Below are 72089 nucleotides of genomic sequence, written 5' to 3'. Positions count from 1 at the left end.
ATCCATGTAATTTTAAGATATGTTGTTTCAATACTGTTTTTCGTTTGGCCATATATCCGCAATCCTTAAATGGACATCTGAAAGTCGGTGGCTTTCCGCACTCGAATTTTACGTGGTTGTATCTTGACTGGTAATGAGCATATATCTTGTCACAGTTGGGGCATGGGTATTTACCTACGAATATACAAAAGATAGATCGACTTGAAAAGGGTGCCATTTTCACAGAATTTCAAAGTATTATGTCTCCCTCTTGGTAAAGAGTTTTTATTAATTTTAAATAAATGAGAAACAGAACTTTAGAAGAAGAAATAATTTATTTTTTTTAAATTTTTCATATAAATCTAAATGAAAAACGAGTCCTCATCTCTATTCTTTCTATTTCATGTTTTAATAATTCCAGGATTCTTTCAGTCAGTATCACTGTATTCCGTTCTTATCGGTATGCGTCTTCAAATGTCGGTCTAAACAAAATTTACGTTTAGTAGTGTAGTGGCAAAATTTACATCTCAAGAGAGTCCTATTTCCGCAATCCTGAGCCAAGTGCGACAACATCGAGCGTCTGTTCTTATACAGCTTTTTGCAATTTGTACAAGCAATTTTTGGCCCTACAACAAACAATCATACAAAATTCACAAATGAGAATAAATCTAAAAGTGCAGATTTTTTTAAAAGAATTATTAAATAAAACTATTTTTTTTAACAGGAGTTAAAGAACCCCAAAATATAATTTAATTGTATTCAAATTTTGTATTGCAGGTCAGAGATATTTGCCTAAGAAACATTACAAACAAGTTATCCGCAAATAGAATAAAAATTTTTACAATTCAAAAGGCTCCTTGTTTGTGCATGATTAAATTTGAATGTGAATTCCTTCCGACAAAATAATGGTAACAGGTAGGTACCATAGCCTTTAGACAGGATGCTTCCTCAAGACATGCAGGTTGAAATCATACTTTCTTTTACTTGTGTAGTCACATAGTCTACATCTAAACAGAGTTCTGCTCGCACAATCCTGTGACATGTGGGATTTCATGGTATGCATATTCTTGTATAGCTTCCCGCAATTGGGACAGGCAATTTTAGGCCCTATAATAAAGGAGTGACTTTATTTTCTTTGTAAAAAAATCGTGTTGACTGAGGATGAAGTAATTTGATTAGAATGCTGCAAATTCAAAGGTACATTCAAGATAGTACTTCATAAAATATATATTCAGAAGTGTGTTGAATTAATTTATAGTTTACTAAGATGTTCGTTTGTGGTTAAAGAATTGAGAAAATGGGCCCCTGAAGAGTTTTTAAAGCATAAGGCTAACAAATAAAACAAATTTATCACACCACATTTTATTTCAACAATTATAAAACAGAAAAAGGCATAGGTACGAGAATATAAGTAACATAGTCTATTTTGAATAGTTAGAATAAATATGAAGTTATAAAACTCATAAATAAATGATAATTTCAAATCAATGTAATTTCGCACACCAGTTGTGTAATTAACAACAAATGAAAAATAAAGAATACTGAAAAATGTTGAAAATCACTAAAGACACATAAATATATCAGCCAATGTTTCAGATATACCAAACTACAGACAAAAACATGAATTTATATACAATATTTGTTGCCAAATGTAAACACGAACACAATCTAAATTTTCCATTAGAAAATCAGATGTGCACTAGAATTTTTTAAATAAATCGATTTAGTGATGACCATATACAGGGTGATTCAGTCATCAAGGCGATTGGAGAGATCACAAACTAAAGTTTGGCAGATATTGCGCGAGAATTCACTCAACCCGTACCATTTTCAAAAAGTTCAAGCTTTAGAAACAGCTGATTTTCCCAATCGTCTTGAATTTTGCAATTGGTTTCTAAATCGAGGTGCAGCAGAACCTAACTTTATTAACAAAGTGCTCTGGTCGGATGAATGCTGTTTTACTCGTGCTGGCATTTTAAATAGGTAGAAAACATTACTTTCTCAAAAACAATAAGTACCTACCTAGGTTACACCAAAGTTTAAATTTATTAAATTAAATAATAAATTGAACATAATACTAAAACTGTATTATTTAACATAATAAATTATAAAACATGAAAACGTTAATAATATTAAAAATGATAAATTGTTATAACCGTACATTCGAAAACAATCATCCCTATTCATTTGTTGTTTTAGCATCAACATTAATGAATAAATAATAATTGTTATTACAATATTTAAGGTAAAATATCTATTTATCATGTATCGAGACAAAAATGTTTGTTTACGTCTTGTCCGAGTTCTAGTCATATAGTGCACGTGCAAATCAAAAGTGGGTTAGAAGGTTAGTGACCGGGACAGGTTAGCCTAGGTCGGAAACACGTACCGAAATTGTTTATTGTGCCGGAATTTGTCTCCGTCCGATTGTTTTTTTATGGAATTATACAAGTCTCTCTTGTATTACTTACAGTCAATATTTAAATACTACATACTTTTCACCCTTTCTTTATAATTTATCTAGTGACTGTTGTTTTCTATGTCATTATTTCTGTAATGACATTGAAATCACTATGAAATGAAATTTAAATTATTGTTGTTTATTTATTGTCTTTATATGAGCGAAAATATATAAATATGGCAACGTTGCATCTAGGGCGCCTTGTTTATATCGTAGCCGTGCGCAATACTGTGAATAACCGGCTGACGTCAGCCGGTCAGGGGGTTAAATAATGATTTGAAAATAATTTTTTTCAACTTAAATATGCATTTAAATTTTTTCTTAACCACGCCATCGTATTATATTCATTTTTCTCTATCTCCTCTTAAAATTATTGACATTATGACTGAATCACCCTGTATTTGTTAATTGAAAATTATAACTTCTTTTAAGGATGTTCTTCCTGTTCCATTATTTGTTTTTCGGTGACAGATCTGCTTATTTTATGTTTGAAATTCATGTGACTTATTAAACTAATTTTTTGTTTGCAGCTATAAGAGCAAACGAAGCATTTAAACTGCGATTCCACTCCGCATTCCCACTTTAGATGTTTGTACAGAGAGCATTTGTGTTTGTACATTTTTCCACATCGCCCACAGACGATTTTATGGGATTCTGAAACAGAAAGAATGTCAAAAGGTACTGGGAAAAATTAAATTTAACTTAAAAATAATTCTATGGAGGTTTCCGAATCTTATTACTTTTCAGCAGTCGCTTCAGGCGGCTTCAGTTTGTGTTTGAGGTTTATGTGATTTACTAAATTTATCTTCTGTTTGCAGACGTAGGGGCAGATGAAACATTTGAATTTGGCTTCTACCCCACACTCCCACTTTAGATGTTTGTATAAGGAACTCTTGTGTTTGTAAGATTTACCGCATTTCCTGCAGATATTTTTATGTGGTCCTAAAATATAAATGCTATGTGTACTACGCCTATACATATTTTTTCATTTATTGTAGAAAATTCATATAAACAATTTTCCTGAAAAAAAAAAAAAAAAATACGTTCTCTAAGTCTATGTCAAAAGCTTAGGAGGATGTTCTGTGAGTCAATTAGATAAAAATGGAAAGAACTAGTTACTTCAGTTATATATATTTTTTTAATATTTATGATCGTTTATCACATAGTTATAAGATATTTCTACTGTTATATAGGGTGTTAATGATCTTATATCAAAAATTTTAAAGTGTGAAAAAGGAGCAAAAACTGAATTAACTGATCTTGTATCGCAATGTTGCAACGCGTGCGAGCGAATTGGATACGTTGCGCTGACGCTTGTGTGCAAGCAAATTGTGGGTACATCGAACATCTTCTATGAAAATTAGCAGTTCTCAAAAGGTGGTAAAATTATATTTTACTCAACAATTACTATTATATCCGTGTATATATGTACCTCATTTTGACATAACGGACATGGGGCAAAAAAATATTTGACATAAGTTCATTAATATGTTCTTTACAGCTAAGAATTTTCTAGATCTTAAAACTTATTTTTTGAAATATTATTCCATTCGATGGTTAAAGTACTCAGCAAATGGGCTACTGAAGAGTTTCTAAAATGTAAGGTTATCAAATAAAACAAATTTATTACAACGAATTTTACTTCAGCAATTATAATACATAGAAAAAAATAGATAAACTAATTAGAATTGCAAAACAAAACAAGTAAATAAACATAAAAAGTAATTTTTCGAATCAAATACATTTTGTTGAAGTATTATAGTAAACAACAATATACAGGGTGTTTCTAAAATAGGGTTCCAAACTTCTGCTGCGTTTATAACTCATATTAAAATAAGCCAAAAAGTTCCTATTAACATGTACCCTAAAACGCACCCTTAGGAAGTCCTTAAAAGGGCTCAAACAAAACTGTTTTTTTTATACTTAAATTTTCCACTCACTACTTTTACTAATTAAACACTGCAAAGCTCAATTGACAGTTTATCAATAACTTAAATTGTTAAGCGTTGTTGCAACGTCAGTCTTTTGTTTGCCATGGTAAACAGATTTTTGTAATTTTTGGCCTAATAACTTAAAGAGCAGAGTAATTTTCAGACTCAATTTATTCGAAAACCGTTGGAAATATCGATTTGGACAAAGATAATATTTTTTACGTAAAATTGTTAATGTTTTATAAATCTGTAGAGAAAATTGTAAAAAAATTGAAATAAAAAAAATTACGGGCCGAAAATCCCCTTCACCAACCTAAATGGGACGCATATGATTTGCATGTCGAAAAGCGGAGTAGCCCATTTTATTTAACGTAAAAAGTTATGTAAGACCCATACATTTTTTTCTATTTATTTGCGACCGTTTTGTCAATAACAGAAAAAACCAGTTTTGTTTGAGCCCTTTTAAGGGCATATAACTTCTTAAGGTTGCGTTTTAGGGCACATGTTAATAGGAACTTTTTGGCTTATTTTAATGAGTTATAAACGCAGCAAAAGTTTGGAACCCTATTTTAGAAACACCCTGTATAGTTAATATAATTTCACTAACTATAACTAGGGCTGTCAGAAAGAGCTGCAATTAAATGGCGTGCCAAGCCGGTCATCCCAGACATGTGCGAGCCGTTGCTTTTCACGTTTAAGTCACGTTAGTATACTGTTGCCGTATTTGGTGTTTATGATGGTGCATTGTAGACAATTTAATTTGTTGCGTTTTAATAAACAATGCGAACGCCTATGTCCCACGACTCAGTTCTGACAGCCCTAAATAACTTACATAAACATTTCCCAAATAAAAGAATAATCACTAAGTACACTTATATGCACATATCACTTTTAAGATACATGCAAAATAACAGGTACGCATATATATTTTTGTGTTAAGATTGTAAAAGCAAGCAGCAAAATCTGGCTTTTAAAGTCAAATTTTTCAAACTTGCAAACTTTTCGTGTAACTATGACCAAACACTCCTTTTTAGGTATGCTCTAGTTTCATGAATTGTTTTTCAGCAACCGACTTGTTTATTTTATGTTTGTATTTCATGTGACTTATTAAACTAATCTTATGTTTGCAGCTGTAAGGGCAGGCGATGCATTTAAATTGCGATTCTACTCCGCATTCCCACTTTAGATGTTTGTAGAGGGAGCATTTGTGTTTGTACGCTTTTCCACACCGCTCACACACGATTTTTAGGGATGCTGAAACAGAAAAAATGTCAGATGTCAAACGGACAAAATTAAACTTAAATATGACTTTCTGTCTACCGCACCATGAAATGCAGTTTCGTGAACTCATTTTTGGATGAGATGTGTCACTTTTTCGATGTTATACTTACAACACGAGCGACTGCTGGCTAGTACAGCTTTCGTGAAGTAAAAGATTTAGATGTTTATATAAGGTGCGTTTAAAAGTCAACATAACTTTTCAAAAACAGGTTTATTGACGATAAAAAATTGCTCAGAATTCGAATCATATCATCAAGGAGGCCAAAAAAGATAAAAACTTTCTTTATCTGTTCCCACTATAGTAAATAGACTATGAATACATTGTTTTTAAGGAGGTAGTGGATATTACCGTAGAAGTGGAAGTTGTTATGGACAACGGCAGGTAAGTGAGGTAACTTTCCTCCCTAGGGAAAAAAGCGATTTCGAATTATAAATGCACAAATAAACAAATAAATAGAAGTAGTTGATTACATTTTATTAATTGTTAAGAATGAATATTTAGAGTAGTTGTACAGTTATTACATTTAGCAACATTTATAAAATCTGGATCATTATTTTCCTCGCATTTGGAGTTGAAGTGTCATTGTAAAGAATCCTTTGGCTATTTCATTTTTGTTACTTAAACTGTCAGCAACATAACTTTCTGCAATTGTGGCTGATTTCCACCCACCATGTCTCTTGATTGTTAATACAACAACTCCTGCATTAGCCAGTAATGTTGCCGATGTTCTTCGGAATGAATATGTATATGTATATACCTGTATATGTTTTAGGATGTTCTAGTTTCAAAAACTGTGCAATCTTATTAGGAATAATAGAAAGGGTATTCTTGCCGATTGGTTGGTTGTAACATCTACCTGCTTGATAGCGCATAAAAAGAGTGAAATTTTAGTTTTAATTTCTAATCTAATCTTGATATATTTCTTGAGAATTTCTAGGTGGGAAACAGAACCCAGACGAGAAGTAATTATAAACGTACGTGACATACCATTTTTAGAATATGTTATGTATGTAACTACAATAATGTCATCGAAATTTTTGAAATTGACGTTGTTCAAAGTAAGTTTGCATAACTCATCAGAACGGCATGCTCCTGCAATCGTCACTACCTTCATTAGCAAATATGTGTTATCGGGTGCCTGAACGAGAAAATCGTTGACTTGTTCTCTTGTAAAAACGTTTGACTTTTTAGATATATAGCCGTTATTCTTGCGTTTCAAAAATGCTCTCAGCTTGGGGTACTTCGGAAGGGGACTATTTTGATTAAAATAATTTTTTAACATTAATGGGCTTCTTGAGATTATTCTTTTATTTTTATCGAGATTCTTGTTTTAAATACATATATACATATATAATTAATTATCGAAATGTCTAAGAGTAAAAAGTACGCACAGCTAATTTTTTTTTTATCCTACAATAAACTGTAAAAAGCAAAACCATCTTTAATCTTTAAGATTATATAAACGCTAAAAATGTCTACGACAAATTTATTGTAGCAATCCTAGAATAACAATTCCTGGACCTCTTGTGATATTCCAAGTGGCTCTTCTGTTTAAACTTGCGGTGACAATTTGTACATTCAAACTTTCTATCAACTCCACATTCGTATTTGATATGACGATTCAGATTTCCTTTAAAAGTGTATTGAGAATTACATGCGTCACATTTGTAACACATTTCTCCTAAAAACAGAAGAGATGATTGTATATGGTTTTCTTCAGACAGGAAATTCAGAAAATAGCTACGATATATAATTTTTGAAATATACTGGAATGTGCCATAATTAACGCATCTTCAAGGAAGTATTTTTTGGGCGTACATTTTTTTAACTTAGAATCAAGTTTAGCTCGCTAATTATGGGACACTCGGTATAAAACGTCAATTAGTCTTGAAGTTAGATAAACGGAAGATAAATATATTATTTCCTCCTCTTCTATTTCATTTATTATTATAACACTTATAGCTACCAGTTTAATTATTTAAAAGATATATATTTTGTTATAATCTAACTGTTTTAAAATGCTTTCATAGGTGCCAAACTATTCGAAATGCATTACAATAGGTCCTGCTATTTATGGAATCATGTGATAGATAGGCTACTTTCGATGCAGTCGCTTCGGTCGCCGCATTCTCATTGGTCGCTTAGGGGACAACCATGCGTCCAGCGGTGATTGGATATAAACTTAGGTTAGTTAAGGCGGGATGTTTAAAACTGGTAACGATGTACTTTGCGTAAAGGGTCGCTTGTACTCCCAATGGGATGTAGAGCGATATGTTTAGTAAAACAAACTTGAAGGAATACTGTGAATTATTTATTCATTGTTTATATAAATCACATTAATAAAAATATTAAATTTAAGTGCTTCAACAATAGAACAGAAAACTATATTCCGTTGAGTTGTTCTGGATGCTGACGTATCACATGTCGCTTCATATTTTCTTTTAATTTAGATCTATGTGGACAATAAGTGCACTGAAATTGAGGCTCTTGCTCGCATTCGTATCTGATATGTCTGACTAAGGTATTTTTATGTAAATAGCTTCTTCCACAATTTTCACAGACAAATGCCCTATCTAAAAAGTAACAGTAAGGTATATTGTGGCACCTTAAAAAATAATTGTGGGTAAACAATCTTTTAAGGCAAAAGTTGGCTATTTCGTTTTAGATGTGAGTAATAAAAAATAATTGATAATGTGTAGGTATCTTATATTTCTTTCGCAATTTTTGCACAGATGTAGAACAGTTTGACAATAAAAAAAAACAATAAAACAACATAACTCTTAAAATAAGCACTTTTTATTTGACTCAGAAATCTAAGAAAATGTCTTTGTATATAACGATAAAGAAAATATATTTATGCCAAATTGAACTTTTAGTATAGATTTAAAACAAGTTATATAAAAATTGCTTATGTAAAATATGAACTTGATTGCTTTATAGAAACGTATTTATAAAAAATTTCATTATCTATCCATAAATGACAAAATAATTTAAAAAAATTCAGTAAATGTTTATTTTCTTGACGATTCGTTACACAAATGACGTATAAAAATTTATAATATGTGATAAAGAAAATTTTGTATTACTGTTAATAATTTAATAAGTATTTATATAAACCTCTTAATTTATTACATTGGCTAAAAATTATTTTCAGTTTTCCCTCTTAGATGTTGTCCAATAACGTGTCGTTTCAGATTTTCCTTCAGCTTCGCTCGGTGTGGACAGAAGTCACATTGAAACTGGGGCTCTCGTTCACATTCGTATTTGATATGCCTTACCAAGGCATTTTTTCGTTTGTAACTCTTCCCGCAGCTCTTACAGTGAAATGCCCTTACTAGAAAAAATATATTATTTAGTTTCAAACAATCAGAACATTTTTACAGAACATGAACATCGAGACATTTCGAAAAAATTTAGTACACCTTTATTTGGCATAAAAGCATAAAAAATTGAATAAGTGATACCATAACCATGCGTTTTTGAGGTCGCTGAATACGGACCCGATATCCCTTTGACGAAGCTAGCCCTTGTTCAAGGTCAATTGGATAAAACTCTTCAGAATATACTGAAGGTGGCAACACTGCCAAGAAAGAGGATGTGTGACATGATTCATTCTACAGTATTCAGATGTATTACCTTCAAGCAAAAGTTGAGCTTGAAATAACCTTGAGCATGGCTTTCAAGGTCAAACCTAAGGTCGCCAGATTGTGGCTCCCAATGGTCCGAACAATTTTTGTTTTCCAGATATATCACTATCCTGACGAGATGTCAGAAACTGTACCCTTGGAAGTGAGCTAACTTCGTCAAATGGACAGTCAGAGACCTTAGAAACGTTGGGTATCGTGGTCTAGCTATTATACATTGATTTTTGTCCCTTTGGCAGTGTAATTTATTAGTCACAACTTAATTAATATTTGTTAAATTGTTCATTACTTCCATATAAATATTAATCCGTTGTTTTTCCTTTCAGATGTTGTCCTAGAATGTGTCGTTTTAAATTCTCTCTTAATTTAGTTCTATGTGGACAGTAAGTACATTGAAATTGTGGTTCTTGTTCACACTCGTATTTGATGTGGCGTGCTAAGGTACGTTTGCGTTTATATCGCCTTCCACAGCTTCCACAGCTGAAAGCTTTAACTAAAAAATATGGTTTTGTTAAACCAACGTTTCAAATAAACACAATATTATGAAGTATAAAAGCAAGAGGAATTAAATAGGTGGTTAAATTTCGTCAGTTTCTATCTGCAACGTCAGAAACTGTCAATACCTAAATGAAACAATTCAGAAGTTGGGTGAAAACAAACTTTATTTCGTATTTTTCTCAATGAAATATCTGAAATACATAACATAAATAAAACTAAAATAAAAATACTCGTAATAATAAAAATGTATCTGTTAGTATCGTATATGTTTCCTGGAAATATGAACCTTTAGTTTGTCAGGTCGATTGGACCTATGGCTGCAATAGGGGCAGGGAAATCCTCTTTGATTCGAGCATTCGTATTTAAGGTGTCTCGCCAGGGTATACTTGTTTTTATAGCACTTAGAACATGTCGAGCAAATGAAACAGATACCTATAAAAAACGTAATAGATAGAGAACAGCACCACCAAAGTTGGTCGGAATATTTTTTAAGTTCAAAATTTGTCTGAATTGCGTTAAGCCGCCTCCAAACGATGCGGCCAATTGTCAAATATTTGCCAAATGCGAAGTGTGTAGATATGGCGGAGTACACATATTCGTCATAAGTAAATAAATGCCGTATCGTGTGGATGATGCATATCGATACATACAACGGTTAGCATGCGGACAAAAATAAGCATGCACGAGAGGTGACGTAATATTATTTTACATAAAAATAAACATTTGATACAAAAATATGTATTTATTTAAAAGTATCTGCTGTCTTATTCAAGCGAACAATATGTACACAATTCATGTGTTGCTTCAGAGTCCATTTCCTCTTTGCTTTGTAATGACATCCTGTGAAGGAACATTCATACATGGCGGATATTCCACACTCGTATCTTAAGTGCTGGTTTAAGCTCTTTTTCTGTTTGTACGACCTGTGGCAGTTGGGGCATTCAAAGCCTGGCGCTAAAATTTATGAACATAGACATTAATATAAAGAAAATAATGTTTTCTTATTTTGTGATCACTTTTCAACATCCAAAACTATTGCACAAATAGCATACACTCTATGTTGAAAAGAATTGGAGAATTATACATACATTTGAAAAAAGCCGTAAATATAGTATTAAATAAAACTTAAAAACGTTCATAAGACCTTGCAAATCACTTAATTGAGCCGGAAGAGGACTATTTTAAATAAAATAAATCGGTTTTGAACAAAAAAACTAAATCTGGTAAAATTCCATTTATTTTACAAAAAAATTGTCTATGTCTATTGTCTATACTATAACTTTATCTTATGCCAATTACATTAACTAATAACTAAGAGATATATTCCGTACTAATTTTTTAAATCCATACCAATGCACATGTATTGTAATGACAAAAATTAGGTATGTTTTGACGCAAAGCTTTAAAAATTTGACTGGACATTGACCTTATGCCTCTTCAAATAATGACGCTGCAGAAAATGCTTGTGGTAAGTCTTGTATTCGCAGATAGTACAGCACTGAGAATGTTGTTTTCCACAGTACAATATTCGATGAGTTCGTAACGAGTCCTTTCTAGTATACCCTTTCCCGCATTGGTCACACACATGTAGCTCTAAAAAGGAAGCACTATTAGTGGCGTTACATAGTATTTGGAAACTATAGGATTAATCTAGTTTCCATAGAAGTGGTTAGAAGTAGAAAATCTAAAATATACACTATTAATAATGAACTTATTTATTAGGTAATTTAATGTAAATCAAAAGTTTTTCTGAAAAACAATTGCCAGTTGTATTTTACAGTATCTGTAATAGTTTCTGAGTTAACAAGAAACATACGTGTATACAGATCGATACAAATAAATTTGCATTTCTGACTTCGAGACAGCCGCGCGAGATTGAGAAAGAATGCATTCCTTATCAGACGCAAACTTATTCGTGTCGGTTTGCACGTATTTCTACAAGTAATCTGCAATATTCAACAAAGTCTTCTTTATTCGATTTTACCATAAACAAAATCTATCTCTAAAAAAACTCAACGTATACTAATTCTGTCAATTAAAAAGGAAATATAATGTCCCGCTTTTTTAAATCTTAACTAACTCATTTCTTGCATCTTTGATGACGGATTAGAATGTGCCTGTTCAAGTTACCCTTGTGATAAGTTTTATAACCACACAAATGACACGTGAGCGACGGAGTTTTCCCACAATAGACACTTTTATGTACGGCCAGGCAGGCTTTCGATTTGTATGTTTTGCCACATTTACATGGAAAGGCCAAACCTGAAAAAGTTCATGGCATTTACGACATTGCAAAGGATCCAATACATGGTTTGTGTAATTCATTCAAATAAATGTTTTTTGGCGTTATTTCTTTAAAAAATATCTAATATATTTTTTGCTACATGTTCATTCTTCCAAAATGCATAGGTTCCAAGATAAAAGTAAAAAAAATAGGTATTTTTTAAAAATTTTTAAACATATTTGCAATTTTGAAAGTGTTCCGGACCTCGCCCAGATCTAGGGATCTACACTTTTATTATGTGAGCTGTACTGAAGGTAATTCAGAAAAAAATGCTTGTCCCCCTCTCACATCCACCTCAAAACAGATCCGTCCTGGTCTATATAGGCACCTATACAAAAAAAAAAAATACCGAAAATTATATTGCTTTGCATATAAAACTGTTCATTTTATTTTAAAATTATAAATAACTTTACAAATGGTACAACTAAGAAAATATTATATAATTAAATATTTAATATCCACGATTACATATGTACATACCTAAGTATCTAAGTACAAGGTGTCTGTTAAATCACTGTCAAACTTCTACAGAGACAAAACTGTTTTAAGCAACAAATATATTCTAAACTTTAAGCATCACTACATTATCTTTGATATTCTGTCAAAAAACAAAACGTTATATCTCTGAAATTAATTTATTTCTTGTTTTGATGACGAATTATATGCCTGGTTAAATTACCCTTGTGATAAGTTTTATAATTACACAAATGACATGTAAGAGATGCAGTTTTTCCACAATAGGCACTTTTATGCACCGCTAGGCAAGCCTTTGATTTGTACTTTCTTCCACATTTACAAGGGAAAGTCACTAAAAAAATCATGACATTAATAACATCGTAACACCAAGAAACATTATTTATATATAATATTTAATGTAAATGTTTTAAAAATGTATTTGTTTAGAAACAATCAGTTAGTAAGCTTGTACAGCATAATTCTTGTCTTACTTTTACAACTAGTGATCTGGATTTGTTGTCCAAAAAATTTCTTTTATCACTAAAGTAATGTATAATTTTATAAAACCAACAACGTTTCGATATTTTTATTCGACTTAACTATGAACGAACGAAAAAAGTACAACCCATGACGAAATTTACGGATGCTGATAACACTTTATGACTAACTACTATTAGGGTCTGTCGACAGAATGAACGGTGAAAAATCATGGTACGCATAGAGAATATGGTTGATTTGGGCAAGCCGGACAGAAAGTGTATACTTTTTTAGAGCTCTTTATAGCAACCAGCTACCTTGTTCTTGTTTGATAGTCATGCAACATCTTTTAATACGACTCTTATAAAGTGATCGACATTTCTGAAAATTTGTTCATATTTCTAGTTCTGCCTCAATACAGAACATGGCTTCAAATAATAATGTTGAATGGCTGACTTCTTTCAAATACCTATGTCAACAAAAAATTCAAACGTTTATTATATATGCTTTATTTAAATATTTATGTTAAGTTAATTGAAAACAATCAAATGGTCTACGGATCCAGTAACCCTGTGCTTTCCTATTATGTGCTTCTTCAAATCAAACTTCCTCTTCGACGTGTGACCACAGCCAGCAAAGTTGCAATAAAATTTTCCGATTCCACAATCGTACTTCCTGTGTGTATAGAGAGAATACTTTCTGTGATAACGTTTTCCGCATTTGTTGCACTCCCACGAAGCTACACCTAAAATGTATTTTGTTCCCAATTACATATCTTATAATAACTATGAAGACTATGAATAAAATTATGATGAAAATGGCAAGGAAAAAGAGGTTATTAAGCAATATATCAGCTTCAGTTTTTAGGATACTCGTACAGTAAAACAAATTATTCTTTCCGATGATTTACTAGGTTAAGGATAATAACAATTCCATTTTAGCCATGTTTCTTAATTTCATTTCACTTTTTGTTGGATAAGTTCTTATTAAATATATAGATATCAAAATTGGTTTTGTTTGTAAAAGCACTGTAAATTCTTTCGTCTTTTCTTTTGGCTGGTTGAAATTAATAAATAGTTTTAATGAAAGTATCTATATTTTTTTCTCTCAATTTATGCCTTACAAGCAAATGTTTCTTCAAGTCATGCCTTCTCTTGGACGTGTGTCCGCAATATTCCACTTTACATAAATATTTCTTACTACGGCAGTCGTACTTTGTGTGAACGTAGAACGAATTTTTATTTTTATATGATTTACCACATTTGTCGCATGTCATTCGCTCAATATCACCTATAACAAAAAATATTACTAAGTGCAATCATTCGGAAGAAACTTCAGTATAATTGGTTTTATCCATTTATTTAAAAGAATACAACAATAACAAACTTATATTCAATTTAGTTAAGAAGTATTCAGTTCCATAATCGGTAATAAAAATGATTCTTTCTAAACAAATTCCGCGTTTCTAGATATGAAATATTGAAAATGAAGTTGAATTTTGATTTTATCAATCAAAATTAATTTAATTGTAATTAAAATTATAATAATCATCTTACTCGTATATTAGTCTTCCTCGAAAAATACCAAGTAATCTTTAAAACATTTGTTTATATCAGTCCAATTTTATATTTAAAAATAGATCTGTATTGTTGAACGCTAATTCTAATTGGGCGACCTATGTTTTGTGTGATACAAAGTTTGCAAATGGTATTTCAGATAGCCTTTCTGCGTGAAGCTTTTCTGATAAATGTCACAGTTGAACTGCTTTGGCTTACTGCACTCGTACTTTGCATGACACATGGCACCCTTTTTATATTTGTAGCTTTTAGGGCAGTTCTTGCACGTGAATCTTGGCGTCAGCTCATCAAAAGCGAAAAGATCTAAAAGTATAAATGGAATAAGTTATATTTAAGTAATATTTCATAGCTATACCTATAAGTGATTTATATAAAGGGTGTGGCGTATAATAATCTATAAAAATTAAACTACAGCTTCCTAACGATAATTTTAATAGAAAAGTCTTATACGAAAAAGTTCTATTTTTGCGTTTTTTTCGCAAATTAAAGTTCAATTATGGATCAAAATATTTTTTCTGGAACGGTCGTGTTCGTGTACTGAGTTACGTGCTGTAGACCAGCCAGGAAACAAATCGTCGTTGAAAGATAGAAATATACTTCTCAATTTTTGGGAAATTTTTCAATGCAAAAGTACGAATTAAGAAAAATACATATTTAAAAAAAACTGATATTTTCTCATTATAATAATTATCCTAAATGCATTATTGTTACTGCGGACAAAATGAAATAAAACTTACCATTTCCAGAGAAAATGTTGAAATTGATACCCATCAGCTCAGATACCGGCATGGCACTGACGCACCCAATTTTGACGAATATTTTCCCAAATACCATGTATTCCCCTAATTGTGTCAGCAGCTTCAAGTATATGGTTTAGCAATTCTTCCACTGTAGCAATTGGAGTATTGTAAACCAATGACTTCAAGTGACTCCAAAGATAAGAGTCCTTTGGATCTAGATCGGGTCACCGAGTTGGCCATGGTGTAGCACCAAAGCGTCCAATCCATCGCTGAGGAAACATTTCATTCAAAAGTGTCGTTACTTCTCGAGTACTGTGTGGAAGAACCCCATCTTGAAGACAAAACAAGCTTGCCCAAACTTATAATGCCACATCGTCCAATAATTCAGACAACCGGTTCTCCAAAAAGTCAGCATATGTTGGTCCATTTAGTCGTCCTTCAAAGAAATAGGGACCCACAAGTACATCGCCTTTTATGACAGCCCAAATATTTACCGAGAACTGATGTAAATGAGTTCATCACGGGTAAATATCGCCTCATCTGTTACACAAACATAAGTAGGAAAGTCTACTTGATTGGCACATTGTCGTAAGAACCATCTGCAAAAACGCATTCGTTGATCACAATCTGGGGGTAAAATCTGTTGAACTGGTTGCAGATGATAGAGGCTGCACCATACACTAACACCATATCGACACGTTCGGAAATAGTAAATGCATTGTTTTCTCGGTTCATTGTAAAACTAGTTTGTGCACAAACTAGTTTTACAATAAAATAAGAATCTCGTTTTTAATGTAATCGGCAGGCTATTCTTATTTTTTACTTCTTTCCAAAGTTTTTAATAAATAACACAGGTTCAGCCTTCATTTTCGTTGAATAAATGAACTTTAATTTACAAAAAAAAAACGCAAAGATAGAACTTTTCCGTATAAGAGTTTTCTATTACAAATATCATCAGGAAGCTGTAGTTTAATTTTTATAGACTATACACGCCACACCCTGTACAGAACAAACAGCTTGTTCTTTTCTCTTTTATGAAAAGGAGTTGATTTGAAACTTTGCCATAGGTTACAGAAAATTTTTAACTGTTTTCTCGATGTTAATTAATACAGAAATTAATCAAATATCCTCGGTTTTCGCCTGTATGAATTATTTATTAAATAAATCAACAAAATAATCATAGTATTACGGAATTATTTTACTATCATGATTACATTGAAAAAGCTATCATAATATAAACTTTTCTACATTTTTACTTCATCTCCATGTTGCATTACATAGTGCGCCCGTAAAACATTGTTCCTGTAACACTTATAATCACAAATGGTACATCCAAAACGTTTTGCTTTTCCACATTCGTATTTCTTATGTCTTGTAAGGTTATATTTCTGCGAATATACTCTCCCACAACTGCATTCGAATTTTCTCGTCGCCTCTAGAAATAACAACAAAAATTATTAAACAAGAAATCAGTTAAAATGTACAAAATCAGATTAGTACTGCATACATTTTATTTTATTATAAAGGACAGTTCAGACTTTGAGATGTGAGTTTATTAATAATTTTGAGGAAATTGCATATAAAAATCTGCAATTTCTATAAATTTAATAGCTGCATAGTTTTGTCATTAGTTTATCTGAAACAGGATAATTTGACACGACTTTCAATAAAAAAATTCTTGCAAAACAAAATTATGCCTGCAACTTTTATGAAAATAGTCCAGACTCGCCTAAATAATAACATTGATTTTCAAAGTAAACATTTTCATTTTATTAACCTAATCTTTTTATACGCACATAAAATGAGCAAGTGGTTGATTTAAAGAAAACTAAAATTGAAATATAAATTCTTCATATTGCTTTTTATTTCTATACAGATCATTTATTTTTATTTAATTTTTAGTACCTTACATCAATGAATACAAGTATCTCAGTAGTGCCTATACTTTTTCACATGAGAATCAAAATTAGACTTTTGCTTAATTTTCTTCCCGCAAATACAAACAAACATCGGTTCCACTCCACATTCCACCTTAATATGTCTCCTTAGATGAGTTGTATGTTTGTAGCTCCTTCCGCATTTATTGCAGGGGTACCTACCCCGCGCATCTCTAGAATATTTACTAGTCCGACCTAAAAGTTTTAAAAGGACATTAAATGTTAACTTCGGCGTTAAATATAACTAGGACATACTCTCAAAGAAAACAGGGAAATGCAAACGAATTTATTATAAAAATAAAAATGTCTGTATTAAAGGAGTTGCGCTTTTATTAGCTGAGATTAATAACATAAAAATGCAGGTTTTGGCCGATTACAATTTTCCGCCAATTTTAATAGTTTTTATGGACGCAGTTACTTCACGTCCGTTTTTATTTCACAATCGTTCGTTCACTTTGTTGGAATACAGCGGATGTGAAGTAATTGAGTCCGTGAAGTACTTCTGGACGTAAAGTAATATGACATCTAAAAAATGACACTTTTCGTTCGGAAATGGAATCGTAAACAAACTTTGTTAAATCTGAACGATTAGCTGATGCAAATTTGAAATATATTTTTAATGAATTAAGAAATAATAACTCGATTACACATTTCTTCTAAGTATATAGGTGTGTTAGAAGACTACTTTATACTTGGCCATTCCAACCATATTTTTATGAACTGACAGGACATGCGCCTGAAGATGGTGCTTCCGTTTGGTCCTATGGTCGCAGTAATCGCATTTGAATTTTGGTTCCTGCCCACATTCGTATTTAAGATGTGATTTCAATGATGTGATGTGCATGTAGGATTTCCTACAGTTTTCACACTTGTATCCTAAAATTATAAAAATTTAATACTGGTGCAACTGAACTGTTTGTTGTTTTCGCTCACTACATCAGTTATTTTGAAACTTGAAATAATTAATTCTTGTACGTATTAATTTTATACTAAATATTTTACAAATTTTTTATATCCCACTTGACAGAATTTTTAATTAGGTTACAAAAGGAAACAGGTATAGTTGGTGTTTTAGAATGATCGTAGCAAAGATATTAATAAAATTTATTAGCAATTAAATGTATAAACTAGTTTAGAAAATAGTATAAGTACACTTTGTATTATTTATAAATTAATTAGTTTTTAAAATTATAATTTCTTAAATATATGTACAAAGAATTTGTATTTGTATTTGGAAACAGAGTACATGGTTTTCCACGCCAAATCGAACACTTTTAACCTTCTCTTTCGATTTGGCTGAAACTTTTTTATTGTTTTCTACCCCATTGAAAATCTGAGAATTTTTTCAAATTTTTTCACCCAACTCAAAAAAGTTATGAATTTTTGAAAAAATAGCTTATTTTTAATTAACCATAACTTTTTCAAAAATTGAATTATCGGTACGTTTTTTTTCAAAATTTTTGTTTTTAAATGTACTTTTCGAAAAAAATAGATCAAAATTATCAGGACCTATCTGCACCGTTTTTTTTTCAATTTTCAAAAGAAACATGAAAATTTCTCGATGATTACCATTTTTGAATTTTTTTTTTTCTTATAAAAAGCTGATATTTTTTTTAATACTCTAATTTTTTCTGTAGTTTTTTCATTTTCTATTTTTTTATTGATTGAAAAAAATATATATATTTTTTTTAATTTAGCTTAGTTTACATACCATTTTGAAAATTTTTTAAAATGTATATAGAATCCCAAACTTGAAAAAAATTATTCTATGCAGCGATTGATGACAATTTCAAAAAGTCAAATGAGGATGGTTTCAAAATGATTTATTTGAGTTCAGATACGTTGCATCTTTTTTTTAAAGCCCACTGTTCGTCCAAAAATGGACCAAATAACAACTTTTTGTTTCATTTTCTTTGTTTTTGGATGTAGTTTTCGAAAAAAAATACAAAAATAATATTCAAAATGATCTTTTTGTTCTCTTTCAAAAAAAAAAAATCGAAATTTTTTTTATGTTTACCACTTTCAATTACTTCTTTCATATATCTTTTTCAAATTTGGGATGCTATATACATTTTCAAAAATTTTCAATTTTTTTTTCAATCGATAAAAAAAATAGAAAACGAAAAAACACCACAGAAAAAATTTGAGAATTTATAAAAAATTTCAGTTTTTTATAAGAAAAAAAAAAAAAATTCAAAAATGGTAATCGAAAAATTATCGTTTTTTTCGAAAATTTAAAAAAAAACAGTGAAGGTCCAGATAATTTTGATCTATTTTTTTTCAAAAAGTACATTTAAAAACAAAAATTTTGAAAAAAAAACGTTCCGATAACTCAATTTTTGAAAAAATTATGGTTGTTTAAAAAAAAGCTATTTTTTTCAAAAATTCATTTTTTCTTGAGTTGGGCGAAAAAATTCTCAGAGGTTAATGGGGTAGAAAACAATAAAAAAAGTTTCTGCCAAATTCAAAGGGGTCAGGGTTAAAAGTGGTCGATTTGGTGTGGAATGCCCGAAATATAAAACAAGAATAGCACCATTAAATATAAAAAAATCCTGATGCTTCTCAAATTAAATTAGTTTAGACTGCCAGTTGTACTAACGGAAGTATATTTATATTTTTAAGATATTTANAACAAAAATTTTGAAAAAAAACGTTCCGATAACTCAATTTTTGAAAAAGTTATGGTTTAAAAAAAAAGCTATTTTTTTCAAAAATTCATTTTTTCTTGAGTTGGGCGAAAAAATTCTCAGAGGTTTTCAATGGGGTAGAAAACAATAAAAAAAGTTTCTGCCAAATTGAAGGGGGTCAGGGTTAAAAGTGGTCGATTTGGTGTGGAATACCCCAAATATAAAACAAGAATAGCACCATTAAATATAAAAAAAATCCTGATGCTTCTCAAATTAAATTAGTTTAGACTTTGCCAGTTGTACTAACCGGAAGTATATTTATATTTTAAAGATATTTAAAAACTTTACAGATCAATAATAGCTATTCAATTATATTGTCATCGATTTATTATTCCGACTTTTTCTTATTGGAATATGTATAAATAGATTATACAAGAAACTAGATATAACTATATTTTAAAAGTACGAATAATAAGGTAACATTTAAAAAATGTATTATGAAATGAGTAAACATGGGTTTAAATTTGTAAAGAGATCAATGAAAAAAATCATAGTTATTCTACATCAACACTATAATAAAACATTTTTTATTCGATTTAAAAAAATAACTGTTTCTTATTCGAAAATTAATATATGATTTTTGTTTTGGTTGTAGTTTTTCAGCTACATAATATTGGATATTTCGTGTTATAAACTGCATCTTTTCTGAAATCATCCAGTGTCAATAATTTTGGTCATCAGTACTAAAACAAATAAATACAATTATACAAGCTAACAGATTAATTTTTGACATGATTTTTTTCAGAAAAATATTTAATGAAAAATCTTCGCTTGTATGCGACTGTAACATATTACCTGTTTCTCTCAGATGTATAAAGCTGGATCTACGGAATGTACGGATCTGAGATGGTCTTTTAAACAGTGCTTCCTTTTGGCCTTATACGAGCAAAAAACGCACTTAAATTTGGGCTCTTTCCCACATTCAAACTTTGTATGGTTGTACAAGGAAGCAGAGTACCTATAAACTTTATTGCAGCTTTTACAAATGAATTTCGGAGAGCCTGAAAAAAAAAAAAACTGGGATTAATATGTATTGTTTACTTATTTAATGTACAAAATTATTAAATCTTTAAAAGTCATGTACGACAACTATAACCAACTTCGTCTCAGATGAAAAAAGATTTAAAGAATATATTTAAAAATTTGAAAAAATATTAATATAACAAACATTTAATTTTCTTTTACAATTAAATAAAATGTCTTATTAATATTATCTTGATATCAAGATTTAGATGAGTGAAAAAAATATTGCTTGGTTCATACACGCATTTAAGAAAATAATTAAATATGAAATTTCTTTAAATTGGGACTGAGTTTAAGGGTAATAAATAGGCATATAGTATTTTTTTCAACTTTAAATTTATTAAAATATTACACACGACGAACATTTATTGAGAAAACATAAAATATAATAACTTTAAAATAACTACAAACATTGTTAATAATTTAAGTAACCTTATTAGTACAAAATATAGGCTGAAATAATTGTTATTTGTTTCAGTGTAAATTTTTTTAAATTTTATAGTTCTTTTAATACATCATCTGACTTTATTTAATCTGCTCTTGAAACTGAATATACAGAATAAGCAAATTAGGTATGTTTCAAAGTACAGTGTAGTTTCAAATTGTATCTCTTCTTGAACTTCATCGAACACATAGGGCATCCAAATTTGCGTTCTTTCCCGCAAATTTGATAAACATGGGCTCTCAAACTATTTAGATTTTTGTAACTTTTGTTACACTTTGGGCAAAATACAGCTTCATCGTTACCTGAAATAATATAAAAAAGAAATTTAATAAAATAGATACCTATATACTTTAACGCTGGGTAATTAACATAAACACATAATGACATTTATGACGTTGAAAAATTTATTTTTTAAATTCATACAAATGATTCATTTACATATAAGAAATAGTACTTGACTTTCCCTTCTTCTTCTCAACAAAATTTTTCAAAAAGACATTAATCCAATTTTTATAATAATATAGGGAGTGTTTTCAATCGAGCTTAATGTAAATATATACATACAATAAAACGTCCGATTTCTGAGGGTACAAGGTATTAAAAATGTACCTTTTAATCACCATCATTTGCATAGAAAAAACCTTCAAACACAACACAGTTTATTGAGCATAAATATTGTACATGCTTATGAGATGACTAAAAATATACATTTTTTTTCACGTTGGCAAATGACTAGAAGTGTCTGAAAGCAGAGTTTCTGCATGCATTCGTACTATATGGCTTTTCAACTGATGTTTCCTTTTGAAACCAGACGGACAATAACCACAAAGGAACACTTTTCCTTTCCCACAGTCTTGAGATATATGGGAGCTTAAACAATTAGCATTTTTATACAATTTATTGCATTGGGGACAGCGAATACCTAAAATGAAACACTTATTAAAAATCTATACAATTCAACAAAGCGGTTCCAAAAAAGTTTACATGTGTCAATGTGGTAAGTCAGTAGGTATCAAAAGATATACTCTACTCGCAAAAATATTTCTGTCAATCGAGCACAGGTACGCGTATAAAACTGCATAAATAAATGATAATAATAATAATAATAAATAAAAGGGCTTCAGTTTTGCATCAAAGGAAACCCCCTTTTTTTCTTTATACTGCAAATCAATTTCTCTCATACACATAGGTCTTTAAGTTTCCAAAATATGTATCTAAATTGTAATAGGTTTTGTCTCTACATTATAACAGTTATCTTCGATAACTTTTTTTTTGTGACCATGTCCAAAAGAAACTCTTAAAGCGGTATTTTCTATCTGGGAATATGAGAAATGTAAACACGAAAATTTAAACATGTATTTAATGAAAATTTTCAAACTCATATGGATAATGGAGCATATGCATCCTTTGTTATTAAAGGAACATTATGTCTGTCATGTTAGATGTCCTGTTGCCGCTGTGCATCCGCCTCACGTGACCTCTCAAGTGAGCACCTCGTTTAAATTTCTTTCCACATTCAGGACAAACAAAATTTTTGGGTTTTCCACAATCGAGGCTAAGGTGCATCCGGATCGTGTGGGAGTTTTTGTACAGCTTACCACATTGGGGACAGGGTATAACTAAAATAAAACAAAGTTATACTACTTTATAAAAGACATTATAAATGACAGTTTCCACACTACTTTTTATTTAAATTGCTTCTTAAGAGTGAAACTTAAATATATAACACACGTCTGTCATAAGCATCACTACCTTTTTAATGTGATACTTTTCGATGATGCAAACTAGTATGAAGATAAAAATTGCAGGAAACGTTTTTGCACATTAGAAAGAAGAATATTGGAAAAATATTCAACATCTATTATAATTGAAGACGGTGTATTTTTTACACATTTGGACATAATAACGATTACAGTGATATTAGGTTTGATAAGTCTACATTTAAAATATGGGAGATAGATTCTAAAAAAATCGGTGTGAGTGAAAGCAAGAAAGGTGAATCCATCGAGTGAAATGGTTGAGTACATTTTCACTCAATATTGAGCATTTTGATAATTTTATTCATTCGTGATAATATTTGACCTGAAACTGAGTATTTTCACTCAAATATAGGTACCCGTTACATAAATTCACCAGATAAACTGGTATTTGGTACATTTGTATGTATAGTCTTTCCGATATCAATTGAAGAACCAAGACGTTGACAGTATGTACCAGGTTCGGTCGCTGACGCAGCAAGTCGGCATTGAAATATTTGAAAAACTTGTTCCCATGTTTATTTAACCATATCCATATACTGGTCTGGTCGACCTAAACGTGGAGATGGTAGACATGTATACGCCCAGTTGAAGAATGCGAGCGCGGGCTAACGAAATCTAACACAGTTGCATTGGGCCACTGGGCAATAAATCTCAGCTGTTGACAAGTGTTGACAAATTGCCCAGCAGTGCAGTGCAGCAATGTGGAATTTGGTGTGATTCAGGTAATTTTAATTTTTCTTCTTCTATTAATCATTGATATTGTAATTGCGAAAGGGAGAAATAATATTATTACAACATGGCATTTTGGAGACCTTTTAAAACGGAACAAAACATCAATATAATAAAATTGTTTGAGGACTAAATATTTAAAATATGTTGTTGGCCAAATGAAATTTTCTACACATTATGTACAACTTATTATAATTTTTTACCTTTAGCAGAAAACTTGTTTAGGGACGCCTATGAAGGTCATTAAATTTTATTGCCAGGCGTTTTTTTACATGTTCAACTGACTTCGGAAAGACTATACCTAAATCGGAGTAAATGTCCTCATTATTGAGGGACCCCACCCCACATTCTATGGTTGTCGTGCGTTGTCTTTGTCTACTCCTTTCGTCCCCATTAGGTCATCTCGTGGCGTGATGTACGGCGTGTAGTGCTGCACAAGTATTTATGATATTTTCGAAATAGCAATTTTTTTACAACAGTTTAACACCATGTATCTTCAAAACGAAGCATCTGCGGAACAATGTTTACATGGACTTTTTTTGTCTTAAAATCGCTCAAATAATCGTCCGTTGAATTTATTGTAAATACTTAATTAACACCTTGTACAATATGAAATCTAACTTTTTTAAATGGAACACATATTACAGCGTTTTTTGATTATTTGTTTAATTTAAGACCTACCTTGATAAACAAATATTGGGACTAAGTATGTATACTTCTTTACGATTTTCAGTTAAATGACAAATGAAATGAAATGTCCAGTGATGAAAGGAATATATTTTTAGACATTTATTGAACCATAAGACCTACAAACTTAAAATAAAAATCCAGTTTCGATAATAAAAAAACGAATGACATAAGCTACTGCACAATATACAGCAAGTTTTAAACATCAATTCTAAACTTACAACACAATATACCTAAATGTATAATTAGAAAAATAGTATGACAATAAAAATAAAAACCGTTTTCAAAATATTTCCATAGGGCATTAAACAATGAGGAAAACAATTACCACTTTTATAATTTTTCGCCTTCACGAAAGGTTATCATTTTTGTACCTCATATAATGTACTGCTATGGGCACAATGCTATGAGAGTTTTTATAAATTGTGTAAATGCGAAATGTGTACTTACAGTCCGTACGATATATTCATTCAGATAGAAAATTTCAAGTTCCGATAACAGAACTTTCTTGGCTTTTTTATTTTTTGGAACTCTATTTCAACAAATATTGTACGGACTTTATTTTTTGTTACAAACTCAGGGAACCAAACTGTGGCTTTATAAAATTCGAAAACTTATTACTGTGAAATAAAAATAGACAGCAATTATGTAACATACTTTTTGATAGATATTGTGTAATTATGATCTAATATTTTTTATGTACTAGTCAGTATGTTCATTAGGGTGGCTTAGAAAAAATTTTCAAAATTGTTTTTTCGTGCCTCTTTTGAAAATATATTAGTTTATCATGTTTTAAGAGTCCTCTCATAAAATCAGCTCAAAAAAAATTTTTAGAGGTCGCTCAATATTTTTAAAAATTTCCAAAATCGTCAAAAATTGATTTTTTTTAAGTTTTTTTCACTCATAATTATTTTAACTTTAAAAGTAGTGTACTTAAAATGTTTTCGAGCGACCACTAAAAATAAATATCAACGAACTAATAATTTTTTTATTTGATAAATAAAAGAATAGAAATAAATCATGAGACACTTAAAAAATTTCTCAAGGCAAAATTTACTACCGCACTGAGTATCAAATATTTATAACATTTTAATTTTTTTAAATTTAAGTGTGATTTATTTCTATTCTTTTGTTGACCAAATTCAATGAAAAAATTATTAGTTCGTTGATATTTATTTTTGGAGGTCCGAAAACGTTTTAGGTGCACTACTTTGAAAGTTAAAATAATTATGAGTGACCTTTAGAAATTAAAATATCGATTTGAAATTTTCAGAATCGAGATTTTTTTCAACCTAGAAAATGATAAAATAACGAGAAAAAATAAAAAAAAAATTTTTTGACGATTTTGGAAATTTTGAAAAATCTTGAGCGACCTTTAAAAAGGTTTTTTTTAGCTGATTTTTGAGGGGTCTCTTAAAACATGATAAACTAACATATATTCACAAGAGACTCGAAAAAAAATATTCGTTTTTTTTTGGGCCACCCTAATTTCATACTTAAATAGTAAGAGTTACAATACTTTATAATTACTTACTTAGTTATAAGACAGAAACATCCTTAAAGTTACATATTATCTAATCGGATATTATAATATTAAACAGATGCAACAATTATTCCGGCTATAATCAAACCTATTTAAAATATTGCATTATGTATGTATGTATGTTTCAATATAACCAAAACAATTGATTTGGAAGCAGTTTTTTTATATATAGGTAATTAGTTAAAACAATGTTACCCAAAATTAAATCTGTCACTGTAAACTTGAAACTGTCAGTTCCATAACTTATTATTTTTTCTCTTCTAAAATTTTTACTCAGACAGACTAAACAACAAATTTCTACAACACACGCCACTAATAATGAACATTTTAATAGGTATTATACTTGCAACAGTGCTAGTGTGTTAACTAATGCGAAAATTAAAATAAGAACTGGAAAAGGTACTAAATTTAAGTTGGATCTTAAGAATCTTCCTCCAACATATCGTTTATATCATCAATAGAAACGTAATAGTCAGACTTGTCAGCGTCGATGTTATCGTCGTTAACGTTAACTAGTGGAATGCTAAAAACTGTACTACCACCGGCGGCCCCTTCTCCGTCTTCCTCCACAATTTCAACATTCTCAATACTGTTCAGGCTTTGCACGGTCTTCATCATGTCGTTTTCCTCTGTCGTTGCATCCTCAGTCTTTTTAATATCAAAGAGTGAATCTACGTTAATTTTCTCTAGAGTATTCTCGGATCCAAATCTTTTCTTGCATTTCTGACACAAGTCGCCTTTATTGTGCACAAAGAATGAGTTACAAGATTCGCACCTGAAGTTCTTCTTGCGTTTCTTGACAACTTTTTTCTTAATAATGCGACTTTTCTTCATGATACTTAATGTCGGGGGCTTCTTATCCACTGGCTTCGTTTTGCTGGTGCCCTTGCTTGACAAACTCTTCCCTTTCGAAGAAAGGTTTGCTTCCTTCTTAATTTTTTTTTGAACATTTTCGCATTTATAACATAAACCGCGGATATTTCTTATGAAAACTGAACATATTCTGCATTTATTTTTGACAGGGACTTGGTCGAGCTGATCTTTTGTTTTCCTCTGGACTGGTGGCTTCTTTCCGGTTTCCAAATATTCCTTGCACCTGTAGCAGAACTGTTCTCCTTTCCTTACGAATAAGTTGCACAATACACAACGCAGGGTTGCTATTAGTTTGCCTTTCTTCTCGCATATCAATATGTTCTGGTGCTTTTGCCTAACGTATTTGTGTCGCAGCTTTGTCACTAATTCTCTGTGGAAAGTTTTAGTCATTGGCTTCCTCTTCGTCCTCCTCGGTCTTTCTGGGACAGTATTCCCACTTTTTTCTTCTTCTGCAGCAAGAGAATCTATAGAGGATATGACTGGGTAAGTACAAATTGTCGCCCCTGCTTCACTTTCAATTCTGGTGACGCTTAGAAGTGGGTCGCACTGATAACGATGTTCATCTGAAATGATTTCAAAGTTAGCACATTTTTGTCTTTGAAGCTACAGGAAAAAAACTTTACGAATTGCATAAAATAGAATAAAATAACTAAATATATATAAGGACTACTAATATGCACTTTTTAAAGTAGAAAAAAAATATTATTTATAACCAATCATTTAATTGCACATTACAATTTTGAATTTAAAAGTATATTCGATGTAAAAGATTATGCTCGGATCATATTGTATTCATAACTATGTTTCCTTGAAACAAGACAATAGTTTTTGTGTACATATAAAAAAAGAATACTTGCAAAAACTAGTCAGAGTTATTGTAAGATACATTTTCATATTAAAAATACCGATTTTTCTGTTTTCATCGTTCATCCATTTTCCAATTTTATTTAACTAACTTATATAATACGTCCTTTAAATAGTGATACGTATTCAGTTCAGTCAGAAAAAGGCTGTAAATCTGTTAGTAAAAATTTGTTTCTTAAATATGATCTTCCTCATCTAAAACAAAATATATTAGTCAAAAGTGAAGACAATGTTTCCTTGGAAATAAATTCTTGTGTCTTTAAAATACGTAGATCAAGTAAGACCAAATAATCTTCGGGTAAAATTAGTGGATTTGGTACCACGAAATAATATTTTTTGTAGAACCAGAGAATTCTAAGTGTCATACTTTTTGGGAACGCCACTCCTTTGACCATCCTATAACTTTTCTACCAATACGCTTGTTTTTACCTAATTTTCATATCTAATAAGAAACTTGTTTATAAAGTTTTTTATTTCATGTGAAATTTCAGTAGGTTTCAAGAGAAACTAACATACCTTCGCATGGACTTACGATGTTAGTGATATAGTTTCTATACATAAAAAGAAAAAAATTAAATGAACATAGTTAATAAAATGCCTCTTAATGCAGTACAGATGTTTCAAATTCTACGCAGAGTTACCAATTGATAACGTGTTGAAAAGAAACATGGAAAAACAACATATTTTTAGAATAAATAAATTTTCAAATGTCTTAAATTTTTATTTCTCCTGGGATCAAGACTGTTAACAAAATTACTAGCAACTAACTAAATATCACTTCATACGCCACTACTTAGTGACAAAAATAGTTTTCAGGTTGTTTTTGACAAGCATATCATTAATAAATAATAAGTAAATCCAACTTTTATCACTTAGGTAAAACATTCTTTAGCTTATTATGTCTGCACAAATGTTGTTTTAGATTAGATTTCAGTTTGGCTTCGAAAGAACACCCCTCTATGGAACATTTGAAAGAGGGTTGTTTACCGCACTCAAATCTACGATGTCTGTATAGCGACGCATAGTGTCTATACGATCTTTTGCAATCTGGACAGGTATGTAAATTTCCACCTAAAACCAAAAAGAATCAGAAACGTAATGAAAATTTTTACTTGCACACACAAAACATTTGAGTACAATTGTATAAGTTTGCTTGCAATGCTTCTTTGAGCAATTCCTAACCCCAAAAACTAGAAGGTCTCCAATAAAGAAATATAACTCATAAGTTGCGTTTTTCGTTTATTGTCTTAAGCCTACATTTAAAAATAGCTTCGAAAATTTCATGCCAAGAACTTTGACACGTATATCTCTGTCAGATTTTATTGAGACGGAAGATACAATACTCATTATATGTAGGCAATTAAAAATGTTTTATTAAAGTTAAATATCACAAAATTCAATATATTTATTAATACAATACAATTCAGTTGTACAAATAAGAGAAAATATAGAAGATATTAATAAAATCACTTTAAAGGTTGATATACTAATAATCGACACAAATCTATAAACTTATTGTAGTGATGTCCATTTGAATTAAGACGTTGAGTCTATACATGTAATGTTTCTGTGTATTTATCAAAGAGCAGTGTCTCTACGTTCTAGGGAAACATAAATGTAATTTCGATTGTTCTGTGGATAGTTTACGTTTGTGTCTACGTACACAAGTCTTGCGATCTATTAGCTACGTCGAAAATTTGTAGGTAAAGTTAATTTTTCTTGGAGATGTGTGTGAGAAAGTGCTTGTTTCCGACCAATGGGATCCTTTCCGACTTTTTTGCGAAATGCTTTCTTGAAAAATGTGTTGATATATCAATCAGAAATGATCATTTAGTCAAATTATTAACATATCTTCGCACTTTTAGAAACTCTCAATTCTAATCCATATAATCTTCAGTAATATTATCCCCCAAACCAGACTGTAACGAATTCTTATGCCTCTTGGTATGTTTCGTCAAGTTTCCTTTCAGTTTACAAGTGAAGGCGCAGCCTGGGTAATCGCAGGCAAACAGGGGGTTCTTGCCACATTCAAATTTTACATGCTTGTAAAGAGAAGCCTTGTGTTTGTACAGACGGTTGCACTGGACACAGCGGTGGTGTGCTTTTTCACCTAAAATAATCGTGTTTTACAAATCTCAAAAGATCAACGCTATGACTACAGATTGTTAAGTATAGACGTGCAATAGTGAAGATCTCCGCAATGTGGATTTCTTCAGCTATCTTTAGAAATAGGATAGATAAAGAGATTTTAATACAACTAACCACTACTTATTTCTTAGATGCGAAAATCATTAAAATTTCTCTTACCTATGGCTCTGTTTTTGTAACTATCTATATAGATATTTTTTTTTAGAAATAAAAAGTTTCTTTACGACGTCAACATGAAGTTAGATTTTATTCCACTCGATAACAGGACACAACTATTACAATCTAACCTGACTTATCAATGTCACATATTTTGTTGAGTTAGAGAAAAAACTGACTGTATCGTACTAGCCTCATAATTTTCACAGCTTTAACTAAGTTTAATACGTAGTCTTTACTTACCTGTAGACATTTTATGTTGTTTTATAATAGGATAGTGGTTTGTAAAATGAGAACACAGTTTTTGAATTATAAATTTTTTGATAAAAGTCAACATGTAACAAATATACTTATACAGTTTTAAATAGTTGATTTTTCTTTTAATGGTCATGTGTTAAATCCATCTTTTTTATTTCAAGAGTCTGACCGTCCCTGCTGGCTCTGACTTTTATAAAGGCAGGGCAATGCCTTAAATAAAAAATAAATATACAGGGAGTCCCGAAATTAATGGGACACAGAGCAAGGGTAGATTCCTTACATCAAAATAATGCGATTAAGCCAAACTTACCTTGGTCCATTTGTGGCTAATAAAAAAGTTACAGTGCGTTAAATTTGAAATTTTGAATTCGAAATTCTTAAAATTCTTAGAAAGTTTTCAAAGGATTCTTTTGAAAATTTGGATTAGGGTTTTTTTTGGGACGAGAAAAACGAATCCGTACTACTAGAGGGCGCTACAAAATGTACTCTTGGTTGAGAAAAACTGATAACTGTTTTATCAGTGTGTGTACGAAAGTTTTAATTGAAAAATATTGTTCTCCTATCTATTTTTCACAAATAAGGGATACTTGTTTTATGTCTATAAATTTAACCGTTTCCGATTTATTTCTTGTTTTTCTATTGGATGCAATAAAATAAAATAAAATAAAAGTTTGTGGTTATTTACGTAAAAAACTAAAGATTATTTTTAATAATAATTTAATTACATTCAGGTGGCTACATTAAATTTTTATAATTAAAAAAATATTCCTTTCACCTTTTTCTTTTTTTCGTTATTTAACATTTTTTGATGAAAAAGATTAGATTTTTACGAAAAAAAAAACACATTTTCAATTTAAAACAATCAGTAAAAGATACAACATTTATCCTGTAATCAATTAGCAGAAGTGACCACTTCAGTAGTTCAGTAGTTTTAATAAATTGTGTATTTTATTTTATTGCATCCAATAGAAAAACAAGAAATAAATCGAAAACGGTTAAATTTATCGACATAAAACAAGTATCCCTTATTTGTGAAAAATAGATAGGACAACAATAGTACACACACTGATAAAAAAGTTATAACCAGTTTTTATTAACCAAGAGCACATTTCGTAGCGCTCTCTAGCGCCTACAGTAAAACTAAGTACGGATTCGTTTTCTTGTCCCAGAAAACCCCCTAATCCAAATTTTCAAAGGAATCCTTTGAAAACTTTTTAAGAATTTTAAGAATTTTGAATTCAAAATTTCAACTTTAACGACCTGTAACTTTTTTATTAGCCACAAATGGACCAGGGTAAGTTTGACTTAATCGCATTATTTTGATGTAAGGAAACTACTCTTGCTCTGTGTCCCATTAATTTCGGGACACCCTGTATATGTATTGACATATTTCAATTAAATGATTTCAATACAAGCATGTACGAATACATGAAAGTTATAAATAATAATTAAAAAAAATATATAAATAATATAAATAATTAAATAATATTTTTAGACTTAATTTTTTTATTTTAGTTTCTCGTAGTATATATTTTCTAAATTTATTTATTAGTGCAACAACAATAACTATAACAGAATAATTTATTTTCTGTCTAATACAAATACTTACTTTTTTACGACACATTTGTATTCAATTTCGTAATAGACCAACTCTGGCTTGAGAGGTATTTTAGTTTTGCCCCTGTTTTCGAGCTTTCTCGACTTTGCCTTGCTGAACCTAATTCGATTTTCGAATTCATATTGTTTGAAAAACTCGGAGAATGTGTCGTAAGTTGGAAAACGCATTCCAACAAAAATTGTGGAGGGAAATCCTTGTAGTGGTTTGTAATCTAAAAATGTAAGAGATCAGTGAACATTTCTTTTAAGTAAACAGGTTTTCGTTTGGTGTTTGGTTCTGGTCATAGAAAATAAAAAAATAACGCATTTTACTACTTTCTTTATTCGAATGAAAAATAATTTGTAGGTTCGATATGATTTTTTTAATTCAAAGTGGCATTTGACACAAAATTTAAATCATCTAGCTGTTCATCGGACGTAAAAGAATATTTGAAGGAATAGAAAACACGTATTTCTTCTTATTATTTATATTTTCAGCAAATATTTATAATTACATACTTCACTCGTGATTTGATAAAGATATTCTCAATGAAATAAATAAATAGCTGATATAAAAAAGCGCAAAATACTAATGGGCAGACAAAACAATTTTCTCTGAATATAGATTCTAAAATATGTAGCCAAAAGGAGACATTACAAGTTTCTTACAGACTTACAGATCAAAGTTATATTTTTTTAGAAGAAAACAATAGTCACCTAGTTGAAAAAGGGTGCCCTGCGCTTTCCAGAAATATACAGGGTCGTGCTTGAGTCTGTTCCGACATGGGTATAGGTAAAGGTACTTTACAATGTACTTATTGAGAAAATTGGCGCGACACTGGGTTTTCAAGTTTTAAAAGCAAACCTTAAAGTAGCGTTAAGAAACCGACAGAAAGTTTCGACTAATTACAAAATTTTAACAAATTATCTCTTTTGGTTCTTCTTGTCTGCATACCTAGGCAGGAATATATTTTCCCTCAACCTTCTTAAAATTAACTGCAGAAATTTTCCTTTTATTACTGGAATGTACCTAAGACCACCCTGTATAATTTGTTATATTTAATTCAAAAAATAAAAATTTTTGCCAATTAACTAAAAACAAATGCACTACCACTACCGAAACACAACTTAGGACATTATTGTATATGGTTTACTATATAGGAAAACAAAACTCAAAAATTTAATTTTGCTCTTTTTGTTAAAATGAAATTTCTTTATCCTCAAATTGGCTACATATTTTTATTATTATTAAGGGTTGCAGCAAGCTACGTTATAGCAAAATGGCGATATAACTGTGATCATCGCATGTTGGTCCGTTTTACTAACAAGTCACTAACACATATCAGCACTAAAGTATCAACGAATTCATTGATGCCAGGAAAAAGGCTTCGTTTCTTGGTACATGTACTTGTAGTCGAATTTGATAGGAAGACCAACGGCGTGCCTGTATTTAAAATGACGGTCCAAGTTGCCCTTGACTTTGCAGGAATAGCTGCAGCCTTCCACTTGACACACGAACTGGGGCTCCTGGTTGCATTCGTACTTTTTATGCCTCATCAAGTTGCCTTTGTATTTGTATCTCCTGCTGCATATGGGACACCCGAATCGATAATCTAAAAAAATAGTGTCAGTACTTTTACTCTTTTCTTTTTCTCTTAAAACAAATAACAACGGACACAATTTCAGCATGGTATGGTTAATATGAGTTTTTGACAACAGAAAGTGATGGTTGAATTTAAAAAAGACAGTGAATTCTACATTTTTCGTACAAGAGAGTAGCAAATTATATCAAAAATCAAATTCGGAGGTTTTGTTTGTTTTCAATTTCAATTTTATTTGAAACAATTTTAAAAATCCTTTATTGTACATATCAAAGTAGATAATTATTACTTGGTTAATGAAATTTCTCTTCATTAGATTCATAATTTACTTAGGTGAAATAAACAGTATTAATAAGAGTTGTAAAGGATTGTCGAATTCATTGAAATCAAAATTGAAATAAAACAAGAGTAAACAGTATTACATATTTTATCTACAAATAACTAATACAAAAAATATCTAACTAATCAATAAATAAATCATAAACTATATAAAACAAGGTGTTCATAACAATATTTTTAATACCCTATCACCCTTAGCAAAAATATACATATAATGTGATGTGATCTTTAATACCAGTGAATTATTTACATTGATGAAATGAGCTCATATAAGATATTTTTCATAAAATTTCCGTTTCTTTACCTCAAATATGAGTAAAGTACTAGATTGCAATACTTTTCTCAACAATAGGTAACACTGGAAATTTCCAATCTTTACAATTATGAATTTTTCCCTTATGAGACTTTATTGAATCATCTGTTAGGCTATTGATTATAGGATTTTAAAAGGAACTATGGCGTTCAAGATAATTTATTCTATGAATCGTTCAAATGGTCATTTTAGATGAAAAACCCACGGAGTGTTATTAGATTAGAGGGTGGAAATTGGAGATAGGGATGAAAATGCACCCCTTTCAGTTTTTTAATTGTAGCTCGAAAACGAAGCAAAATTTCGTTATAGTTCATAGGAAAAATTGTTTAGGGAATTGAATTTCACATCGAAATGGCTTATTTAAAAAATTTAAAAGGAAAATTTTATGTGAAAAATCGTTAATTAACAATTTATAAAAAAACAATAGACAATATTTTTTATTTTGTTTTTACTTTTTTGACTCCAATTTTTTTATTAGTAGTAGTAGGTAAAGAAAATTTCTGTACTAAAAGACTAAATGAGAATCCCCTCAAAATGATGCGTTTTCAATAGTTTTTGGACTAATAAACTGACTGAATTATAACCGGTCAAATTTTTAACATAATAATGATTATAATTTTTATTATTTTTACAAAAAAGTAACGGTAAAAGTCTACCTTGTAGACTTGTAACGAAACAGAAATGAAATACATTTCAAATTAAATCATTTTACAAATCTAAATGTTTTAAATTCTAAACAATATTTGGGTATAATTAATAAGTAGTTTTTAAATTAAATCATTTATATACATTATTATAAATCTCTTTATTTGAGGTAGCAAAAAAAGAAATATAGTATGATAAACTGTAATTTCATTTGAAAAATCTCTTATATTTCATACAGTTGTGAAAATCTTTATTTATTATTAACAGATAAAACTTTTGAAATAATTTTTTATTAAGTAAAGAACTAATTCGTTGTAAAAATAATAATAATTATTATGTTAAAAACGACGAAAATTTAAAAAATATTTAAGTTTGACCGGTTATAACTCAGTCAATATTAGTCCAAAAACTTTTGAAAACCCATCATTTTGAAGGGAATCTCATCTAGTTTTTTTGTAAAGAAATTTTCTTTGCCTACATCTACTAAAAAAAAATTAGATCCAAAAAGTAAAATATAAATAAAAAAATCAAATTTTCTGCTTATTATTATTATTAATAATTAACGATTTTTTGCATAAAATTTTTCTATTCAATTTTTTAAATAAGCCATTACGATGGCAAATTCAATTCTCTACAAAATTTTTCCTATGAACTATACCGAAACTTTGCTTCGTTTTCGTGTTATATTTAAAAAACTGCAAAAGTGCATTTTCACCCCTATCTTCAACATCAATCCTCTAATTTAATAGCACTGCGTGGTTTTTTCATCTAAAATGACTCTTTGAACGATTCATGCAATAAAATTGCTTGAACGTCATAGTTCCCTGTTTTTTTGGATATAATCAATAGCCCATGTTGTCTCAGGATATATTTCACATTCGAAAATTTAAATGTTAAGTTTTTAACGCTGAAGACAAAATTTGCTGGATTAAAACGTTATTTTGATTCTGTTATACCTTTACTTATACTTACGCTTCCATATAATTACATTTGAAAATTCTTATAGCATTTAAACAATTTTAATTAATTGCGAATTATTGTCTAATTACTTTTGGGGTTATAAGGTGTCCAACTTGAAACTTTAATTCTTTCAACAATAATTTTTTTTAGTATTTTGAAAATTCAACAAGAAACTACGTATCCAAATCAAATCACCAATGTAGAAAATGTATCAAATCGAGTAGTATTCTTCATCTAATTGAGCTGATTCGTTAAACATAACAATTTTCTCAATCACTTCCGATCTGCATTGAATCGAGTGTTTTCTCATGAGATGGCTGACAACGTGAGTCTTTTGATATGCCCGGTAGAAACATAATCCACAACCGAACCTGGGTTGCTTGGAACATTCATATTTCATATGTCTCGCTAAGGTTGATTTAGTTGCATAATTTTTGTTGCAATCGGGACAGATAAATGGACCTGAAAACGGTTTAACTTAAAATAAAAACAAACAAAAAATAAGGAAGGAAAGTGGAAGAAAAAAAGTAAAAGGAAGACGTAAATCGAATGTAGGCTATTCAGTAAATCATAGAAAATATAGCAAAAAGTAGTGAGATTTTTTATATTCTCAACTGTTTGTAGTATAAAAACATATTTTTTCCTAAAAAATTATGCATTTTAGAGATATACAAAAAGTGTGTGTTTTTACAATACAAATGGCAATTCAAAAAACATGAATTTAAAATCTCTACCAACAAAATGAATATAGCCAAAATAACACAAAATATTGTTTAAGATGTTCTTAGTAACATCTACGCTTAAGATCTTAAAAATATATCTAAAGAAACTTCTCTAAACAATCACAACTTTTCAAGGAAACGAATTGTGCTTGGGCAATCGATTAAATTAGTTTATTTCCCCCAAAGAAGCTACTCTTGAAGTATTCTTTACCAGTATAATTTTAACATATTAATACAGCAATTTAACAAAAAAAAGTTACATGTTACAACTCCTGCTTTAGCAGTATTACTACGTCATTTTTAATCCTGAACCCTGTCGAACCAGAAAAATCAGTTTTGGACGCTGTGTTGTCTTTCTTGATGTTTCTGAAGATGGTGCTTGTGCTTAAACAAAAGGTTACAAACCGGGCAATGATACGAAGGTGCTTTGTTACACTCCAGTCTGCGATGTCTAACTAAATTGGTTCTGTGTTTGTAACTTTTGAAACACTGTAGACATTTAAAGTAAGCTTGACCTGAAACATTCTTTATTAGTATTTATCGTTTGTATCTTCTGAAAAAAGCAAACACGACACAGAATGAATGGTAAAAGACAACAAAATGCAATAACATGTTAAATAACAATGTAGATAAAAAGCAAATATACGAGACAACAGGGAAAATTAAAAGAGTTGAGCAATTGGCGAATTGTGGAATGAATATGAGGGAAAATTAAACTGAAAAATACTAAATATATAATATATAATAAATAACATCTCAGAACAACAATAAAAGTTAACACTCCGCTATTTGAAGGCTTGTTATATTACTAATGGTTAGATGTATTACAATAATATGTACTTTAAAAGTTTATTGACGTGGCTATTTTCGAAATTTTAATTTTTTTTATAAAAATAAATCGTAAACAATACCTAAGTAATTAAATTATATTTTTTTATAACGAAATATAGACGATTTCTCTTACAGATAAATTTGCTGTGCAATTTTTATATGTTGGGTTGCAATGTGTCTTTGGAGATTGTGGCGATGTTTGAAAACTCTTCTGCAATACTGACATACTTCTGATCCAACATTTTCGCACTCGATTTTTAAATGTCTCAAAAGAGTACACCTGTGTTGGTACTTCTTTTTACAGATATGACAAGTAAATTTCTTTACACCTTCTGAAAATAAGACAATTTAGATTATGTGAATCTTCAACATGAGGTTATTATACATTCAACTATCATTCCTATATTTGATGTTAGAAATATTTGACAGTGATGAGTTGGGATTAGGTATGTCCGAAATGTTACTTGAATGTATCTAGGTGGTGTCCCATTTTTAATCTACCAGACTTCGGGAGATGATAGAACAGCAAAAAATAATGGTACTTTGTCTAAATAAAGTTATTTCGGAATCCCAACCGATTTCAAGAAAATTATTCTTACTCTTTTAACACGTTAAAAATGAATAAAGCAACAATATTAATATAATGAGTATATTACTACCTGGTACACAAAACTTAACACATATGTATGTTCGTTATAATATAACTCTACAAACACTCAGTTGTGTAGTAATGACACGTACATATTTTTCTGTTTTGTAACAATCAATTCTCAATCATATTTCGATCCTGACTAAAGATCTAAGTTTAAGAAATATACAGTTAGGATGTATGTAAATATAAATAATGTGAATCACTTATCCTAAGAAAAATTTAAAAATTGTAAAATGAAACCCACATGGAAAAAGTAAACAGCTTGACTAAATTCAACTTGTTCGAGAGATGCGCAGATCAGGGAAAGAGTTCGTTGAGGCCTTAATAGTAGGGCCTTCTGTACAAAAATTTTACTTAGGGGTCTGGTAAATATGTTATTTATCTGAAACAAAATGAATTTGGCCAAGCCTACACATGGATATGTTGATCATATAACAATTAATATTTGAAACTGTAATGTTGCTTGTACTCGGACTTGAATTGCTCGAACTTATCAGGGTGTCTACGTTTCACATGTTCCTTTATTTCGTACTTTACTCTGTAGCATTTGTCACAATAGATACACTTGAACAACTTGTCACTTCCACAATTGTACTGCTTGTGCCTCCACAGGGATGGATATGTCTTATAGGATTTAGAACAAATTTCGCAATGATAAACGTCTGAAAAATGTTAAGTGTAAAATAAAATATAAATACTAAGATCTTTGAAAATCATCCAGTGTGGGTTATGTCGATAAGATAATTTAGATTTCTATGAAATTAATCCAACAAGAATGTATTACGGGACTGAGGAGGATCATGCAAGAAAGTAATAAAATAGTAGTTAAATCTATTAGAAAAGTTTAGGACATCCAGGGAAAAAAAATGTAACAAAATATTTGATGGAGGCGCCGGGCATCGATCCCGGTACCTCTCGCATGCTAAGCGAGCGCTCTACCATCTGAGCTACGCCCCCTGTTGAAGCAGTTTATTTTCTTCGTGACAATTTCAACAAGATGTGTCACTTGTATACCATACAATACATATTACATGGATACACAACTAAAATTACATGCAACTAAATCAAACAATAAAATATGCATCACGGTTAGATTAAAAATATTTAAGAACACATTACTAACTTGTCCACTTATCAAGTGAGATAAGTATGATAACAAATAAGCAGCATTTGTTCATATTTAGACAAACTGTGTAATAAAATCTATAAAAATGTATTGCTGGTTGCCTATTTGATATAGAGCCCTCTTAAGTTCATTTCTACAACACATCCGTTTATTAACACGTCCTGTGTTAAGAATTTGTACTAAGTTTTAGTCTTGTATTGTTGGGCTGAAGACATTAAAAAATCTTTTGATATTGAACTTTTATTCTACCTAGTACTTATAATTCACTACCACAAAAAATTGGAGGCGCCGGGCATCGATCCCGGTACCTCTCGCATGCTAAGCGAGCGCTCTACCATCTGAGCTACGCCCCCTGATAACATTTACAACAATGTTAAAGAACCGCAATTTTGTCAAGGCAATACTAGAATGAAACATATAAATTAATTTATCTGCTTTCACTCTGCTTTAATACTGGTACCTGCTTACATCACAAATAAACGTATTGGCATTTACCTTTAAAATTAAGACAGTGCAACGTTGTCGCTATCATTCTTCGTAATTTACCAATTACCTTGAAAAATTTTATAATAAATCATTAATAAGGTGTTTTCTGCTTTAATTCGGTATTGTTGTGCAAAAAATAAAAGTACTAAAGAAGTTTCATTACAGAATTAAATATTGTAGTACCATAACACATAAAAAAACAACTCTTTTTTCACCCTGAAAACTATCCTTGAAATATGGCCCGTTCGCTTTGAGATACCCTGTATGTAATAATCGTTAAATTGAACGTATTGAATTTTGTATAAGATTCGAATTAAATTAAGTTTTTTATAGAAGGTTATTTGAGCTAAAATGATAAGGTAACAATTGTGATTGTCTCGAATTGACGAAGATATGATAAAAAAAGTGGAGGCGCCGGGCATCGATCCCGGTACCTCTCGCATGCAAAGCGAGCGCTCTACCGTATGAGCTACGCCCCCTGTTAACACTCGTAAAAAGATTAATTAAACGCCTTTACATTACCAAATTCGACCAAATTGTGAACATTCTGGCACAGATGAGAACAGCTACGAGATGTGTCTAACTGGCGTACAATATTGCTTAAAAATACGAAATTACGACATTTAAGTTCTGATTATTTTTACAGTTTATTGTGAAAGAATTACCCTACAATTTGTAGCTAGACACATTTGCTCTACAACTGTGTGGATTTTCAAGATATATTTTCTCCTGCAATATTTTTGTAGGTTGTAAAGATGAGTACGTACTAAGTCGTAATAAAAGTCATTATTAATTTTTGGAGAGCATTTATATCGAACCCTAAAAAGGTAGCGATATTTTCAACCAATATTTCTTTTAAAAAAAGGTGGAGGCGCCGGGTATCGATCCCGGTACCTCTCGCATGCTAAGCGAGCGCTCTACCATCTGAGCTACGCCCCCTGTTAACTTTTATAAAATGTTTAAATAAAATACCACAGAATGGTCTACTTTGTACAACTAAATAGTTAAAATTGCACATACAATATTGTTTATATTTTTATTATATATTCTAGTTTTGCCGCATATGGTGTATTAAGAGAATTGTTACTTTAAAAATTAAATTGTTATATTCTACGAATGAAACAGTATAAAGATTGAAATAGGAGAAAATTGCGGTGATTTTCAACTTGGAAGTCGATTTTCGTGATCTGAATGATTTTTTTTTTAATTTTATGTGGGCACCACATGAAAGAGCATCCCCAAAAAACATAAAGTTTGGTAAGTTTGATTTGATTCCTTGATCAGGTGCAACGCAATGCAGTGGTCACAAAAGTCATATCGCCTGCAAAACATCATCTTATTTTTCTTTAGAATTTACTGTTCTCACAGAAAAGAAAACAGAACACATAACTTAAAAATAGAAAGATGTCTGGTAGAAGCACTTATTTGAGGAAATTCAAAACATCCCTTAAAATACAGAAGTATAAAAAATTATTCTGTAATGTTAAGAAGGTAATAGCAAATTTTCTTTAGGGTCGACAAAATCAATAAAATTCTTTAGACATTTACAATATTTAAAAAAATATTAAAAAATTGGAGGCGATAGAATATTAAAAAAAAAAAGATTATAGCAAAAAAGTGGAGGCGCCGGGCATCGATCCCGGTACCTCTCGCATGCTAAGCGAGCGCTCTACCATCTGAGCTACGCCCCCTGTGATCATTTATAAATTGTCTAAAAAAATACCATAGAATAGGTACTTTCACACATAAGAAATAATAAGTGCACCTGTCGAAGACAAATCAATAAATTGAATGTACAATATCATGTGTATGTTCTCATAATATCTATTTGGTTATGGAATACAGGTATCAATTTTCTATAATATTTATTTATTCATCGGTATCTTATCATTCTCGTATTTTCTATTTTATGTATTATTTCACTCTCAATAAAATATATTTTAAAAATTCGACACTTAAGGGAGTTTCTAAATATTGCTGATATGAACACACACTATATACAGGGTGAGTTTTTTTTTGACGTTTTGTGTAGGACCGGGCAAAGTGGCAGAGACACAAAAAAGCCTAAAATGAGGAAAGATGTGCAGTTTTATGATCCTTAATGAGAAACTGAAAAGTTAAAAGCAGCAGTTTTCCCATTTCTTTTAATAACAATTCTGAATATTATATCGTTGGAAAGCATAAAAAAAGACTTTTTTTTCTAGCTCATAGCTAACTATGGTTTACATTAAAAAACTTGAAGTTTATGTTATAACTTGAAAACGAAAGTGTACATGAACAAATTGATCACACTGCAAAAACTTGAAACTTTGTAAATTTATTTTTGTTTTGTAAAATAAATAGCAATGGAGCTATACGCATCTGAAAGAATAACAACGTCTTGTCATCTGTATTTTAAAAAAGAGAAAAAAGAACACATAACTTAATGAAGAAAAAATGTTTGTATAAATTCATATTTAAGGAAATTTGAGGCAACCCTAAAAATATACAAGAATGAAATAATACAAAATAAATGATTCTCCAACATTAAGAAGGTAAAAAGTTACAAACAACAATTGCTGCTAATTTTATTTTGGGTTGACATTCAATAGAACCTTTTAGACTTTCTTGTCGATAGAATATTAAAAAAAATAGTGGAGGCGCCGGGCATCGATCCCGGTACCTCTCGCATGCTAAGCGAGCGCTCTACCATCTGAGCTACGCCCCCTGATAACTTCTATAAAATGTTTAAATAAGGTACCATAGAATGGTCTACTTTGTCCGACTTGCCCCCTGCAAAAAATTAATTATTTAAACCAATGCGATAATCAGTCTACTCTCAATTCAGTAATCCAGTTCTTGGGTCTGTCTAAAAATAGTGTGGCCCCATTTGAAGAGAATGTGTATAGCACCACATAACATGACCGTTATTCTTTACTGAAGTAACATCAGTTAGAAGCGCTAAAAAGGCTGTTACAAATAAAAATTAAGGAATAAAGTACCTGTGACAAACAATCACTCCAATAAAAATCAACATTATCAATATTAAATAAAAAATTAAATGGATAGATCGAAAATTATTCGCCTTAAATTAATAATAATAATAAATTGATAGGTCAAAATGTTAAAGAAGTATATATACTGACTTATAATTAATGAAGACTTGGGTGTGGCCAAATATAGATCATTGTCATGTTACGAAGCAAAATGAACTTTCTCTCGATATAAATTATTTATAGGTATCAAGGCTACTACTACTTTTATAATATACTTATGTGGAATAATAAAATAAAAGTGTTGAAATTATATTAATTCTTTGCATGTAACGCCCTACATAATTTGCTGTTTCACTCACAAATATCCCTTACACAAAACTAAAAAATCTGGTACTTTTTATCGTCACTATTTTCTTGATATAAAAAACATATTAAGATTTATTGTTTTATTTTCAGTTTTTAGAAATTGGTCACCAAATTATTATATACAGATACCTTAAAAATAGAACTTTAACTGTTAGTGTCTTACAGCCATATGTCTCTGCAGACTCGACTTTTGATAGGCCTTGTATCCGCAACCCTCGAACGGACACAAAAATTTTGGTTCTTGGTTACATTCAAGCTGTAAGTGTCGGGACAACGACCGCTTGTGCCGATACGACCTGTTGCAATTCTCACATATAAAACCACCTAAAACATATTTTTATGACATATGTGTACTAAATTCTTTTTTTATTATTGCTTTTTTACATTTTCTGACAGATACTAAAGGTTAGGTTAGGTTTAATGTAGAACGTCTCATGGATTCTTCGATAATTAAAAATGTAAAAAAACTGTAGTCGATAAGATATAAGCTGAATACAAAAGATTACTCACAATTAATAGTACGTATATGGATTTAGTTAGATGAAAGAATGAAGGGATAATGGCACTAAATATCCATAAAGGTTATTAAAAGCACTTACGGGAAAACCAATAAATATCAAATAACCAATTGGAACTGATTGGAATTGATACTAATGAAAACAAAAGAATATCTAGCTTGTCCACAATTATAATTCAAAATCAATGATTTCGATAATTTGTAAGAAATAAACATTTTATAACTGCTGTGTTTGTTCACTAACCACGTGCTGAACATAAATTACTTTTCTGTGTACAAAATTACTGTAATGTTCAATTGTACTCAAATATGGATTACTAAAATATGTAATGCACTTTCTGCATGTGCACCTTGAGATGCGTTTTCCTCTTCCCTCGGTAAGGACAATAGTCACATCTAAACATCGGTTCCTTTCCGCATTCAAAACGCAAGTGGTTGTACAGAGTCTGGCGGTGTCTGTACACTTTTCTGCATATCCGGCAGGAATGATTACCTAAAACTAAAGCAATAAATGAATCTACATTTATAATTAGAACTACAAACGTACAGTTGCAAAGTTGAAATTATTTTGATCCTTCTACATTATGCAGAACGCACAAATTTTTCACCTTCCGGCAGGTTTTTAAAAAAAACAAAAAAAATAAAAATTTCAAAAAAATTTTTTTCATCAATTTAAACGTAATTTGCGGTAAAAATGTGAGAAAACTTCAAAAATTTTTAGAAACGGTTCGCTAGATCTAGATGAAACTTCCTAGGGTTCTTTTGGGTATATCGAAGTGTAAAATTTATGCTTAACATTAGTCATTTCGTGAATATTTGTAATTTAACCAATTTTCTAAAAAACCATAAATTACCCTTCTTTTCTTATTAAAATTCGTGTAAGAGGAAAAAAAAATTTCCGAAAAGTTGCTACAGCATGTTATAGGAAATTTATTCCAGTTTTCGAAACTGTCCTTCAATTCTCTGTACGACCATTTGTGTCCGAGATATCGATAATTGAAGACAAAAGGATCCTTTTTGATATTTCGATGAAAAATGGTCGTATCGAAATTAAAAAAAAGGAAATTGAAGCTGAATAAACAAGCTACCTGGTACATGCAATGGCTTAGCTGAAAAAAAAAAATTCCAAAATTTTTTTGGAGCGCTATTTCTTAGAATTGCATGATAACCGTAGGTAGCTCTTAAAAAATTTCGACTGAAAGATCTAAAAATTAGAATCTTAGAGCTTCAAAATGCTTTTCTTTAATTCCTGATACGACCATTTTTCACCTAAATACAGTCTGTCAAAAATCACGGAAAATTTCGGAAATTCTTTTGACCCTTTAATTGTTTGCATTAGTTTATGTACTATTCATAATTGAGCAATATAATTGTAGAGCTTATAGCTTGAAAAATTTTCTTTTGCAAATACAGGAGTTGGCTAACCAATTAATTTTTTTCTTGATAAAAAATTCTAACTAAATTCCACCAAGAAAAATAAAAGTAAATTTCCTAGACAATGAAACATTCAAATATTAATACAAAACATTTAAATTATTATATCACGACCACAAACATACACTATTTACATAGTAATAAAGTAATAAATTATAAAATCGTTGGCACAATCTTTGGTATACACTTTAGATTTTATTTTAACCTACTAATATGCCCTAGGAAATCTTTGGGGGGAAGTCAAAAATGGTACAGACCAGCATGGCATCGCAATGTGTGAATTTTCAAATTTTTTTTATAGAAATATGATGCGTCGCACAAATCGCAGAAAAAACTTTTCTTTTTCTCGCACGAGAACCTTAAATGTGCCACCATGCCCTTTTTAGATTTATAAGGTTTTCCACATCTAACACAGGGCCATCTTTGAATACCTGAAATAAAGAGTAATTAACGTCTAAACAATTTATAAATTAAAACCCCTGGGTTATCCTATATTCGTAAGGAATAACTGGGAGCACACGAAATAAATAAATTCGACATTATACAGGGTGTCACTGAAACAAATTAATAAAAAAAGTTTTTTTAATTACAAAAAATAGCTAGAGAGATTGTAGATTGTATTCAAAGGTATGTAGCTTCAGTTTTATCTTGTTTGCAAATGTCTTCACAAATGTTAAAATGTCACGGTGTGCAGTAATTTTGATATAATGGTAATAGAAAAACAATTAGTATACAAAAAAATCTTTTTTCTTAATGCTAAGGGAGCGCCCCAACCTCAATGTCGAAGAAAATTTTTTTAAATATTCGATGTTCAGTTGTAGAAAAAATGTTTAAAAGGTATCTGCTATTAATAAAATTGATAATTATGACCTTTGATGATATATAACATTCAATAAAAATTATTACTTCGTTGAAATTTATTTTTAGAAGTCGCTAGAAAACATAGGTACACTACTTTGAAAGCTAAAATAATTATGAGTGACCTTTAGAAATAAAAATATCAATTTGAAATTTTCAGAATCGAGATTTTTTTCAACCTACAAAATGATAAAATAACGAGAAATAAATATTTTGGAATTTTTTTAAAAAATCTTGAGCGACCTTTAAAAAATTTTTTTTTGACATGACTTGAGGGGGCTCTTAAAACATGATAAAGTAACATATTTTCACGACACGAAAAAAAAAATCGTTTTTGTTTAAGTCATCCTAAAATGTACGTTTTCAGCCACGAAATTTGAATAATTCTAAATTTTTCATATTTTCACCCCCAAGAACGGCAGTGACAACATTTTTAACATTATGGCGATGTTTCGCATTGTATTATCTTGTATAAATTTTGGTTTCGTGCAACTCTCTCGGTTTCGAAAATGCCTATGTATTAGGATGGCCCAAAAAAAAAAACGAATATTTATATAAAAATATTTGATATTCACAGTGCGGTAGTAAATTTTGCCTCGAGAAATTTACTAAGTCGTGATTTATTTGTATTCTTTTCATCAAATAAAATTATTTTGTTGATATTTACGTTACAACATTACTTTTAAAGTTAAAATAATTATGAGTTACCTGTAAATTAAATTAAAATATCGATTTGAAATTTTTAGAATCGAGTATTTTTTCAAGTTGGAAAATGATTAAATAACGACAAAAAAATTAATATTTGACGATTTTGGAAATTTTTAAAAATGTTGAGAGACCTCTAAAAAAATTGTTTTTGATCTGATTTCTTGAGGGGGTTCTTAAAACATGATAAACTAACATATTTCCACAAGAGAAGTATTAATGCCAACAAATATATTTTCGTAAATAATACTTTATTGTAAATAAGCATTACATTGCAGATACCTAAATTAACTTGAAAATATGGAAGTTGATTTCGTTGATTATTCTTGAATTCATTATAGTAAATTCGCCCATATAATTAATTCATTTTACTATCTATATGTAGAACATTCTTATCAAATTCCAGTTTTAACGTAGAAACCTCTTCGTTAGTTAAAGGGCCACCTCGCTGATTACCAGCCTAAATTTCAACGAACACCTAACACTGCTCTTGATATGAGCGTTCAGTAAATACTTCTGGTAGAACCTCTTATGACAGAACTGACACTCAAATCGAGGTTCCTTGCCACATTCATACTGAAGATGGCTGGTCAAATGGTTTTTATATTTGTAGCTTCGCTTGCACCTCAAACAAAAGTACCTGTTTCCGTCAAAACCTAATCCTAAAAACAAAAATTAGTTAGATACATTTCCTGTTTATACATATACTCGCTCGAGGTGTAGAAATTTATTAGTTTGAGGAAGCAGCTACTGTTAGTAACTACCTAAAAATGTATCGTTAATTGCTGTAGGTTTAAATTAAAATTTTAACAAATATAGCGCCACCTACTGAAAATTACTCAAACTTTTCAGTAACGCGTTGAACATAACCTATAAGACAGACTAACATTGATTTTTATATTTATAATTATAGAAATGTCGATTATTTTTTTTATAATTCTCTGAATTCAAGTTGTTAAAATAAAATAAGTTCCTACGGTATAGGTTTAACAAATTATGTATTTCCAATAGAATTTAACGAACAATTTTATTTCCTTGTTTGTTGTTACAAATTTAGAAATTATTTTCAGGCAACTACAAAATCTTAAAATTCCTGCAAGTATGCATATTGGCTATATGCAGCTTCAAGTTAGACTTTCTTCTGCCAGCGTATCGGCACTTATCATAGGGACATTTAAACGTAGGTTCCTTTCCACATTCGTGTCTCATGTGCCTCAGTAAGATTCGCTTCTGTTTATAACTTTTTGGGCAGTTGGAACACATCCACCTCTCCTCTAAAAAAATCAGTTATTAGTATTACAAATCGATTTAACTTCATATACAAATAATAATACAGTAAAAATACATTCTAATATATTTGTATCAAGTTACGGAAAATACGCAGAATATAATAAAGCTTAACAAACTAAAAATTTATGTCGAAATTAAATGTTTACTATAATTTTTTTCTATTCGATTCGACGTATTGACGAATTCCATCTAAAACAGAAAAAAATAATTAGTAATAAATATTTTGCATTTTGAAGCATTGTAGTAGTGCACAGCCTTACGTGAAATGTTGATCAACAGGTGGGTCGAGGTGTGTGGGACCATAGACCACCTTCGAGAAGATGCTGTGGAGGTTTATACTAGTATATGCACATAGCAATTAAAAAATTGTAATACTAACTCTTAGACAGTGTATCTCGAAGATTTTGTCTGTAGTATAGTTTAATATTTAGTATTCGTTTATTATTGACATTGTTCTAACGTGTATCCAGTATATAAAACAATATCTGCATTTACTTACCTTTTATCGTGACAGTTTTGATTTATATTCTGCTATTCGTGGGTTCTCTGTCAAAAATTCAGTGCTTTGACATTGAATCTATAAGACTTACTACTAAATATTTTTAATGCCTTATTACCCACTTTATTGATTATTTGATTAACTTCATTCAATGTTTTCTCTGTAGGTAGTATAAATAATTAGATCTCTCTTTGTTTACTTCATCTTTCAGAATCCCCCAAACAATACACTCTTGACTTGACTATCAACTGTCAGTAAATAAATGAAAACATTATTAACATTGCGAAAGAATAGCTATTTGTTAAAACAGGTGGTAAAGTATAAGATTTAATACCGCGGCGGGTATTTAGTAGCCGAGGCGCAGCCGGGTCTATTAAAACAGCCAAGGTATTAAATCTACTTTACTGCCAAGTTAAACACATCATTTTTCGGCCGATCAATTTTAATTTTCATAATAGCAAATAAAGCTATTTATTTTATATTATATTAATATTATTATCTGTGGCTGCTATGAGACGAGCGTTATTAAGTAAATAACTAAGGTAGCCAGTAATCGCCATATTGTTCCTACTAAAATCCTTAAAAATAACTACCTACACATTTTTTGAGATGGAAGAATTCACACTAACTCCGTCAAATATTATTAAATCAGCACAGCAAATAGGGCGTAATTTATTACCAGAAAAATCGACACAAAATTATTCGACTTGAAAATTAAACAAATTATCAACAATTACTGAAAAACTCATTGTTGTAACAGCTATTCTGTTTTTTTTTTGCATTTTTGAGCATGTTTTTGAATCGCGATTATACAATTTGTTTGTTTTACCAAAAGGTATGTCAAAACGCAAAAATGAGCACCGACAGAACTCTGTACGATGATTTTTTTAAAACTTTTTTTGAAAAAAAATATTTCGTATCGGAAAAAATTAATATCTCGGAAACTTCTTGACGTTTTTATCTAAAAAAAATTGTGGTTATTTAACACACAGAAAGGTATACTTCCAACAAGTTTCGTCAAAATTCGGAACTGCGAAAATTTTAGATTACGCTGTTGATTTTTTTTAACATTTATTATAATCCCTTTTACCATTCCCACTTATAAAAATCCAGGTAACAATTTTTTCTTTTTTCCCCTCTAAATCTAGTAGGTAATGACTTAATTCCTACTTAGGTACTTACTTCATATAAAGAAAATTTTCCTGATAGATACAACCTTCACATCTCGGACCTTGATCTACCCATCAAAACAATTAGGTTATGTCACCAGTGTTTACGTTTAGAAATGAACTAAATGCACAAAATCCATGTCACTTGTCACTGGCACCATTTTGCAAGATAAAAAACACTGCACGTCACAAAATGTAATCGAATTCGAACCAATTCACCGGTTTATAGTGCTAACGTGCATTATACGTTAGAAGTAATTATACGGCACTTCAACACAATCAACACGTTAGCCGGCTAGACTGTCGTCCCTTTTCGGTGACGTCATGATGACGTCACACACGTACCTCGTGCTAGTCGGACTAAGGGATCCATACGTTACCGTCATTTCGTGCAGTTTTAACGGTGAGTAAGAATCGTACAAACTAAAAAACTGTACTGCATATATTGTCTATTTTAAGTGCACAGTTTGGTAAGTACCATTAAAACAGTGCAAAATAACTTGGTTACAACGAATTTACTAGCTCACGTACTCTCAGTGTACCTAACCTAAAAATATTTGCAAATATGAAAAGACTGTATGCAAATAAATATTTTATTTTTTAATTTAGCACATTTATTATTATTACCTACTTGACCGCTGTTTAGCGTGATTCACTTTCTTTAAATAAACAAGAACTAAAAGGAACATGAAAAAGTTGACATTCAAGTTACAAGTAGGGACATCTTTTGCCATGACGTAACATCCAGTGTCTTTGGAGATTGCCTTTCTTCTTCGACTTGTACGGACATCCGGGATAAGTGCAGATGAACTGGGGCTCTTTTCCACAGTCAAATTTCAGATGGGCCATTAAGTTTTGCTTGAACGTGTACGATTTTATGCAATTGGGACAACTGTAGCGAACTCTACAAATACCCTGTTTCCCTAAAATATTACAAATTATGTATCTTATAAAGTTAAAGTAATACCAATACACAAAAATCACAATAAAGCTTCATTCATGTCCTTAATTCTGAAGCTTTTTGTTATTTAGAAGATAAAATGTTCAAATCAAATGCTAGTTTGTTGTAAGTGCATTTTTAATTTAATTAGCGTTTACATAACAACCAAACTCGAACATTTTATTGTGTAAAGTGTAAAAGTGATTCATTTTCCTTAAAACTATATATTTTCTTATTCATATTATATTTGCTGTTTAAAAATTTTGTTCACAATTTCACAGTTGTATTTATACTAATTTTTTGTATCTATTCTTTGGAAATATGTGAATAAGGTTGTAGTGGCGAGCAAGATTTTCCTTCCTTTTTGATTTGTACTGACAGCCCATTTCCATGCACAAAAATTGTGGTTCCTTGCCACATTCATATTTTGTATGGGCACACAGATTTTGCTTGTGGATGTAGCTTTTTCCGCAGTTGTAGCATACGTATGGTCGCAATCCTAAAAACAATTTTATTTAGTTCTATGTCTAGAGCTCATATGACAACTTTAAATTCATCCCTCTCTTCCCATTGCAAGTTTATTACACGAGATGTTCCAGAAATGGTTGAAGGAAAAGGACATTTTGGAACCTTTATTCAGTCTTGTGAAGGTGACTGAAATTTTTTCATTCGAGTCCCTTTTCAAATGGAAGAAAATATATTTTTTTCATATTTCAGAAAATCATAAAATTAAATAATTATTCTCACCATATTATAAAAATTAGAACAAAGTAATTGCACAATCATTTATTAATAACCATGGCTACTCAACTAAGCATTTCGCTAGGTTATTTTGATTTTGGATATCAACATCGTTTACACCTATTTGAGGGAAATTTGTGAATCAGAATATAATGACGAGAAAGGTTCTCCTTCCTCTTTGACCTGTACTGACAGCCGATTTCCATGCAAAAAAATCTGGGTTCCTTGCCGCATTCAAATCTTAAATGGGACCCTAAGCTTTTCTTGTTATGGTAAGTCCTTCCACAGTTCCCACATACATAGTCGAATTTTTCTGAAAATAAAATTTAGTTTGAATAGATATAAGGATATAATTTATCTATAACATTAAGACATTTAGAAGAAGATAACAACATTCTTTATTAATACAAATTTTCCTTGAACCAAATTGAGCCAAATCAAATGGTAGTCCCATTAGGACATTTTCTCGTATCAACAAATTAAGCTGTTTGTGTGCTTCAAGTTAAAACATAAAAAAATAAATTTGTAAAACGAAAGTGGTAGAATATGTAACATGTTTCAAAATTAAAAAATATTTGGTATGCAAAAAGGGCAAACTAGAGTTGTTTCATTGCAGAAATTATAATCCTAAGTCTCACCAACTCTTATCTTTTGAATACCTGGGACTGTACAAACATTGACAATAAAAAAAGAACAGTTTATTTTGAAATAATTTAATCAAAATAAACTACAGACATTTCAATACATTCAGCAATGCCGTTGAAGGTACTCCCATTCAAATAGATTTAGGTATCGTTTGAATGTTTAGATTTCATGTGTCTTTTAAGAACAAACGACCTTTTACACTTGTAAGTACAAATAGTACAAAGGTATTTCTTTGTGGTGCCGCAATCATACTTAATGTGATAGTTTCGTGAACCCTTTGAAATGTAAGTCTTCCCGCACTTGTCACATGGATAAATGCCTACAAATAATAGCATAATTAAAAATTTATTAAAATATGCATTGCATACATTTTGTTTCTTGTTGGCTAATATATTAGAGCGTCACAAGAATATTGCAAGAAATTTTAGAAAATGGTTCCTCTAGATAAAAAACACATTGATTCCTAAGGATATCACGCTCCTTTAGAGGAAAGTATTTTTTTTTTATTCTAAACAAACATTCCAAATTAGTTGAAGAATAATAATACCTAGCCTTCACACGCTTTCATGGTAGTTTCGAAGGTTGGTTGCCAGGTTGTCCATTAAGATTTTTTGACATTTCTGAAGACCTGTGACTTTCCGGTCCTTGATGACACATTGTAAATATTACAGGCAGTGACTTAAAATAAGCAAAGGAACGCCAGAATACCCAGCAATATAAAAACCAATTTGTTCAAGCAACTGAAGACACTGATTTCGGTAGTGCAGTTCTGTTGAGGTAGTTCTACATCTTCAAGTACAATTGGAACAAAAGTGGCACTAGAACTAGAACTGATTTGAGAGACATCAATTTTCGAAAAAGGAATATATTCTTTTATAGATTTGGATACAATGTTCACAACCAAAATTTCTTTCTTTCCATTGATAGAATTCGCCTTTTGAGAATTCAAGTCTAATACTACGACAGTGTGAGGATAATTATTATAAGATTGACGTGATGAAAGCAAATTTTTAGTTTTATTATTATTTATTATTCGACAACTTGGATTGAGTAATTTTTTAGATTCACCCATTTTGCTGTCTTTCATTTCAATAAGTGCAAAATTGTGCAAGTAAAACATTACATTAATACCGATTTTGATCATGAACTTGGACTTTTACTCGTAAGCTGTATATTTTACAAAGCAACACTATACAGACACAAAAATGAAAAAATATATATTTTTTATTAATCTTGTTCTCTAACGACAGCATCACTTTTCAAAATCTATTGCAACAGCGCTCATGGTTGTTTCTTGCACCTGTTCCTAACCAGGTGGATTTTGAGGTCAGCCTTGTGTTTGAATCTCTTGCTGCAATATTGGCATGGAAAGCTGGGTTCTACTCCACACTCGTAATTCATGTGACGCCTTAAAGACCGCCGTATTTTATAGGATGAGTTACATCTCGGACAAAAGAATCTTTGCCCTTGCCGACCTAAAACGATGTAGTGGTTAAGACGAACAAATGCGAAGATATTTGGAAAAGATAACTTTGTTGGAATAAATTCAGATTCTCTAACAAATGTACTGAATAAGCTGCTTCAAATTAAAGTAAGAAACTGCATCTATTTAAGTAAAAAAAAACATTGTATCGATATCTGTATTCATATTTTGAATGATTAAATGATTTTTTCATGATTACCAAGGCTTAAGAAAAAAAAATAAATAAATGAGAGACATAACTAAATGTATATTTATTTCCTCTAAAATAAATGTAGTAATAAATGCATAGACCATACAATAATATTAACAGTAACAGCATTAGCGATATAAAGAAATATTTAAATAATTTTATTTTATAGAATGACTATAATATTTGACGTAAAAATTTATCTTGTGTCATTAACGAATTAGTTTTATAATATTTCATGTCACCATATTTCATTAAAATTAAATAAACACAACTATATACTTACATTTATTGATATTCATTATTAAAATTTTGTAGTACAAATTAGGAAGTTGTAATAGTCCAGGGAACGAAGAGGAAAATAGGGTAAAACCTCCGAATACTTTTTATGAAAATTTGGAATTAAGCTTATTTTACCCTGTAGATGAAACGTTATATATGCTTGATATGCGCTTCTTATTTTTAGGGGATGAAAACCACCCCTTATAAAAACTATATAAATATAAAAATAGGTGTTATATAGATTAAAATCATATCTTAATGTATATAATAAATATTGTTTTATATTGTGAGTTATAATTTACGTTATTTTTATAAAGTTTTAACCTTTAAAAAACACCATTAATGATAAAAATATAAAATTAATAGCTTCTTTAGCCTTAAAATATTTTCAATAGTTTATGGTATTATAAATAATTTATTACAATATTTCAACCCTTAAAAAACTACCCCTAATAACAAAATATTAAAAAAAAATAGTTTGAAATGATTTGATAGTACAAACAGGATAATTTAAACTATTTTCCTGTTCATAATACAATTAACAATTCAAAATAATTTTTTTTTCGTAATAACTTTCTCGCGATTTACTTTAATTTATGCAATATTCAAAATATTATTTCGCAATATTTTTTAATGCAGAAAGTTTAATTTCAAATTTTCAAATATATTTATATTATTTTATTATGTATACCTATAAATGCTCCAAAGTTGTTCTTCTTCTTTAATTTTAAAGCTATTAAGACGATCCAAAAACGATTTTCGAGAGCTAAAAGTACTGTAAAAATTTTTAAGGCGTTATTTTTGAGATTTTGGAGGTTAAAGGGTTTGAAAAACATGATCTTCGTCCTCAACTGCAAACTTCTATCTAGCAGCGACATCTCTGTTAATTTTTATCCTACAGAAATAAAAAAAATATAATCTGTGAAAGAAAATCTAAAATTTTGTATTCTTGAATATTTTTCATTTCTTTTTGTTTTTAAAGTTATTTTGAAAAATATGGAATTAAATTAATTAAATATTAAATTATTTTTTGGAATTTGGATTTTTTTTCAATCAAAACGTAGGTAATATTTTCCAAAATATGCATTCTAAACCGCTTAAACTTGTGTAATATATTGTTGGCACATGTAAATTACCTTTAATATTTTAAATCTCGTAAAAAATTCATCAGTTTTTGTACTGATTTTTTTTCCGAAAAAGCGAATTAACAGTTTTATTTTCATCACAACTCTGTTAATTTTTATGCTAATGACATAAAGTCAAGTTTATTTTAAAGTACTTTAAAAAATGTTCTGTGCATTTTTCTTGAAAAACAGAATTTTCTTTAGTTATTTTACGTTAAATGCTTCCAATTTAGTTTCAGGTGGACATGAAATTATCTTCAACCAGCCTTATCTCAGCACCTATTGCACCTACATAAATGAAAAAAACTCACTCTTTTTCTTTTTCTATAAGCTTCATTTTCTTAGTGATGTCTTTTTCATAGAATGTCTATTTTCCGAATTATTCGAGAAAAACTACTGAAAAACGTCTTTTTTTAATAAAAAATGTACGTTTTCAATCAGCAATAACTAAGAAAATATTGACAAGATGTTCATAGGATATTTTGTGCTTAAAATTGATTGCTTTATCGATTTGCGGGGTTACTTTCAATATTTTATTTTTCACCCCCTAGAAAGGGTGGCTTCCACCCCCTGGGGAAAAGCGCTCATCGGCACTATATAACTTTTGTTTCTTGAGCTATTTTCTACTTACAGTCCAAGTTTAAAGTCAATCGGTTCTATCAGAAAGAATTCGCAGGGGAAACCCTTGGTTCCCTAGACTATAACTAATTTGTGTTTTTATTACTTATTTAAATATACAATGAATTCACATAAAGGAATAAATTGGATAAACAAATGTTAACTTTTGCTTTTTTAAATTTTTATTTCTTCAGCTTTTAATGTTAAATCAATTTTTACTTAAAAGGATATTACACATGAATATGAGTGAATAGGTACTTTCATGTATCGTTTCTTACTTTTCAGCATACAACCAAAGAATGTTAATTCAAAAATGTAAATTGATTGACTCAAAAAAGGTAAAATTGATTTTTTTCCTTCATCATGAATTCAATGTATATTATCTCATTCCGAATCGGTTAATTCTGAATCATCATTTAGCTTCACGTAAACCATTCCCCTGGCTGACCAAGCCTCCCGGTGTTTCACCATGAGGTGTTTCCTCAAATTTCCCCTCAATTTGGCCTTGTAGGAGCAGTAGATGCAATTAAATTGAGGTTCCTTTTGGCACTCGAAGCGCTCGTGTTTTCTGAGAGACCTTGAATGTTTATACTTTTTTCCACACGTGTCGCAAGTAAACTCTATAAAATGAACATAATATTATATAGTAAGTAGTAGTAGTACACATTGTAATAAATTATACACTGCAAAGCTTCTTTGGACATGGCACAACAAACACCTTGTACACTCACAAAAATGACAGATACGAGTATGTTCTAATATAAATACTTCTTTTTTGTGTAAAATGACTTTCTATATTACTTACTATGCTTTGTCCTACTGGCAGAGAGTAACCTACTAACCTGCTAGGTATATTTATTCTGCGGCCTAAAGCCTCGCCCAACACTAGCTGCCGACATGATTTTTTTAATAAGCATGATTTTAACTAATATCATTTTCAATATTAATATTTTTGCTAATATCTTTGTTATAAATAAGTCAATTTAAAACCACTTTCGGTACGTTTTTACAGAAAGAACTGAAGATTTTAAGTTTTTCTAAACACTTTTACATACTACAAAGTTCGATTATTGAAAAATTTACCATTTAGGAGAAAACAACACTTCTCTGATTTTAGAAATATGTAATATTCATAATTTTAAACAGCATACTAAAGGCAAGCAGATTTAATTATGTCAAAAAAATGAATAAATAAGGCATTAATATTTTAAAATATCTGAAGTATTTGAAAGCAATTCGACTCCTAAACTGCTCTTACGACCAATCTTCATTGCTGTGTTTCACCTTGATATGTTTTCTCAAATTTGCTTTTAATTTAGCTTTGTAAGGACAATGGCCACAGTAGAACTGAGGTTCTTTCTGACACTCAAAGCGTTCGTGCTTCCTCAGGGACCTTGAGTGTCTATATACTTTCCAACAAGTGCGACATTTAAATCCTACAAAATGAACTGGGTGTAATAGTTACAATAACAAACAATTTAGATGCTTAGATTAGGTAGTTATTACTATTAACCAAATAATTTGTTACATTTTTATTTAATACGTGTTACTTCCTTATTTGAATTTGGTCTCAATATGTTTTGTATTTATGTTTGTAGTCCGTATGTCGTAATAGATGATCCTTTCTCTTGTATGACTTGTCGCACAGACCACATTGAAAAGGTCTGAAATTATCACATTCGTATTTTTTATGCCTCCATAGCGACGTGTGGTACTTATAGGATCTTCCACAAGCGTCACACTTCCATTCTAAAAATAAAATAATAATGAATATAAAGGACTACAAAAGAACATTCTACCTTACAGAGACAATGGAAATAGTGAACGAAAATCGTATTTTGCAAATTAATGTATGTATTTTCATATCAATAACAGTAATTAAGTAATATTTTTAATCACTTTCGTATTTAGGTATAATAAATAATTAAAAATTAAAAATATTAAAGCAGGTCTTACTACAGAAGAAAACTCAACAGTCTTAAAGTTAATGAGAGATATATAAAATTGATAACATCATTTTTTAGCAAATTTGATATTTGTTTAAATGAAAGTTGTTGCCTGGGTTTATGAGAATGAAATGTGTCTTTTCAATGATATACATCAGGTCAATTTTTATTTTTAAAAGTGCGTTTTGTTAGATATTTGTTTTACATATGACATCATCTGTGTGAAAATTATAAATATAAATTACCAATTAAAAAAAGTACAAATGTTCATGCAGACCAGTTTTTACTAGTTATAATTTTTTTTAACGTAACTCTAAAATAAATCAGGTATCTTTTTTTTTTATTTGACAGTCCAATTTGTATTCAAAATCGATCCAGAGAACGTTCTGTCAGTTACTTTAAATCTCTAATAGTTCACAAAATACTCTGAAATTCAATCAAATTTGACTCATTAACATTATAGTTTACCAAATACTTTTTCAGTCTTTCACAAAAAGTAAACGATGTTACAATAACGTTATTGAGAAATTACAAACAGCATTTTAAACTAGAGATATAATACTTAATCACTATATCCAGTGCAATCAGCACTCTGACGACTTTAAAAACAATACACTTTGTAGAGATTCATCATTCGATGCTGTAGTGTTGGCTATAACTTTCAGGTTTGATCGTCTTTGTCCCTGAATGTCTGTTTGTAATGTGCGATATTACTGTAGACTTCTGTTTGGCTCTGTATTCACAAAAAGGGCATTTAAATTTTGGGGCCTGCTGACATTCGAATTTGATGTGCCTCCATAAAGACCTTTTCGCTTTATACACTCTTCCACAAGTAGAGCAGTGGTACAGAATACGCCCTAAAAAATGAAATGATGAAATTTGTAGGAAAGAACAAGATATACATATTTTTTCAGTAATGGTGTGAATCTAGAAATATTAGTAATTTCGTTCCATTCTGCCATTATTTAAGCTTGCCCATAGATAATTTTGTAGACCATTTTTTAAGGTCAGTTAGGTAGGCATATGTATCACTTATTTGATCAACAATATACTAGATGCACAAAAACAAGTCTAGTTTATTTTATTTTGATATTTTTTTGAAGACAGTGTTGGCACAATGTGATTTAAAGTAAAAAGAAAGTCAGGAAGCAAGATAAATAAAAATGCATCAATTTTCCCAACATTTGATATATATTTCTGATAATTTTTGCCTTACCCATTGGAATATATTACATAGGAATTTATATTTACAATTACCTACACTATTAGGTAAGTACTCAATTTAATTCTTTAGGAGAGTAGATCCAGTTTCAGAATAGTTGACAATGTAACAGTTACTGCAATGAACATGTATCAAAATCTTTACCTTAACACTCAAATTCGTTGTTTATTCTATTAATCAGATTATTTTTTCTATAATTAAGCTATTTTTGGAAAATTTCTAAATAATCTCGTGTCCCTTTCGATTTGTCATACTATCAAAAATATTAAGAATATTAGGGTCGTCGTGTTTTCGTTTTATATGTCTCCTAAGATTTGACTTCAGCTGAGACCTATATCCACAGGTTTGAGAAGGACATTGAAATTGGGGTTCTTTTCCACACATGTACATCTGATGCTGGACTAAACCATTGTGATAAGTGTATCTCTTACCGCAATCATTGCAGTGGTATGGTCTGAATTCTGAAATGTAACAGAGTAACAGTAGCAGTTTTCAAAAAAATTATATTCAGAATTTATTTAATGAAATATAAACCCTAAGGAAGTTATTGAAACTCAAAGACAATCATGAATTTGCCAGTTGTGTGTGTGTGTGTAATTTTCATTTTGCCAATTGGCTGGAAGTGACCTATTAACCTATTATTGCATTAAGCAGAATAATAAAGGTTTTAACTGATGATACTGTTAATTAAAAAAAAACTAAATCTTTATAAGACAAACCTTTTAATCAACGAACACGTTATTAGGCATTGACGAGAGATCTGTTAATATTAAAATTCCAAAGGAAAGCATATTAAACCCTAGTAATTTAGTAACAGAATGCATTAAACTGAGAAACGCAGAAAAAGTGTTCAAAAGTTTTCTTTAATATCTTTAAAATACAACGTAAGGCCAGATATATGTACGGTTATGGCAATGTCAGTAGGAGTCGACATTTGTAAGTAAGTAAATTGGTCGAGTTGACTTATTTTGATCCAAGGAATCTCTGGTTTTATGTTGTACACAGATTTTAAAAACACCTTGTATATTTCAGGTCCTTAAAGTAAACTTTCGTACACTACTTTTTCCAAACTTCAACTCTCTTTATCTCAAATCTTTCTTCAAAAAATCAATAATTTGGGCTTGCTAACAGTCCTTGTTAGTCTCCTCGTACTTCTTGGTGTTCCTTTCCCGCATGACCATTTCTGGGTTCTGGTGGTGTTTGGCTTTTATGTGCTTTCTCAGATTGGATCTCAACTGGGACTTGTAAGAACATGTTTGTATTGGACACTGGAATTGGGCCTCCTTTCCACACATGTACTTCCTGTGTTGAATCAGGCCGCTATTGTACGAGTAAAATTTGCCACAGTCTGGGCACTGGAAGGGTCTGGGCCCTAAAATGTATCCTGTTTCAATTAAAAAGCCCAAAAGTAGAAATACAACAGGCTATGTCTGAACAATTTTTGAAATTATTTTATATCTGAGGAATTATTTCAGAAATAAAATGCATCTTAAGTAATATATATCTCAGTTTTTATTATTTTTTTTGTACAAAATGATCGAAAATTATATCAAAATGCACACCATTTGTGTCATTCTGTTTACTTGAAATTTTTCTTGCAGTTAATACTATGTGGTCATAAATATATTAATTGATTGACAAACAAAACATGATTCTATGTTTCACGGGAAGGTCAATTCATTTTCCACATGCTTTGTCATTTTCTTCACAAGAGGTGTCATGCAAATGTTTGTTTCGAATATGTATTTTTAAATTTATGTGCTGTTTCGCCTTATATCCACAGTGCGAACACCTGAAAGACGGTTCCTTTTGACATTCGTATTTCCTGTGCCTTAGCAGAGAACTTCTGTTTTTGTAGAATTTTCCACAAATTGAGCATATGTTCGTGTACCGTCCTAAAACATTACAATGTAGTCAGTTATCATAACAAATAATACACATAACAGTAATATGGTTACTATAATAAATAGCTAATACAACTAATTAAAGTTCCGATGAATTTAGAATAAATGACTGCACATGAACAGACACCAAAGCGACATAGGCTTTTTGCTTATTTTCACATGTGTCAAAAAGGGTGTTCTGAAAGTCCGTCAGGAAACTCCGGGAGGTGATTCTGCGGATTAAAATATTAGCAAAAGGTAATGAATTTTTTTTCGAATTGTCAATTGTTTGTAGGTGTGCCAAATGAGAGACTTATCGAACCTTAATTAAATAAGTTATTTAAATAAAAAAATTAAAAAATTGAACTTTGACAAGCTGTAACTTTGCCTGCAGGCAAATGACAATTCGAAAAAAATTTTCATTACATACTGTTACTATATTAATCCGTAGAATCACCTCCCGGAGTTTCCTGACGGATTTTATGAACACCCTGTATATGCAGTTATTTCTCAGAATATGGTTACAAGTCACTCAGAAATATTATGAACCATAGTATACAATTCATATTTTTAAATGTAAACAATCTATATTCAACTTAAAAATCTGATTTTCCTCGTACAGCTTATGTCACAAATGTCCAAAATTAGTTTTAAATTTATTCATAAAATATCCAATAGAAAAGTAAGTAGGTGCTTCAGTGGTTTAAAAAATGGGATATTATTCAGTTTTGGTCTCAATTTTTTTATTAAACTGTAATAAGTTTTACATACATTATTGACGTCCAATATGTACATGAACAAAATTTTAGATATAAAAAATGCACAATTTCTATAAATAATATAGCATACAGACATGTTTCTTCTTTTTTTAGTACTTGAAACAAAATTAAACTCATTTGGTTCTGCAAACCAAAGTCAAGCTACCTAGATTTCCTTATAGGCTATTGATTATATATAAAAAAAAACAGAGTTAAAAGGAACTATGGCGTTCAAGCAATTTTATCGCATGAATCGTTCAAGGGGTCATTTTAGATGAAAAATCCGCGGAGTGCTATTAAATTAGAGGGTGAAAATTGGAAATAGGGGTAAAAATGCACCCCTTTCAGTTTTTTAATTGTAGCTCGAAAACGAAGCAAAATTTCGCTATAGTTCATAGGAAAAATTATTTAGAGAATTGAATTTCCCATAGAAAACGCTTATTTAAAATTTTTTCCAATTTTTTTTTTTTAGTAGAAGTAAGCAAAGAAAATTGCTGTACAAAAAACTAGATGAGATTCCCTTCAAAATGATGCGTTTTCAAAAGATTTTGGACTAATATTGACTGAGTTATAACCGGTCAAACTTAAATAATTTTAAGATTCTCGTCGTTTTTAACATAAATTAGAGACAAACAAGTAAAAAAAAATAAAAAAATCTTATTTTTTGCTTTTTTAAAATTGTTTATTAACGATTTTTTTCCATACAATTTTTTTTTGTAAATTTTTTAAATAAGCCATTTCGATAAAAAATTCAATCCTCAACAAAATTTTCCCCGTGAACTATACCGAAATTTGGTTCGTTTTCCTGCTATATTTAAAACACTGCAAAAGTGCATTTTCATCCCTATCATCAATTTCAACCCTCTAATTTAATAGCACCTCGCAGTTTTTTCATTTTTAATGATCCTTCGAATAAGTCATGTTATGAAAATCCTTGAACGAATTCTTCCTATTTTGCAAAAAATGAGAATTAAAACGTTTGAGCGGCCATATATATCAGTCAATTCTCATCCAAAATTACTGTATAACCTGTTTTTTTGAAGGAAATTTTATCTACTTTTTTTATGAAACAATGCCTATACCTAACTTTACTCAAAAAAAAACTAGAGGCAAAAAAAGCAAAAAAAAATAAAAAATCGAATTTTTTGCTTTTTTTCAAATTGTTTATTAACGATTCTTTGCATACAATTTCCCTTTCAAATTTTTTAAATAAGCCATTTCGATGGAAAATTCAATTCTATAAATAATTTTTCCTATGAACTATAACGAAATTTTGCTTCGTTTTCGAGATACAATTTCCACCCCTATCTCCAATTTCCACCCTCTAACTTAATAGCACTCCGCGGTTTTTTCATCTAAAATGACCATTTGAACGATTCATGTAATAAAATATCTTGAACGTTCCTTTTAAAATCCGATAATCAATAGCCTATTAAAGCACCTTGCACACAAAGTAGTAGGTCTGCAAAACGTTTTAGCTTTATCTGAATGGGAAGAAGATTTCAATGAATATTTTCTAAGCCTTCATCGAGAAATTTTCAGTTTTTTTGACAAATTAAATCATTTCAAGTTTTTCAAGCTTTGGACTTTCCAGTAACATCAATTATAAGTTGTGAACATGATTTTATGTTTCTTAACTAAATGCTGCTTAACGTTCCCTTTGACTTTGGCTCTGTAGTCACAGCCTTCGATGGCACAAGCGAACTGTTTGGGTTTTCCACATTCGTATTTCTGGTGTTGCAGAAGACCTCGTTTGAATTTGTACGCTCGATTACAAGAGCTGCAGGAGTACAACTTAGAGAAACCTACAAAGGAAATATGAAGTTACATAATTCTCGTGGTTTTTGGATGATTACAAAGAAACCAGCACCATGTTTGCGTTGTTTAATTCTTATAGTTTTTAATTTGGCACGTTATTATTGAAGGAAACGATTTCCTATAAAATTCTTCGCAAAATGCGCATTGTGTAGTTTTTGAAATACTAATAATTTAAGAATCATACTGTATAACCAAAGACCTCAACTATTTTATTTTACTTTCAATTTTATGTAAGTAGATCTTCGATTTCAGATAGTTTGGGATGCATTTAGGTAATTAATTATTAAATCCATCACTTAGATTCCAAAAACATTATTTGTTGAAATAAATAAATTATTAGAAAATTCAAACAAACACGCTTTCAATATTTTATTTTTTTATATAAACTTCACTACTTCTGACAATTACACTTACTAGAGTCTAATACGATAACAAAACTTTATTTCCCAATTGTAGATGGTGATAATCTAATGATGTACAGGCTTTCCCACTGAAAATTGTAACCCCAGTATCCTTTCTGTTTCTTCTATTAGGAAAAGTAGCTCCCCATAAAAGTAGTATGGTCCTTTGAGAGCCTCGAAAAAAATTATATCAAGGGGTGCTGTTGTGAAACAAATTTATTAAGAAACTTTCTTTGCTCGAGGCGATCATTTTCGATGAGAAGTCCGTACAAAAAATTTGATTTAGTCAAACACCATATTATGTCGTAGTAGACAGTGTCTCTTCAGATTTGACTTAATGTGAGACTTGTATTCGCAATGCTTGTAGGGGCAAATGTTCGTAGGCGGTTTTCCACAGTATCTTAGTTGGTGGTAATATAAAGAGTTTTCCTTCATGTATACCTTATTACATCGGGTACAAATAAACTTTGCTGAAAAACAAAATATGTTAGATTGCTCGGTTTTCAGGAATTGCGAGAAATCTATTAATTAAAATAAATATATTAAAACTTGGTAGGGTCTAATTTTGTTAATGTTTCGGAATGTTGCTACACTCTTGACTTTTCTGGAATATTGCAGAATATAATATTTATAATATTTATTTAGTTAATAAGAAATTTAAAAATTTCAGAAAAGTGTGTAACAATATTCCTAAATGTACCCAAAAAATACTACAAACAAATATTTTAAACAATACCTGTCAGTTGTAGTAATATGGCACTCCCAAAAAAAAAATGTAAAAAACTTATGCCTCAAAATATCGTTCTACATTTCTGCTGCCGAATGAAATGTGTTCATTGTATTTATATATTTTTATTTAGTACAATAATAATTCGAAAATAGTTACAAATATATTAGATATGGATTTGACTGAATTTTAATAAAACAGAGAAGGTTAAAGGTACTGTATACTTCAAACCATTATAACACGACGTGTATATGTAATGTTGAATAATTTAAATTCCTTATTTATTGGGAATTTTGTCAAAACTTAATGAAATAAACCTTTCTGCTAAGAGAACTTGGAGGTTCTGCAAAAAAAATAGATCCGAATATTAAAAGAGACCGCGATTTTTTTGTTGAATGGCGAAAGAAGTATTTGCAATTATTCCAATGGGTTATTTCATCAATTTTTACACACAGTACCACAGATAAATAACTTCATAAAGTATGTCAATGTTAGATGAGCAGGAAAAATGTTACAAATAACACATCTTTAAGACAATCTTCGTTTATGTTTCCAATACTCCTCAGGGTGAAGTTTGTAAAGATGTTTTTTAAAATTATAGGGTGTGTAGCTCCTTGTATTGTAAACACATGACCCATAAGTGCAGGTATAACTCCGTTCTACACCACAGTCCCTACGCAGGTGGCAGTATAGCGAGTCTCTTTTTCTGTACTGTTTCCCACACTTTGGGCAACCGATACCTAAAACGTAATTGCGTTGAAAATTTACACTGGTAGTATATTCATGTACCGCACACTCTTAAATGCATTTAGGGTCATTCCGTGTCAACTGACTCAACGGTCCTAGACGACCATCTCCAATGTTCATGAAATTTTGCACAGAAATAGCCCTTGATCCTAAACTAAACTGGGTAAAACATTAGACTCTAATATGCTTTTGTTCACAAGTGTGTTTCCATTAGAAAAACAGGGGCACTTGACGGTTTGTTTATTTTTTAAATTGAAATTCAATTTAAGGCTATGATTAAGCAATCAATTGCCTTTTCAACAAGCTCAACTTCATTGAAATCGGTTTACGTAATCCAGAATTATCTTACTTTTTGTCGTAGGACATAATTTTCACACCCCCTTCCTTTATATTTTAAGGAGCAAAATTTTTCCTACAAAAATTTTGAAGAATGAAAAGGTCTCGAAAACATTAAGTTGTATCTATCGTTCCATTTGATTTTTTAAAAATAAAGCAGTATTTTAAAAAAATTGGAAGTTAAAAATAATTTTATTGAATTAAATTAAATTAAATTCTAGTGGCCATATTAGTCATCAATTTTTTTCCCGAAATCTATAATAGTTTTCGAGATACAGCGGGTCGAAGACTTTAATGGAACACTCGGTATACTTATTTATACCATATTATTCTTAAAGCAAAATTATTTGGAATAATTACCTTTATTTCTACATATAAGTTGTACTGTAAATATTATTTAAATATTACAATAGGTGTAAGTGTATTTACACAATTGTACTTTTTTATTTTAGTTTGTTATTTTACATTTTTTATAAAGATTATTAACATGGGTACTATTTTTAAATTGAATAGTTGAATCAAAATAAAATTTCTTCAGTTTTATAAAGCGTTCTTATATTTGTACAAAATAACTAATATAATAGTAACTGATAACTTATGAAAAACACTTTTGCTAAAAAAGTGTAAAATTTCATAATTCAAGTGTCGTCAGATTGTGGAATTCTACTAAATATATCAGAAACGTTAAACAGTTTGTAAAAGAAACTAAATTAAAAATAAAATCATCAATATTATTGTATATAGTCACATTCCTATAGGATTGTGATGTTTCACAATGTGCCTTTTTAAATTTCCCTTGTGGTAAGTTTTGTACTGACAATAATTGCAAATCATTGAGGGTAGCTTCCCGCAATAGTATCTCTTATGCAGCAATAAGCTTCTCCTAGTTTTATAAATATTTCCACATTTTTCGCATGTATGCACATCTGCAAAACAATAATAGTTAGCACAAAATATCAGGTGTATATAATTTGTTTAATCAAATGTCATTCTTTTTTTAAAAATGTTATTAAACCTATTGGTTTTACCTATTATGCTTTTATTTAAAAACTTACAGAAATAGGAATATTAAAAAAAAAAACAGTAACACAGAAATTTACAGTTTTATTTCATTAAGTCCTTTTTATATTTTCACAATGGCGCATAGCGATATGGCACTTTAAGTTTCCTTTTTGATAGGTTTTGTAAGAGCACAAGCTGCAAACCATAGATGGTGGTTTTCCACAATAATATTTGCGGTGCAGTGCCAAACTTCTTGCAAATTTATACGATTTCCCACAATTTGTACAGAAATAGGTACCTGAAACGCACAAGATAAGGCAATTTGCACACACTTAATCAACTTTAAAATATAACAAGCAGTCATATGAATAAAAGGCTTTTAAGTATTTTGTTTGATGTTTATTACAAAATTAAATGTCATTGTACACACATACAACTTTTTTAAATCTTCCACATAACAGTTCATCCTTTTTCAAACATTTTTTTCAATAATGAAATGAATAGAATCTAAAACTAGTTCGTACAATTTTAACATAACTCAAAAAGATTTTCTTATTACTAGTATAATTTTATAAAAGTAAATATAACTTTTCTAATAAAAACAAGTAAACAAATAGCTATTTTGTGTTGTGGTGTACAACAACGTGTCTCTTCAAATTCCCTTTGTGGTAAGTCTTATATGAACACATGGTGCAGAGCATGGAAGGAGGCTTGCCACAGTAATACTTTCTGTGCAGACTTAAACTGGTATTAGATTTATATCGTTTTCCACAGTCGTTGCATAAGAAAACTTCTAAAAGTTGATTAAAGTCAGTTGCGGAACAGGACAAAAACTTTTAACTTAAACTTAGAAAAAACTATTCTCATTATGTAAAAAAATAATACAAATTACTAAATGAATCACAGGTATTGTAACCACGAGGTACAACTTTATTTAATTGGATTCCGATATCTACTTTGACAGATCAAGTTCCTCAAAACCCCCCGTCGCCTACATCTCACTGTTTTTTCTTCATGTTATCCTTATGGTGTACTGTAATGTGGCATTTTAGATTTCCCTTTTGGTAGGTTCTATAAGAGCAGAATGTGCAAGACATGGATGGAGATTTTCCACAGTAATATCTGCGATGGAGCGACAAACTTGTTGTGGACTTGTACGATTTTCCGCAAGCTGCACACATATAAGTATCTAAAATATACAACATTAAAGAAACATAAAATAAATAAATAGATTTGTATAACGAAAGTGGCTAAAAACTTAAAATTTAAGTAATGTATAGTATAGTTGTTTTTACAGGTTAATTAAATCACACATTTCCTTTGTAAAATTGTATATTTTTGCAAGTAAATTTGAATACTGTGAAATACATAATTTCTAGAAATTACAATTTCATTTCTAAAATATTATATGTATAAAATAATCATACTTTTCAGACTGGGTTGAGTAGTGACGTAACTTAATTTATCCACGCCTTGGACTTATACTATTTAAGTGTATCATATACAAAAATGTTAAAATGGCAAGTAACAATAGACATTATTTACTACAAATGATTCTTTTTAAAACACCTAGAGGTTTATTACATATCAGGAAATATAAATTAAATTGCTATTATGCATCACAAACTGAATACGATAACTTGCCTGCCATAACTTAGATATTCGAAAATATATTATGCTTAATTTTCAGATGACTGGCCAATAGGTATTTTCTTGTAGCTCTGTAGGTACAGTGAGGGAACAAACAAGCGTATGGGGCTAAGATACCACATTCGAACTTCATGTGTCTCCACAAAGACCTCTTGACTTTGTACATTTTACCGCAGGTTTTGCAACAGAATGAACCTACAACATTAAAGTTACTAGAACGCAAACGAAAATTAATTTAAAATTAACAGGAATTTCCTAAATCGCCAATAATTTGTGTGTGACTCGGGTACTAATTTTGTTAATTTATTTACTTCCACAATGACTTCAAATCGTCTAACCTGAAATACTTAGTAGAGGGTTGTACAAAAAATAACGCCAAATGACTTCGAAATATATGTTTATCAAAGTTGGCCTTAAAACGAGAAATTTAACTCGACAAAATAAAATTAAAATTATTACCTAAAATATAAGAGCAATTTTACAATACAGATGATGAAAGAACTGTCAAAACTTTTTATTATTTACATATTTACAATTCATTATTTTCAAGCAAGTAGGTACATGCTAATGTTTAGCTTTCACATGATTAACTAACAAATACTTCCTAGTGGCCCTATAGTTACAGTTGGGATAACCACAGGGATACAGCTTGAGGGTTTCGCACTCCGATTTTATATGCCTCGCCAGTGAACTTTTCAGCTTATATGATTTTTTGCATATATAACACTTATAAGAACCTGAAAATATTTCTGTTATTTTTCCATAATGATTAAGCAAGTAAAACCACTGAAATATTGACACATCAAGCTCGCTATTGAAATAAAAAAAAATGGTTGTACATACCTTAAGTTAGGAAATTAAATTTGACAGTAGAAAGATGTCTATATTTTGTGTAAGTACAAAATTGCGAGGTGTAAATCGAAAAAAATTAAAAATAAAAACAGTAATAGAAAAACAACACTTTTAATGTTTTTATGAGGATAACAAAACAATAATAAATATGAATTGAAAAAATAACCGGAAATATGAATAGTCCAAATAAGTTGTCTTTACTTTTCATTAGACTGTAAGCAATCACATCATCTCACCACGAAATTTAATGTTAATTAATATAATGTGTTGCAAAATTTATTCTAATGTCATTTCAACATTTTCACCCCTAGAATTATGAGTGCTTATATGCCTCTTAAAATTATATTTCAGGTTTGTTTTGTACTCGCAATATTCTAAGGGACATATGAACCTGCATTTCCTCTTGTATCTGCACGAGTATGCCCTGTGAGCGTAGAACGAAAATTTTTTAGAGTAGCTTTTCTTGCACAATCCACATTGGTAGGTTCCTAAAACGTAACAAAAATTAGAAGACAAAAAGCCATCGAAGAAGTTTTTTCTCAGGAGACACAGATACCAGCTTACTTGTAAGGTCAGCCACTTGATTGCAGAGATGGGACATTCTAATCATCAAATTATTTTTAAAATATTTGACCTGTAGTGGCATTTACTGATTTCAAATGCCAAAAATCATCAGTACGATCCATGATTACGTCATTAATTTGCTCATTTGAGTAATGATGGGCATATTGGTCAACTGATATGGTGAAGGATGTGATGGATCAAAATAAATAAATAATAATTCGTATTAACCAACCTATATTGCATAAATATTATAAAAAGACAACGTAACTATTATTTTAGCATTATTATATTTCATTTTGGTAAGCAACATGTTAGTTGTGTAATTTGTGTCAGTTTGTACTTGTTTATTCCTAGGTGTTCGACTAATTTTGGCAGTAGCTATTTTATCGCCCGCATTATCGGACGTTTCACGTATCTTATGGTGGTTTCCTGTACTTCTTATCTAGCGTTCGTTTTTCATGGACAGATGGCACTACAAGGCTTATTCTGAAAAGTATTTTAAGGCCCAAATTCATAGATCACACTAAAGTTCCACTCACACTTATCTCATACTCAACTCATCTTAATCGTTACTTCAATGAGTCATTTAAATCGTACTCAAATTGTCCTCACAAATGAGTGCTAGGTTAGTGATATACTACGTTCCTAATTTACTAATTTTGTGGTTTCATAATATTCTAGCAGTATATTTTACAAATAATTAAGTCCCGGTATTCAATAAAGGATATTCTGTAGGTGAACGCTATATGTATAAATTATAATTAGTTCTAATACATCATAAACGGTTGCTTGTCACTCATTCTACTCTGTATGAAGTATATAGTAGGGAAAATTAACTAAATATGATTATTATTACTTCGGTTATAATGGTTTATATGAGGATTTTTTTACCTGCATAATTAATTAGAACTTTTGATTTTCATTATTTATTATTTATCCGAATATTCCCTTATCTAGTAATTTGTGGTTTGATGCACACTCAAGTTAGTCACTCATTTGCACACATTTCTGAATACCAGAATTGAGAAAGAGATGATGGTAACCTAAGTTGAGTGAAGCATAAGTTTGATGTGAGTAAAAGGTTAGTACAGATTTAGGGAAGTCTCTGAATTTGGGCCTAAATATCAAAAGGCCTTTGTCTTATTAAGTTAAAAATCCATTTTTAACGGATAGTAAAGAAATTTCTAGAGTTTCAAGTTTCGTTGGATATCGAATGCGATTCTCACGTGGATTTTCTACTGGTTGCAAACTTTTTGCGGGTACAATAAGTATTTATAGTGAGTGTGTTTACTCATCCTTCGTAGCAAAGGGAGAATTGGTCTCACATTGTTGTTTGGTGATTCCTGTTTTGGCATTTTTTTTTTGATATTTTTGGAGTTGCGTTAGCAAGTTCCTGGAACCTCTTCTTCTGCTCCGGCGGGAGCATTTACGCCTTTCCTCACCACGTACATCACATTTCATCTAAAGACCGCTGTCATCAAATCACGAGATGCAAAAAGTCTCTAGTTATTGAGAGGTAATACGTTATTTTCCTTCTCATTTATTTTTTTTACCAACACGTGTAGTAATTTTTAATATATTTTCTTTAAAATAAATTCATTTTATGACATACCTGGAAATAAACTGATCGACACAATTTAGGGATACTCGTTCAGTTTTTTAGTTATATAACTTGCATTGTCATTTATTAAAATATAAAATATTGTTATTATTTTGAGTATGTTATCCTTTCTTACTTTGATTGGCTTAAGCTCTTCCTCTTCTTCTTCTACCCTTCTTCTTAGTTGGGCGCCAGCTCATATGCGCATATCTTTTCAATTTAGTTCAAAACTGGTCTGCTAATTTGAAAAGAAGGTCTCTGTTCAATTTTAATACAGTATGAATTTTGTGACCATGAGAAATCTTACCTCAAAGTGAAGTTCTGAGAAAGGCTATTTATTATTATTTTTTAATCTAATCAATGACTTAGGGCAATTGAAATCCATAGAAAACACAAGTTAATTTGACCAGAATTAATAAATTAATCAAAGTGGAATGATTTCAATTTAATTGTATGTTATCAATTACTGTATTTTGTAAAACAACTAGTTAACAAAGCATTTATTTATTAAATTTCAATTCAATTTTTTTTTAATGACTCTTTAGAGATCATACTCAAACCTTATTCTAACTTACCCTATCCTGCGCCAATTCTTATTCTTAATAATAATAATAATAAAGAACAATGATCAAACAACGGTGCATTTATTAATAGTTCTTTGTGAATTTTACCATTAGTTAATTGTCCTAAGGCGCTAGGCTTCGTATTTCAATTGGTCCTGAGGCGCTTTGCGTCCCTCGATTCAAGCTCTTGTTTTGTCAATGTTCCTTGGTTGTAATATGTCTTCTGAGTCAGTGCACTGTACTTCTTCACTGCTGTTAGTGCTGTTCCAGACACTCGACTTCCAAAATGGTGAATTGCGTCGTTTGGCTTATCTTTCTGCTTGGTTTTTCTATAACTGGATGGTATTTTTGAGTTGACTTTAGCTGGGACTTACTTGTTGTGCTTCTTTGTGACTGGAAAATTCAAGAAAATTGTGTAGCCGGCTATTTTCCGTGCTTACACTTCTGTGGAGACGTTTTCTTTTTAATAATTTACTC

The 72089-nt window shown here is 30.3% G+C and overlaps 2 protein-coding genes and 6 non-coding genes across 8 annotated transcripts; all 8 read right to left on the bottom strand.

Moving 5' to 3' along the window:
• Window positions 1-26560: 26560 nt before the first annotated feature.
• Window positions 26561-30434, bottom strand: LOC108913233 (zinc finger protein 493-like). Its single transcript, XM_018718753.2, has 3 exons — window positions 30425-30434; window positions 29793-29987; window positions 26561-27576 (listed from the first exon to the last, which is right to left on the bottom strand). Exons 1-3 carry the CDS (start codon window positions 30432-30434, stop codon window positions 26561-26563), a joined length of 1221 nt encoding a protein of 406 aa, XP_018574269.1.
• Window positions 30435-36799: 6365 nt separating this feature from the next.
• LOC108913232 (zinc finger E-box-binding homeobox protein zag-1-like) lies at window positions 36800-60083 on the bottom strand (the record flags this gene model as incomplete). Its single annotated transcript, XM_018718752.1, has 4 exons — window positions 36800-37130; window positions 52558-52806; window positions 53133-53324; window positions 59841-60083. Coding segments are annotated over 4 exons (869 nt in total), but the record flags the coding sequence as incomplete, so codon positions are not given.
• On the bottom strand, window positions 38983-39055 carry Trnaa-agc. The gene has a single exon. It is a non-coding gene; the product is annotated as a tRNA-Ala (tRNA).
• Trnaa-agc lies at window positions 39505-39577 on the bottom strand. Its single transcript has one exon. It is a non-coding gene; the product is annotated as a tRNA-Ala (tRNA).
• On the bottom strand, window positions 40117-40189 carry Trnaa-ugc. Its single transcript has one exon. It is a non-coding gene; the product is annotated as a tRNA-Ala (tRNA).
• Trnaa-agc lies at window positions 40577-40649 on the bottom strand. The gene has a single exon. It is a non-coding gene; the product is annotated as a tRNA-Ala (tRNA).
• Trnaa-agc lies at window positions 41329-41401 on the bottom strand. The gene has a single exon. It is a non-coding gene; the product is annotated as a tRNA-Ala (tRNA).
• Window positions 42345-42417, bottom strand: Trnaa-agc. Its single transcript has one exon. It is a non-coding gene; the product is annotated as a tRNA-Ala (tRNA).
• Window positions 60084-72089: the final 12006 nt, after the last annotated feature.

The sequence above is a fragment of the Anoplophora glabripennis genome, unplaced genomic scaffold, assembly GCF_000390285.2.
Source record: "Anoplophora glabripennis isolate ALB-LARVAE unplaced genomic scaffold, Agla_2.0 scaffold333, whole genome shotgun sequence".
Classification (NCBI taxonomy): domain Eukaryota; kingdom Metazoa; phylum Arthropoda; class Insecta; order Coleoptera; family Cerambycidae; genus Anoplophora; species Anoplophora glabripennis.
Note: the sequence above shows the minus strand (reverse complement) of the source record. Positions and strands in the feature narration are given on the sequence as shown.

What these genes read in the sequence shown, in the direction of transcription:
- LOC108913233 (XM_018718753.2), bottom strand. An exon ending in TAAGAATTCGTTACAGTCTG is followed by an intron (nt 27,577 to 29,792) that starts GTTTGGGGGATA and finishes AAATCATTTCAG; the next exon opens with ATGAACATCGTTATCAGTGC.